This window comes from Myxine glutinosa, chromosome 1 (genome assembly GCF_964187855.1).
Source record: "Myxine glutinosa chromosome 1, kmMyxGlut1.1, whole genome shotgun sequence".
Classification (NCBI taxonomy): Eukaryota; Metazoa; Chordata; class Myxini; order Myxiniformes; family Myxinidae; genus Myxine; species Myxine glutinosa.
In genome coordinates this window covers 321,923,261-321,995,349 of record NC_136261.1, presented here as the reverse complement: position 1 = coordinate 321,995,349, position 72,089 = coordinate 321,923,261, and the positions used below count along the sequence as shown (strand labels likewise).

Genomic DNA, 72,089 nt, shown 5'->3' with positions numbered 1-72,089 from the left:
CCATGAGCCAGGGGTTCGGCTAGAGAGGGCGGAGGAAGAGCGATCGGGGAGGGTCGCAAAGGTTGAGGGGCGGGGGCCTATATAACCCAAGGCAGGGGTGTGGCCAAGAAAGAGATGCGTTTTTACAGAGGAGAGCAGAAGACAGAAAGGCCTGGAGTTGGACTTTGAGTTGGTTGGGAGTCGGTCGTCAAGTGCAGAGTGGTGAAGAGTCAGTCAGGAGAGGTGGTGGTCAAGTGGTTGCGTTGGTTGCGGTGAGGAGTCGGTGGTAAAGAGTGAGGGACCAAGAAAGAGAGAGAAAGAGTCCTGAAGCAAGAGAGGAAGTTGTTGGACTGGGTGGGACTAAGGAAGGAGAGAGAACCCGTCACACCAATCCCCCAAGCTCCGCGTTGGCTCCACCAAGCGTTCAGCTCCACCAAGCTCCGCATTGGCTCCACCAAGCGTTCAGCTCCACCAAGCTCCGCGTTGGCTCCACCAAGCGTTCAGCTCCACCAAGCTCCGCGTTGGCTCCACCAAGCGTTCAGCTCCACCAAGCTCCGCGTTGGCTCCACCAAGCGTTCAGCTCCACCAAGCTCCGCGTTGGCTCCACCAAGCGTTCAGCTCCACCAAGCTCCGCGTTGGCTCCACCAAGCGTTCACCTCCAGCCATCCACCTCCTGCAATTCCCCGTGTGAGTCGTCTTTTGTTTGTTCTGTCCTGGGTTAATTAAGTCTGTATAAGCTAGTATTTTCCCTGTGTCACCTGCGTCTTATGTGCTTGTAAATAAACGTGACTGCTTGCTTTTTGCTTATGTGTGTAAATAGTCAATAAATTTAGTAGTATTTCCAAACCTTTCCTTGCCTTCGTTTTCCTCTTTGCATTCGTCGTTTTAGTCTTTTCCCCTCATTGAGCAGCTGCGGTGCGATCCGGCCAACGTTTGGGTGGAATCGGGTGAGTCGGGGATCCTGTTAGGTCGCGGTAATACACCACCGCTCGGTCAATATAACATCTGTCCGCGATCCGTAACAATATATATATAAATGTTGGATCCAACAGCAAGTTCCAACAACAAGTTCCAACAACAAGTTCCAACAAGTTCCAACAACAAGTTCCAACAGCAAGTTCCAACAACAAGTTCCAACAGCAAGTTCCAACAACAAGTTCCAACAACAAGTTCCAACAGCAAGTTCCAACAACAAGTTCCAACAACAAGTTCCAACAACAAGTTCCAACAAGTTCCAACAACAAGTTCCAACAGCAAGTTCCAACAACAAGTTCCAACAACAAGTTCCAACAGCAAGTTCCAACAGCAAGTTCCAACAACAAGTTCCAACAACAAGTTCCAACAACAAGTTCCAACAACAAGTTCCAACAACAAGTTCCAACAAGTTCCAACAACAAGTTCCAACAGCAAGTTCCAACAACAAGTTCCAACAACAAGTTCCAACAACAAGTTCCAACAACAAGTTCCAACAAGTTCCAACAGCAAGTTCCAACAACAAGTTCCAACAAGTTCCAACAACAAGTTCCAACAGCAAGTTCCAACAACAAGTTCCAACAACAAGTTCCAACAGCAAGTTCCAACAGCAAGTTCCAACAACAAGTTCCAACAACAAGTTCCAACAAGTTCCAACAACAAGTTCCAACAGCAAGTTCCAACAACAAGTTCCAACAGCAAGTTCCAACAACAAGTTCCAACAACAAGTTCCAACAGCAAGTTCCAACAACAAGTTCCAACAACAAGTTCCAACAACAAGTTCCAACAACAAGTTCCAACAACAAGTTCCAACAGCAAGTTCCAACAACAAGTTCCAACAACAAGTTCCAACAACAAGTTCCAACAAGTTCCAACAACAAGTTCCAACAGCAAGTTCCAACAACAAGTTCCAACAGCAAGTTCCAACAACAAGTTCCAACAACAAGTTCCAACAACAAGTTCCAACAACAAGTTCCAACAACAAGTTCCAACAGCAAGTTCCAACAACAAGTTCCAACAACAAGTTCCAACAACAAGTTCCAACAAGTTCCAACAGCAAGTTCCAACAGCAAGTTCCAACAACAAGTTCCAACAAGTTCCAACAACAAGTTCCAACAGCAAGTTCCAACAACAAGTTCCAACAACAAGTTCCAACAGCAAGTTCCAACAGCAAGTTCCAACAACAAGTTCCAACAGCAAGTTCCAACAACAAGTTCCAACAGCAAGTTCCAACAACAAGTTCCAACAACAAGTTCCAACAGCAAGTTCCAACAACAAGTTCCAACAACAAGTTCCAACAACAAGTTCCAACAGCAAGTTCCAACAACAAGTTCCAACAACAAGTTCCAACAAGTTCCAACAACAAGTTCCAACAGCAAGTTCCAACAACAAGTTCCAACAGCAAGTTCCAACAACAAGTTCCAACAACAAGTTCCAACAGCAAGTTCCAACAACAAGTTCCAACAACAAGTTCCAACAAGTTCCAACAACAAGTTCCAACAGCAAGTTCCAACAAGTTCCAAAACAGTGTGAACATTAACCCACACCAAAACCTCTGACATCCCACCATTAACACCTATTGTAAGCGTGCCGAATCAGTAAGCATCACCCCTTCTATGAGCCTCGACCAGAGGGTGGTTGTTACTCACAAACACCATTTCCTGTAATTATCTCTCACTAGGGCATGCCCGTACTATATATATATCTAAAATTATATCCCCCGCCGAGCAAGTCGCTGGCTCCAAGTCGAGTGCTTTGAACAAAAAAAGAAGTACTCTAAACGGTGGTTTTTTTATTCAACCGTGAAGCATGTCTCAAAGGCTTCTTGATGGACCTGGACAAAATTTGATGCAATTTTTTTTCTCAATCGCCATCTTTCATCATAATTCTGGACCGGCATGAGGGGGGGTTGTCTGTCATGAATTTATAGGCATGGCGGGAAAACTGAAAAAAATTATTTATTTAAAACGGGTGTACACGATTGTACACGTGTACGGACGGACCTTACCGAACCGGCAAACAAGTCGCTTCATGCACATCAGTGGTGCGTTTCTTCGTGGCGCGTGTCAGAAGAATTACACAGCGCAGGAAAAATACGTATTTACAGAAATCGTTAAAAAAAAACTCGGATAATCGCTAAAATCGTTGTGGCCGGTGTACCATATTGGAAATATATATATATATAAATATAATTCCGTTTCCCGGTTCCCTGTCGCTCGCCGAGCGCCGAGCAAGTCAAGTGCTTCGAACAAGTGCAAAAAAAAGTAGTACTTTATCCGTGTGCGGGTGGGTAAACGAGTGTACCGGCCTTACACGTCCTGGAAGCAAGTGGTCGCAAGGTGCACACTTGCTCCGTCTGCTTCCAGGTTACAGTAAGGCCCTTTAATAACCAGCGCAAAAATACGTATTTACAGAAATCATTTAGAAAAAAAAACGAATAAATTGCTACAGTCGTTTATCGAAATCCCATTCGTGATGGCTCACGCCACCTATATCGCGGCATCGGTGCGCAAAGAAGCCCCAGACCACCTGCTCCCCCATGTATGTACCCATAACTTCCAAGTTCGTAAATCATATTGGACCAAACAAGACACACTCACCTTTTAAAGACTTGTTTGTGTCCAGTTGATGTCAGCGGTGCCTCCAAGATTGTCAGGGAATTTGTAGTGGGGGACTCACAGGACTCCAATGACCGGACACAGGTTACAAAAGGTCTAGTTTATTATTCACTTCATTCCATATTACCAAAATGATACCGCATAATATAATGGATCAGGTTAACTCTTTTCGCTGGTCCTTCTCGTTCATCCGACACTCCCGTTCGGTCAGCGCTTCACGTAGCAAGTACTCGTTCATTCCATCGTTCCGTCGGGCAGGGCTTCTGAGGACAAGTCCACTTTACTCAACGTTTGCTCTCGTTATATCGCCAAACTGGACTTAATCTCCTCTCCGCTAATGTCCCGAGGTCATGCATCGCACCGAGTCCTGGCATCAGCTCGCTCCCCTCCTGCTGTGATTTCCATTTACACAGCAGGGGGGGGGGGGGGGTGCTCTAGCCTGGGGCCTTGACCAGGTGTTTCCAAAGGATTATCATGTTCATGCACATTCTGCTTCGTTACCAGATTTAATCAATGAGTTACCAGGGCCAATCAATACGTTACACTGAGTTACACTTCCACAATTCCCTCATCTTTTTGTTTTTGTTTATATTAACCATTAATCTAAACATCAATATAAGTAAACAATCAATCACTACTAGTAAACATCATTACAAGTATAAGTAAATAATCAATCACTTTGGTAATCAAATTCCCTTAGGCATACACCGTCATCCTACAAGAATCACAAAACATTTCGTTGGTCATTGACTCCTTCCATATTGTTCAATCTATTGCATTTGCATCACAAATATATTTTCAAAACAACACTTCACCATCACCAAGATACAACAATTTCACTTCATTTTCAAGTTTTGTAAAGCATCTGCACCATCTGGCAAAAAACGTTTGCCTCCACACAAATGTTAACTTTGTTTGAAAGGAAGGGCTGATCACTTGTGTTTGAATCCAGGTATGGAACATTTTCTCCTAATGTCTTCATAGCTCCTGCACTACTTCGTGTAGGATTTCGCTGTTGTGGTAACACTGCGGAGTCATAGACTGACCCTTCTCTCCATGTAGCATTCTTGCCACTTTTTTGCTGTGAACCATAATAATGATTCCTTGAACAAGGCCTTCACCCAGTTGTAGTCGACTTGCCTCTTCCCTCATTGTGAGTGGGCAGCAAGTATTGGTGTGACGTTGATTGGCCAGCAAGATGTGGAACAGGGATGCCGGATGCATCCACACTGATGTTGGGACCATGGTGTTCAGGTCATTCATGGTCCTTACCAGGAGCAACCAGCAGAATCGTGCACAGCTGTTGTGACAAGGGCACAGCCGTTTTTTGCAGCTCCATGCTGGTTCCCCGGACGTTGGTGAAGTAATAACATATGTCCCCGCATTTCACAGAGGTTGCAGGTAAAATGTCGTTGTCCTGCAACTTCTGATGTGGTGAATGTTCGAAGTCTTCGAACAAGAGTAAGTGATCGCCTTTCTTTCATATGTTGCAGTGTGATCCAGGCAAATGGTCACATAAATTTCCTTGGTGAAGGTAAGCATTCATCTCCAAGTTACACGGGAGAATGTCTTCATCATTCTTTGAGAAAGAGGGTGTATGCCACGATTAACTTCATTTTTTAGCCACAAATTTTCTTTCTTTCTTCTTCCCAATTCCGTTAGCAATCCCTCCAAAATGTGATCTCGTCTTATCCTTATGCTCAGTCATATCTGAATCTGCTTTCCGCACACACTGAATCAGATAGGGTACATCTTACCATGAAATCAGCATAATCATGTATATCTTCCGACAGTTTCACATTCAACAATTTGTTGTTTTTCCTTCACACAAAAAGTTATATTCATTTATATGCGTCACACAAATAATATTCAATCAGGTATGTATTTTATTACTAAACTAAGAATAGCATTGTATGTGATTACAATCACAAACGGGAATACCTAATTCCCAACAACAATTTTCCCAAACCAACAAATTAAGCATAATGTATTATTACCATAATTCCTCTCCACTTTTGCTTTTCCCTCTTTTTTTTTTTTTTTTTTTTTTTTAACAGTGTGTCACTCGTGGTGATATGAGTTCATTGATATTGTAATTGACACAACTCATAACATTGTCGTTATGCCATTATCTTAATTCTACTGTTTATGTCGCCATAAAAGTCTTCCTTTTCTGGTTCCACATTTCTTTCCTCATTTGTCACTTCATGTGTTATCATCGTGTTGTTGGTTACCTTATTCAAACACACCGTCACTAAGGCTTTCAAGCAAGCCACCACTAAAACAATTGCCAATATAACTACTAAACCAACAAACAAGTCTGCTACTCCTTGTATATATTCATATCTATGACATAGTTATATGTCGATGACATTTAACATTATATACCAAACGAACAAGCTTCCTAAAAGGTAAATAAAGAAAATCCCTTAATATGTAACATAATCAGATTATTTGTCTTACCCTGATCCCCCTATCTCCCGGGGTTGAACTCAATCCCCTGGTCATGAGTGTAGTTGTGATACATTTTTTCACTCATGCTGTATTAATATCAGCAGGTAATTGTATGTCATGTAGGCAAATAAATGTCACTATTCCAAGTAGGAATATCACATGTTGAAAATGTAATGTTTATCAATGCAAGGGGTGTTAAAATGTAATTCAAATGACTGTAAATCATGACTATCATTTTTCTACCACTGAATGTTCTGCTGGGCTGCTAGGTGCAGCCTCATTTTCTGTGGGATCGTCCACCTTAGCCCCATGTGCTTGCTTGCAATGAGAGGCATGAATCCAACTTTCTATTTTGGGTCCATATTTGTTTCTATTCTTATCAATCTCCTATGGTTTATCAATTCGTTCCAAGATACCGCAACCAAAGGTTTTAACCAAAGCTCTACCAAACTATTTCCAATTTGAACAAAAATGCCAGTGAAACAATGATTCGAAGGATTAACTTCAAGGGGTCAATAAATTTATTCTATAGCCAGATCTAATTTTCCCATCCAATAGTTTGCCTTGCCACATGTCATATTATAACACCTTAATAAACCTTCGAAAAAATGTTTCCCATCTCAACAAATTTCCTTTTTTTACAAATAGCCATGTGTAACTTACGTATTTAACTACAATTTCCTCTCAATTTGTTTGGCCTAACTGGCCGCAAAAGTGGCTGCCAGCATGCAGTACCGTTTTTATCTACCAAGGAAGTGTTCCACACAAGACCTCTACCAAAATGTTGTTTGTAAAAACAAATCTGGGATTTCTGATTACATGGATGCACACTCTCAGGACATTTTCAGGCTGCTGTTAACAATCCACTACGATGACTTAATTCCTTTACCCACAATCAAATAATTAGTACAAATTGAGGATATTATCCCTATCACATTCTTTTATAGATTCATTATGTTGGATCTAATTTTTTCCAATAATTTTCCACTGCTGTAAGGCGGAACAATAGCTCTCATAAGTCTTAGTAATATCGTACTTAATTTGCCCAGCAGAGAATAATTTATTTACTATCCTTTCTCATCTGTTAACCAGTGACTTTGTTTAAACTCCAGAACTGAAAAACCCACAATAGTTCAAACCAGCAAAATTTTCTTTCCTCTTTTCCCATATCATCTATGCCTAAAACACATCCATACATACAGCACAATTTATATGCTGATAAAATTCAAGTTTATATATATAAAATCCATGAGCAGAGTATTCTGGGAAGTCAGTGTAAGACCTCTCCCAAATTTGGATGATTTTGTACTTCCTCATTTCCTTTTATGAAGCTCATATCCATAAATAGATGTTATTCTCATATACATTCTATCAAAAATGGAATCCCAAAATTACTCACAATTTTACTATTAATTAATGGCTGCTCATAACCCAGCACATCAAATTTTTTATATTCCATTTCCCTTGACAAAAGAGATAATGTTCATAATCAAATTATATTTCTATTTTATTTTACGGATTCTCTGGATATTCAATCCCATCCACATATCCCAATCCCATCCACATATAACTATCCATTTCCAGACAGGCACACTGTCGGTGTCAACAATCTTGTAAGATTGATACACAAAAACACACACACACATGCATTATGCATATTTGTTTGCGTTGGAACCATTATTTACAGATCAGATGGGTGTCAATTTTATTTCAATTTCATAAAATTTGTCAATCAAATTCAAAATGCTTATAGACAAATGAACCAAAAGTCCATTCTTAGAAAACCTTTATGATGTCAAATTGAAATTACCCTTTCTGCCTTCACAATAATCTATCCAAATTTTGACTACACACCCATTTGCATGTCAGTCGACCATTGACCTATCAATTGTGCGGAACAATAGTCCGAAATTCCCACCTGATCATCATGTGACTCTTGTTACTTGGTTTGCCAACAATTGCAACGCAATTGTTCCAAACTTTGTAAATTTAAAATTGCTGTGCCCAAAATAGAAGATCCAATTTTGGCATTTGATCAATTAATTACTAATTTGCTTACAAGCAAAAGAAAAATGAATAATTCTTGCTCCGAAAACTTTTCAGACCCAAGAATCATCGACAGTTATTCATGTTTGTCCAGTAATCTAATTTGTTGAGGCCAATCGTCATTTGGGATTTGTCGCAATGAAGGCCTAATCATTGTCTGAGGTATCGGTCAGCACTGGTACCCTTGATCTTGGTTTACCCTATTAACTTGTCTTCCTTTTGGTATACGGACATCCTCTTTTCCAATGTCCCATCCGTCCACACTTGAAACACCGGTTTCTGTCGTTGTCTGATCTGTGCACCTGTGCACTTGTATTGCTGGGCTGCATCTCTACATCCCTGAGTTGCCACTGCAATCTCTCGTTATCTCCTGAAACACGAAAAAATTCTCTGTACCGTCCTTTTTGGGGAGACAACTGGAAATCTGATGGGACAACTGTCACTTTCATTCCTAATTTCGAGGGCAGTTGTGCATTTGTCTCCTCCACTGTATCCTGTATCCTTTTTATTTTAAGTTCTAGATCCGTTATCCGTTCTTGCTGTTCCCGTTGTCTGGATTCACCATCCCAAAGATGGAATGCAAGCCAGTCTACCGTTAGATTCTGTCTCTTCCTGGCTTTCAATCTTTGTTCCAATCTTTCCAATCGACTTCGCTCAAATGTACCATCTCTTGGAAACTCCTCATCATGTCCCTTTGTCCACAAATACCAATTCTCGACCTGCCTTATAGCTTCGGCACCATAACGGTCGTACATATGATGTGTACAAGTACCTTTTTGTGGAATTTCTGGTTGTCCTTGTGTATTCTTGCAGGCTCCATTTCCCATTCTGCCTTTTATCAAAGTAGCGTTGGATGTGTTGTAGCTTGTTCCAGGTTCCTCTAAAGCTTCACTCGTACCTCCAGGAAGGATCTCTCCACCTGTTCGCACGGTGATTTCCAGAGAATCTCCCTCAGCTGTGGCTTTTGCACAATCCAATCTCACAGATCAGTATTTGCAGATGAGCCGGAGGGTCAGTATGAAGTGGGTGAATCCTCAGGTGTCCGCTCTGTTTGACGGGGAAATCACACAATGGTAACCGCACATACATATCTGTATATAAACTCACCACCTTGCTCAATTTTCCCAGGTTGTCTCCACATTGATAATATCTCGCAAAGATATCAAAGCTTCTTTCTTGAGACCGCATTTTCATCAATCAAACAATCAATATATTCAATTCAATTTATTCAGTTCAATTTATGCAATTAAATTCAATCAATTAGATTCAATCAATTAACAATTCAATCAATTATTCAATTTCAATTAATTCATCAATATTCATCAATAAATCAAATTAATCATTTTGAATGACTCCTTGCATAAGCCCTTTCCCCAATGATGTCAGGACAGGTCCATCCATTGACTGAGATCGACTCATCGGTCGTCACCTCTGGTTCGTACCTCATGTCAATTGATGAATCACCGTCCTGTCCTAGGGTCATATCTGACATATTTCCCCATTTTGCCTGGTCTCCACAAATTTTCTTTGCAACCACTAAAGGCAACTCATCCTTCATTTGTGAGACAGCCAAAATGGATGGCAGATATTAAAGTTCATTGGAAAAAATATCTCATCATTTTTTCCTTTAATAGTACCCAAAATCTCTTGGCAATTTAAATTTCGTAAAACTACTGAAATAAGACTGTAAAATTCCTTCAATCATGCTAAATTTTGAAGCTCCATTGCTTGTAACACCCAATTTATCCCATAGGGCTTGAAAGTTCTTTCCCAAGTTCATGCAATCATTCTGCATTTGAACCCTATGATATCATTCATAATAATCATCATGATTTTATAGTCATGGTCATATCATAATCATCTATTTAAAACGAACATTTCCTTTATCACCACAATTATGTGGTATAATCAACAATAGAATAAAACTGTACATAGCAACAGGCTACCTCATGGCCACTCAGTATACCTATTGACAATAAGTCATAACAATATCGAATAATCATTGAACAATTCAAAAATCGCTTCCACTGCTCCAGCCGCAGCATTCGTCATTTTGTTTGCTCATCCGCATGACCAAAACGAAATAAAGGGAGCTCAACCATTACACAGCGCTTTTAATGGCGCATGCCATAGAAACTCAACGCAATTTCGACTCAGCCAGAAAACGAGCAAATTTTGCAGGATGTTAACTGGAATTAGTCGTGAAAATATATCCAAAATACACAAAAAATACACATCCACAAAATAAACAACAAACCCAAACAAACCCAAGGTCGACCCTCTTACACAGTAAATTACATCATTTCAGCATCGTATTGATTGCTGAAATATTCCAGGGTTTATACATACCTTAAAAGAGGTATGCGTGGTGTTGCCCCCTCCCACGTTTATTCCAGGGTTTATACACACCTTAAAAGAGGTATGCGTGGTGTTGCCCCCTCCCACTTTTAATTCCTCATTAAATTCCTCATTAAATTACTTATTAAATTACTTATTAAATTACTCATTAAATTACTCATTAAATTACTCATTAAATTACTCATTAAATTATTCGTTAAATTACTCATTAAATTACTCATTAAATTACTCATTAAATTATTCGTTAAATTACTCATTAAATTACTCATTAAATTACTCATTAAATTACTCATTAAATTACTCAGTAAATTACTCATTAACTTAACTTACATAGTTTCAGCATTGTATTGATTGCTGAAATATTCCAGGGTTTATACACACCTTAAAAGAGGTATGCGTGGTGTTGCCCCCTCCCACTTTTAATTACTCATTACATCGTTTCCATTAAAAAAACATCGCTTCTACTGCTCCAGCCGCAGCATTTGTCACTTTGTTTGCTCATCCGCATGACCAAACCGAAATAAAAGGAGCTCAACCATTACACAGCGCTTTTAATGGCGCATGCCATAGAAACTCAACGCAATTTCGACTCGGCCAGCAAACGAGCAAATTTTGCAGGATGTTAACTGGAATTAGTCGTGAAAATATATCCAAAATACACAAGAAATACACAAAAATACACTCCCACACAAATAAACAACATTTATTCCGTTCAACAGAACAAACATTTCCTCTATCATGACACGCATGTCTTCAAAATTATATGACCAAGAGAAAAAGTAAAATTAATTAAAACTGCGGGCAGTGATGATCCGGGGACCATACCGCTCCATCCTGATTGGACGAGTGCGTGCTAGAGTCATTAACAACGACAGTCCAGATCCGATTGTTCAAAATTTCAACTCAATCGATCGAAAAATGAACGCAGGGATGCATTTTAAAGGTGCAGTGGCACTAACTGAGTTGCCACGAATATGGCCACGAAATTGCCAATATGGCCATCACAAAATATTTTCCTTAATGAATTGGCTCATAGCATAACCAATCTGCAAGTATTTCATCCGAAGATGTATCTCTCAGGAATTTTAATTAAATAAGTCATTTATAAATCAACGAGTTAATTTATTAAATGATTAATCAATAAATCAATATTTTCCTTGACAGCCACATCACTTGGTCAGTGTCATGTCCAAATATCAGCTTCCTTACTCAAAAGGTGCCTGAGTTAATGTAATGTAATTACTGTAATAAGATTACTGCAATTACTGTAATGATTACTGTAATTACTGTAATTACCGGAACTGTAATTACTGTAATTACCTCAGGTAATTACTGTAATGTAATTACTGTAATGTAATAAGAAATGTAATTAATTAAATAAGTACGGGTTCCAACAACAAGTTCCAACAACAAGTTCCAACAGCAAGTTCCAACAACAAGTTCCAACAAATTCCAACAGCAAGTTCCAACAGCAAGTTCCAACAACAAGTTCCAACAAGTTCCAACAACAAGTTCCAACAGCAAGTTCCAACAACAAGTTCCAACAACAAGTTCCAACAGCAAGTTCCAACAGCAAGTTCCAACAACAAGTTCCAACAACAAGTTCCAACAAGTTCCAACAAGTGCCAACAGCAAGTTCCAACAACAAGTTCCAACAACAAGTTCCAACAAGTTCCAACAGCAAGTTCCAACAACAAGTTCCAACAAGTTCCAACAGCAAGTTCCAACAGCAAGTTCCAACAACAAGTTCCAACAAGTTCCAACAAGTGCCAACAGCAAGTTCCAACAACAAGTTCCAACAACAAGTTCCAACAAGTTCCAACAGCAAGTTCCAACAACAAGTTCCAACAACAAGTTCCAACAACAAGTTCCAACAAGTTCCAACAAGTGCCAACAGCAAGTTCCAACAACAAGTTCCAACAACAAGTTCCAACAAGTTCCAACAGCAAGTTCCAACAACAAGTTCCAACAAGTTCCAACAGCAAGTTCCAACAACAAGTTCCAACAAGTTCCAACAGCAAGTTCCAACAGCAAGTTCCAACAACAAGTTCCAACAGCAAGTTCCAACAAGTGCCAACAGCAAGTTCCAACAACAAGTTCCAACAACAAGTTCCAACAAGTTCCAACAGCAAGTTCCAACAACAAGTTCCAACAGCAAGTTCCAACAACAAGTTCCAACAAGTTCCAACAGCAAGTTCCAACAGCAAGTTCCAACAACAAGTTCCAACAGCAAGTTCCAACAAGTGCCAACAGCAAGTTCCAACAACAAGTTCCAACAACAAGTTCCAACAAGTTCCAACAGCAAGTTCCAACAACAAGTTCCAACAAGTTCCAACAGCAAGTTCCAACAACAAGTTCCAACAAGTTCCAACAGCAAGTTCCAACAGCAAGTTCCAACAACAAGTTCCAACAAGTTCCAACAGCAAGTTCCAACAGCAAGTTCCAACAACAAGTTCCAACAACAAGTTCCAACAAGTTCCAACAGCAAGTTCCAACAGCAAGTTCCAACAACAAGTTCCAACAACAAGTTCCAACAACAAGTTCCAACAACAAGTTCCAACAGCAAGTTCCAACAGCAAGTTCCAACAACAAGTTCCAACAACAAGTTCCAACAAGTTCCAACAAGTGCCAACAGCAAGACCAGAGGGTGGTTGTTACTCACAAACACCATTTCCTGTAATTATCTCTCACTAGGGCATGCCCGTACTATATATATATCTAAAATTATATCCCCCGCCGAGCAAGTCGCTGGCTCCAAGTCGAGTGCTTTGAACAAAAAAAGAAGTACTCTAAACGGTGGTTTTTTATTCAACCGTGAAGCATGTCTCAAAGGCTTCTTGATGGACCTGGACAAAATTTGATGCAATTTTATTTCTCAATCGCCATCTTTCATCATAATTCTGGACCGGCATGAGGGGGGGTTGTCTGTCATGAATTTATAGGCATGGCGGGAAAACTGAAAAAAATTATTTATTTAAAACGGGTGTACACGATTGTACACGTGTACGGACGGACCTTACCGAACCGGCAAACAAGTCGCTTCATGCACATCAGTGGTGCGTTTCTTCGTGGCGCGTGTCAGAAGAATTACACAGCGCAGGAAAAATACGTATTTACAGAAATCGTTAAAAAAAAACTCGGATAATCGCTAAAATCGTTGTGGCCGGTGTACCATATTGGAAATATATATATATATAAATATAATTCCGTTTCCCGGTTCCCTGTCGCTCGCCGAGCGCCGATCAAGTCAAGTGTTTCGAACAAGTGCAAAAAAAAAAAAGAAAAAAAGTAGTACTTTATCCGTGTGCGGGTGGGTAAACGAGTGTACCGGCCTTACACGTCCTGGAAGCAAGCGGTCGCAAGGTGCACACTTGCTCCGTCCGCTTCCAGGTCACAGCAAGGCCCTTTAATAACCAGCGCAAAAATACGTATTTACAGAAATCATTTAGAAAAAAAAACGAATAAATTGCTACAGTCGTTTATCGAAATCCCATTCGTGATGGCTCACGCCACCTATATCGCGGCATCGGTGCGCAAAGAAGCCCCAGACCACCTGCTCCCCCATGTATGTACCCATAACTTCCAAGTTCGTAAATCATATTGGACCAAACAAGACACACTCACCTTTTAAAGACTTGTTTGTGTCCAGTTGATGTCAGCGGTGCCTCCAAGATTGTCAGGGAATTTGTAGTGGGGGACTCACAGGACTCCAATGACCGGACACAGGTTACAAAAGGTCTAGTTTATTATTCACTTCATTCCATATTACCAAAATGATACCGCATAATATAATGGATCAGGTTAACTCTTTTCGCTGGTCCTTCTCGTTCATCCGACACTCCCGTTCGGTCAGCGCTTCACGTAGCAAGTACTCGTTCATTCCATCGTTCCGTCGGGCAGGGCTTCTGAGGACAAGTCCACTTTACTCAACGTTTGCTCTCGTTATATCGCCAAACTGGACTTAATCTCCTCTCCGCTAATGTCCCGAGGTCATGCATCGCACCGAGTCCTGGCATCAGCTCGCTCCCCTCCTGCTGTGATTTCCATTTACACAGCAGGGGGGGGTGCTCTAGCCTGGGGCCTTGACCAGGTGTTTCCAAAGGATTATCATGTTCATGCACATTCTGCTTCGTTACCAGATTTAATCAATGAGTTACCAGGGCCAATCAATACGTTACACTGAGTTACACTTCCACACTGCTTTCTTTTTGCTTGTGTGTAAATAGTCAATAAATTCAGTCGTATTTCCAAACCTTTCTTTGCCTTCGTTTTCCTCTTTGCATTGCGTCGTTTTCGTCTTTTCCCTCATTGAGCAGCTGGGGTGCGATACGGCCAAAGTCTGGGTGAATCGGGTGAGTTTTGTTAGGTCGCGGTCTTACACCACCGCTCGGTCTATAACATCTAACCGCGATCTATAACAATATATTGCTGCCCGATAAACGGGCTTGTCAGAATACCTGAGCTGTTTTGTTTCAATAAAGCAACTCGGACGAATTCCGTCTTTGGTCGCGTCAATTCTTTCGACTCGCGTTGGAGCGCAGCTCCTTCACTGGTGACCTACCGACATGGACACGGCAGTGACTCTTAAACTGCCTACCTTCTGGGAGGCTCACGCGGCTGTTTGGTTCGCCCAGGCGGACTCCCGGTTCGCCCTGCGAGGCATCACCGCGGACGACACCCGCTTCCACCACGTCGTGGCAGCGCTCGGTTCTGCCACCGCGGCCCGCGCCCTGAGCCTCCTCGAGCACCCGCCGGCTGCTGACAAGTATGACGCGCTGAAGACGCTCCTCCTCGACGCTTTCGCCCTCTCACCGGCGGCACGCGCACGGCGCCTGCTCGACCTGCCCGAGCTCGGCGACACGCGCCCGTCCGAGCGCATGGACTATATGCTCTCGTTGCTCGGTGAGCACTCTCTGGATTTTCTGTTCCGCGAGCTGTTCCTTCGCCAGCTGCCTCACCCGGTACGCCTCGCCCTGGCTGGCACGCCGATCACCGATCCCCGCGCCCTCGCCAGGGAAGCCGATAAGATCTCGGCGGGCCAACACATCGGCGCGGCTACATGGAGCCTGCCGCCGTCCGAAGCGACGCCCGAGCGCCCTGCGCGGTTGGAGGCCGAACTGCCGGTACAACTGGCGGCCGCCACGCCGCTCCGACCGCTTCCGACACGACGGCCGGGGCCTCCACCTGACCAGGCGTGGTGTTATTACCACGTCAGGTTCGGACACAAGGCTCGGACGTGCCGACCCCTGTGCACTTTCGGCAAGTCGGGAAACGGCCGGGCCGGCGTTCATTCCCAGCCATGAGCGCCGGCCACTCGGGCAACTTGCTTTTATTCGGGACAAAGCGTCCGGGCGGCGTTTCCTTTGTGACACCGGCGCCCAACTGAGCGTCATACCCGCCTCCGAGCAGGACAGGCGGGACGCCGTTTGCGGCCCCTCTTTGGTCGCTGCTAATGGCTCGGCCATACGCACTTTCGGCCCGCGCGACGTCACCCTCTGCTTCGGCAGCCAGCGCTTTCAGTGGACCTTTGTGACCGCCTGCGTCCCCATGGCTTTGCTGGGCGCCGACTTCCTCTGCGTGCACGGGCTGCTGGTCGACGTCAAACGAAGTCGCCTTGTCAACGCCGAGACCTTCAGCTCCCTGGCATGCACGATGAGCAGCTACGCGCCGACCGAACTAGCGTGCGCCCTCCCGACGGCGAACGAGTTTGCTCGCCTGCTCGCGGAATTCCCGGCCCTCACGCGGCCGACGTTTTCGGCCGTCGCAGTGCGGCATGGGATCGAGCACCACATACCCACTACGGCCCCGCCGGTCTACTCCAGGGCCCGCCGCCTCGACCCGGCCAAGCTCGCCGTGGCAAAGGCCGAGTTCGACGCGTTGGAGCACCTCGGCATCGTGCGGCGCTCCAATAGCGCGTGGGCCTCACCACTGCACATCGTGCCAAAGCCGGGGGCCGGATGGCGCCCGTGTGGCGACTACCGCCGCCTCAACGACGCTACCACCCCCGACAGGTACCCGATCCCGCACATCCAGGACTTTTCCGCCCGTTTGGCGGGACGGGTCATATTTTCCAAAATTGACCTGATACGGGGATACCACCAGGTACCTGTCTGGGCGGCCGACGTCCCGAAGATGGCCGTCATCACGCCGTTCGGCCTGTTCGAATTTTTGAGGATGCCGTTTGGCCTCAAGAACGCGGCCCAGGCGTTCCAGCGCTTAATGGACGGCGTGCTGCGCGACCTGCCATTTCTTTTCGTCTATCTGGACGACATCCTCGTCGCCAGCACGTCCCGCGCCGAGCACCTCCTCCACCTCCGAACACTGTTCGGTCGCCTCAGCGAGCACGGCTTAATTGTCAACCCGGCCAAATGCCACTTCGGCACGACGACCGTTGACTTTTTGGGCCACCGCATCACCAAGACCGGGGCCGTGCCGCTGCCGACCAAGGTCGAGGCCATCACCACGTTCCCGCGTCCCCGTTCCATCAAGGCCCTACAAGAGTTCCTCGGCATGGTGAATTTTTATCACCGATTCGTGCCCCGCGCTGCTCTGCTCATGCGGCCCCTTTACGAGGCCCTCCGGGGCAAGCCGGCCAAGCATGACATCGTTTGGTCCGCGGCCATGGACGCGGCCTTCGCGAGCGCAAAACGGGCTCTCGCCGACGCAACACTGCTGGCTCACCCGGTGCTCAACGCGCCCATCGCCCTCACTACGGACGCCTCCAACTACGCGGTGGGCGCCGTCCATGAACAATGGGTGGACGGGGTTTGGCAGCCACTCGCTTTTTTCAGCCGGCAACTCCGGCCGAACGAGTTAAAATACAGCACGTTCGACCGCGAGCTGCTCGGTCTATTCCTGGCCGTTCGCCATTTCCGACACCTCCTGGAGGGCCGCCCATTCACGGCTTTCGTCGACCACAAGCCGTTCGTCTACGCGATGGCCAAAGTCACGGAGCCGTGGTCGGCCCGCCAGCAGCGCCACCTCTCCGCCATGTCGGAATTCACCACGGACATCCGGCACGTCGCCAGCAAAGACAACGCCATGGCCGACTGTCTTTCTCGGGCCAGCGCGAACGCGGTCCACCTCGGCATGGACTTCGCGCTCATGGCAGCCGACCAGACCACCGACACCTCGGTGCAGGCCCTCCGGGCGGCGGACACGGGCCTCCGCCTGGCCGACATCCCCTTCGCGGGCACCGTCCTGCTCTGCGACGTGTCCCAGGGCCAGCCTCGCCCCATCGTGCCCGTTTCCTGGCAGCGCCGCATCTTCGCCTCCATCCACGGCCTTTCTCACCCGGGCCGGAAAGCTTCTCAGAAGCTGGTGTCGGCGCGTTTCATCTGGCACGGCCTTCGACGGAACGTCCGCGACTGGGCCAATGCCTGCACGGCCTGCCAGCGGGCCAAGGTCCACCGCCACACCCAGGCCCCGCTAGCACCTTTCACCGTGCCTGCACGGCGTTTCGACCACGTCCACGTGGACCTGGTGGGTCCCCTGCCCCCATCACTGGGGTTCACCCACCTGCTCACCATGGTGGACAGGACCACCAGGTGGCCGGAGGCCGTGCCCCTCACCTCCACCACCACCGCCGATGTGGCGCAGGCGTTCATCGCCACCTGGGTCGTGCGCTTCGGCGCACCGGCGGACATCTCGTCCGACCGCGGCCCACAGTTCACGTCCGAACTTTGGGGCGCGGTCGCCCGCTCGTTCGGGGTCACGCTGCACCGCACCACGGCCTACCACCCCCAAGCCAACGGGTTGTGCGAGCAGTTTCACCGCTCCATGAAGGCCGCACTCATGGCCGGCCTTCAGGATGACGGTTGGACCGACCGGCTGCCGTGGGTCCTTTTGGGCCTCCGCACGTCTCCCAAGGAGGACCTCCGGGCGTCCGCCGCCGAGCTCGTCTACGGCCAGCCGCTCCGCGTCCCGGGCGAGTTCGTGCCCGACGCTACCAGTCCCTGGTCCGCCGCACACCAGCGCTCGGACCTCCAGGAGGCCGCCCGACGATTTGCCCCCGTGCCAACGTCCCGCCACGGTGGCCCCCAGTCCTACGTCCCCCCGGCGCTTCGCACAGCGGAGTACGTCTTTGTGCGTCATGACGCGCACCGGGGGCCACTCCGGCCGCCGTACGACGGGCCCTTCCGGGTCCTGCGACGGGGCGACAAGTCCTTCGTCGTCGGCGGCCGGTCGGACCGGATCTCTGTGGACCGCCTCAAACCGGCGCACGTGGACGTCGACCGACCACCACGGTTGGCCCTTCCTCCGCGGCAAGGCCGCCCTCCATCCACAGTTCCCCCCGCTCGACCACCCACCACCGGATCGGACCCCCCCCCCCACGACCCTCCAGGGGTCGCTTCGGCCGGGTCATCCGGACCCCCCTTAAATTGACCCTACCGGTGCAGGTCGATTCTGGAGGGGCGTGTGTAGCGGTTCCCGCTGAATGTACACAATCGCCTTGCACCTGCCAGGACGCGGCCAGGGCGCGATCGCCATGCCGGGCTCGTCCGGACGGGCCCAGACGCGCCTCTCCTGGGCATGCCCGGACTCGCTGTTCCCGGGCACGCCCGAACTCGCTGTTCCCGGGCACGCCCGAACCTCCCGGGGCCCGGTCTCGTCTTTCCCGGGCATGCTTGCTCTCGCCTTTCCAGGGCTCGCCCAGAGCGCCCGGGCACGCCCAGCCTCGACTTGCCAGGCCACGTCCAGGACGCCCGGGCATGTCCAGACTCGCCTTTCCAGGGCTTGCCCAGAGCGTCCGGGCATGCCCGCTCTCGCCTTTCCAGGGCTCGCCCAGAGCGCTCGGGCACGCCCAGCCTCGACTTGCCAGGCCGCGTCCAGGACGCCCGGGCATGTCCAGACTCGCCTTTCCAGGACTCGCCCTTGACACCCGGGCATGCCCGGTCTCGGTTTTCCCCGGCAAACGCCCCGGCATAAATGTGTATATATATTGCTGCCCGATAAACGGGCTTGTCAGAATACCTGAGCTGTTTTGTTTCAATAAAGCAACTCGGACGAATTCCGTCTTTGGTCGCGTCAGTTCTTTCAACTCGCGTTGGAGCGCAGCTCCTTCAGTATCATAGGAACTGCCGTTCGTCTTTTACACACAAGAAAACACTCGCTAGCTTTTCCTCAAAAGAAGACTCTTCTGCTGCCAGAGATCCACGGACATCCAGGCGTGATGGACCTAGTTCATCTCGTGTTATGGATCAAATTTGTATTTTCTGTGACAAGAAAACCAAATACATCACAGGATTCAAAACCCGTGAACCACTCATGCAGTCTTTGGAGCTCCGCTCTGATGACAAGGTTCGACAAGCAGCCGTTCGAAAATCTGACAACAAAATTCTTGCCATAACATCACGAGAACTAGTGGCAGCAGAAGCCCACTACCATAAGACTTGTTACAGAAATTACACGAGGGATTTACACGAATTACATATTTACAATTACACGAATTACCATAAGACATGAGAAGCCCAAAGTTGTGACTGCTAGTATGCCAGACGAAGATGTGGCCTATCAAGAGGCAGAACAAGAATCGTATATGATGCTATTCAAGTACATAAGGGACACTATGTTCATTGATCCTCAGGCGGTTCGACTGACTGTCCGACTGAGAAACTTGTAGAATTCATGAGAATCTATGGCTTCCATGATGTGAAGAAACAGACCAAAAATCCTATTCTGCGTAAGCTAGATGCAGAATTCTGTGAGTCTCTCCACTTCATCAGTGAGGCAAATGGTAGGATTCTTGTATATCCTGACAATTTATCAGTTGCACAAGCTGTTGGAGACAATGCCATACTCAAGGATAAGGTTCAGGAACTGGAGTCCACACACGACATTAAACATATCATTAACTAATCGGCAGTCCACATCAGAGGCCAAATCAAATCCATGCCAAAGATGCCATGCCCCCCAAAACCTGATGAACGTTCCAAGAACAGCGCAATGACAAACAGGAGATCCCATTCTTTGACCGATTGCCGAAAATGAGCCTGAAGACATTCGACAACAAGAAAAAAACAACACAGAAAGCTGTCAACAACGAAATTGTCCTGAAAAGCGACCGTAAACTATTTGGGCACATGCTGCTGGTGGCATCGAGCAGGAAGCTCAACATGAAGGATGTACTTCAGCATCCCCTTGGACCTTTTCCTTGGGCTCTAGCAAATGATGATGGGAGCCTGAAAAAATCAAACAAGTCAACGTTAGCAAGGAAGTTGGAGGGCAACTCATCTGCTGCTGAGACTATTGCACAACCGTCAGCCTGTATGATTGATGGCATGAGCATGATTCACAAGATGCGAGGTGATAACATGACCTTTGAGGAACTGTCAGATCATCTGCTTGTGTCCGTGCTCCGAGCTTCAGAAGGCAGCACAAGGGTTGACTTGATATTTGATGTGTATCACCAAATGTCCATCAAACGGGCAGAGAGGTCACTGAGGGGTTCCGACCAAGGAACCCGCTTTACCAACATTGTGCCCGGCCACAAGATCCAACAATGGAGATGTCTCCTTGCATGCGGAGAAAGTAAAATTAAACTAATCAGTTTCATTTTGACACAATGGCAGCAACCGCAACGAAGGCAGCAACTAGCCCAAAGAACTGTATACTTTACAAGTGGAGAAAAGTGTTTCAAACTCAACAGTGACTCTGTATCAGATGTGGCAGATTTGGCAAGTACACAAGAAGAAGCGGATACCCGGATCTTGCTACATGCTAAGCATGCTTCTGGCAACTACTCATCAATCATCATAGTTGCTGAGGACACAGATGTATTTATTCTGTGTTTAGCCTTCCAAAGAAAGATTGACTGTGACATGTACATCAAATGTGGATCTGCAACCAGAATAAGGTATATTGATGTCAAGAAAGTAGCTGATGCCATCGGTCAGAATGTATGTGCTTCATTGATCGGGCTGCATGTGTACACTGGTTGTGATAGCATCAGCGCATTCAGTGGACGAGGAAAATTAGCTGCTCTGAAACTTCTGAAGGAGAATGTCCAGTTCCAAGCAGCTTTCACAAAACTGGGGCAAGATTGGACATTGTCTGCAGAATTACTGGCGTATCTGGAGATGTTCACCTGTCGTCTTTAAGTGGCACAGACAGACATCGCACACGTCAATGAAATGCGTTACCAATGATTTAGAATCAAGAACGGAAACGTAGACTCTTCACAGTTGCCTCCATGCATGGATTCCCTAAAGATGCATGCTGTGAGGGCAAACTACCAAGCAGCCATTTGGCAGAGATCCCTGACCAACAAGCCCAGCATACAGAGTCCTGTTGACAGTAATGAGTGGACCCTGGACGACGAGGGACAGCTCATAGTCAACTGGATGACTGGTCCCATAGCACCCGATGCGGTCTTGGGATTCCTTTCATGCAAGTGCAAACGAATCTGCCAGTTGCCATCGTGCCAGTGCATGGCGAATGGCTTGAAATGTGCGGATGCCTGCAGGCTGGAAACATGTGACAACATGAAGGATGACGATGTAAATGATGACTTCATCGATTTGGACAATTCGGATAGTGACGATGAATAAATGAGTAGATGTACAACTGTATATGTACAGTCACGTGAAAAAGTAAGTACACCCCATGTAAAGTTTTGACTTTTTCAACATATTTCAACATACAGCTATTTGATCTTCATTTCAACAATATTGATAGATAAAGGTGATATAATATAACAAACTAGCGGGGTCACCCGTGGGAATCCCACGGGCATGGATGTGTGTGACATTTCGACATATTGAGTTAGATGCTGCACCTGCACATTCAGTTATATAAAATGGTTACTGGCAATAATTGATCACATCCACAAATGATGTAATCCACACAATTTATGTACTTTACATAACGTTAATAGGAATACATACATGCCCGTGTAGATGGGAAATACAGTTTGTTTGAAAGAAATCACAAATATCAGAAGAAAGTTTTAAAAATTTAGAACTATTCTCACTCAGAGTTAAACATCACCGTAATATTATGCGGTTGCTTCAACGTTTTCGTTGAATTATATGTCATCATTGTGAGATTTTTTTGGAATTTTTTTTTTTGAAATGAGATTTTTAGGCAAAACGGCAAAAAAGCATCAGAACAGCTGTGAAACAACATCAAAACAGCAGTGAAAAAGCATCAAAACAACAGTGGAAAGCGTCAAAACAGCAGTGAAAAAGCATCAAAACAGCTGAAAAAGCATCAAAACAGCAGTGAAAAAGCATCAAAACAGCAGTGAAAAAGCATCAGAACAGCTGTGAAAAAACAGCACTGAAAAAGCATCAAAACAGCAGTGAAAAAGCATCAAAACAGCAGTAAAAAGCATCAAAACAGCAACAATAGTCCGGTGATTTTTCAATCACCGCAACTAAATGTGTCGGAGTAATTAACTATTTTCCTTCGTGACCTCCTTTTGTTGCCTGAATGGTGTCACTGCAGGACCTCCGGGTAAACAACATTACGGGTGAAGATTCCACTGCGGCCATCAATTTTTCCCTGTTGGCCATTACTGACTACCTTTACCTTGACATCCTCAAATCGTTTAGCACGCGACAATGCAACATATAATTGGCCATGGCTGAAGACGGGTTCTTGTAGGTAAATCCCAACTTTGTGTAATGTTTGACCTTGACTCTTGTTTATTGAGAAAGAGAATGCCACACGAACTGGAAATTGATGGCGTTTGAGTACGAATGGTAGTGTTGTATCGGAAGGTGCAATACTAATCCTGGGTAAAAATGTGCGTGTTCCTTTGTGACTGCCAGAAATTATTTCTCCATCTATTATGTTTGGCAACAATCTTTTAACAACCAATCTTGCACCATTGCACAGTCCCTGTTTCGGATCAAAGTTACGGAGTAACATGATGACAGCACCATCTTTGAGACGAAGTTTGTGCAATGGCATTCCAGAAGGAGTTAATTGATTTAGGAATTCCATAGGATAATTTAGTGCCTCTTCAGGGTCATCACAGACAATGGAATCAGCGCTGAAGTACGTCTTTTCTTCCCCAGGAAATGCATCCAGTATCTCATCGTTGATCACAAATGTGGATTCATTCTTTGGACACAACACGGCTCGTTGTGCCAGCGCATCATAGTTTGAATGGATTTCGTTCAAATTACCAAAAACAGCCTCTGCTAAAGACATGTTGTCTTCTACACAGATACGATCAGGCAGTCGTTGGTCAGTCAGGCAGTCGTTTTTTTTTTTTTTGGCAAGGAACGGGCACCCACGTACGGGCAATGCCCTAGTGTTTGCTGAGCACTCCAACGTCTTTGTTGCTCAGCATGCCGTGCGAGTCTGTGTTGGCGTTCATCGACGGTCTCGTTCTCGCACCTCATCGTTGTTGCAGCAGCATCCTGTGCGAGTCTGTGTTCACGTTCTTCGAGGGTCTCGTTCTCCCTCCTCATCGTTGTTGCAGCAGCATCCTGTGCGAGTCTGTGTTCACGTTCGTCGAGGGTCTCGTTCTCCCTCCTCATCGTTGTTGCAGCAGCATCCTGTGCGAGTCTGTGTTCACGTTCGTCGAGGGTCTCGTTCTCCCTCCTCATCGTTGTTGCAGCAGCATCCTGTGCGAGTCTGTGTTCACGTTCGTCGAGGGTCTCGTTCTCCCTCCTCATCGTTGTTGCAGCAGCATCCTGTGCGAGTCTGTGTTCACGTTCGTCGAGGGTCTCGTTCTCCCTCCTCATCGTTGTTGCAGCAGCATCCTGTGCGAGTCTGTGTTCACGTTCGTCGAGGGTCTCGTTCTCCCTCCTCATCGTTGTTGCAGCAGCATCCTGTGCGAGTCTGTGTTCACGTTCCTCAACTGTCTCGTTCTCCTGTCTCATTCGTTTTCTTGCTGCAACCTGTTCAAGTCTGCATTGACGTTCGTCGACGGACTCGTTCTCCCGTCTCATTCGTTTTCTGGCTGCATCCTGTTCAAGTCTGCATTGACGTTCGACGACGGACTCGTTCGCCCTTCTCATTCGTTTTCTTGCTGCATCCTGTTCAGGTCTGCGTTCTTCATCCATTTTGGAAATGGAAGTTTCCACGCACCGCATGAATTGTCACGATCCTCAATAGGAAGTGTCTCATAATTATCAAATGACAAATGGCAAGTAAATTACATTGTGAAAATTTAATATTTCAAATAGACCTATTTAAAGTGTATGCGCAAATAACTAATAAATAAAAAAACGAAGAAATATGTCTCGGTAATTTCCTGAACTCGGTAATTTCTCGGTAATTTTACTTCCGGCTAAAAATGTTGAATGAAATAAAAACGAAGAAATATATGTCGTTTTGTGACGACTGTCACCAAAGGTAAACGGTGAATTCACTCGGTTTATTCGGTTCGGCTCGGTTTAAAGAAAAAGCGATAATGTCGAAATGTTGACGTCTGTGTCATGTTGGGCGGTGTATGATACTTGTTGGCTGTTGGGCGGTGATATGGTGTATTTTTAAAAATATATCTCTGCGTTTTCCCGCGTTGCTGACACCGAGTCTAAAACCATGATGGTGAGTTATATTGGAGATAAAGGCGTGAGAGAGACTCAATGGCCTTGAAGTTACAGGCATTTGAGAATTCATTTCGTTCTATAAACGGCAACTTTCATCGGATTTTCTTCTCGTTTTTTTTTCAACCGAGTCTAAAACTATGTTAGCGACTGTGAAAAATGAAATGATATATCGAATTTAAAATAGATATCGACACATTGCCGTCGGTGTCATGTTGGGCGGTGTATGATACACCATGACGCGATTTTAAAAAATATATCTCTGCATTTTCCCGCGTGTGTGGAATGTTTGTGGAAAATTAAAGATTTCAAATAAACCTATTTAAAGTGTATGCGCACATAACTAATAAAAAAAACGAAGAAATATCTCGGTAATTTCCTGAAACATATTTTACTTCCGGCTAATATGTTGAATGAAATAAAAACGAAGAAATATATGTCGGCATCATTGTTGACGTTTTTGTGACGACTATCATCAAACGAAATAGTAATATATCATAACGGAAAAGCAAAAGCGAATTTTTAATATATATCGACACATTGCCGGCGGTGTCATGTTGGGCGGTGTATGATACACCATGACGCGATTTTAAAAAATATATCTCTGCATTTTCCCGCGTGTGTGGATTGTTCTCAATTATTGCTGACACCGAGTCTAAAAGTAAAACCATCGATAAAAATGAAATCATATGGTGAGTTAGATTGGAGATAAAGGCGTGAGAGAGACTCAATGGCCTTGAAGTTACAGGCCTTTGAGAATTCATTTCGTTCTATAAACGGCAACTTTCATCGGATTTTCTTCCCGTTTTTTTTCAACCGAGTCTAAAACTATGTTAGCGACTGTGAAAAATGAAATGATTTATCGAATTTGATTTGAAATAAAACTGGGGGAGAGCAAGACACCACGGGCCTACAAAACAGGACTCAAAGCTATGCGAGTTAATAAAATGGTGGATATTTGTTTATAGCCACTCCCAGAATGGGTGGAGCTATGGGTGGAGCTACTCTGCAAACCGAGTAAGCCACACCCCGGACAGACACCCAACAGAAAGACAGACAGACAGACAGAATCATCTACGGCTATTATAATATAGATCATGAAACATTTACATTTTGTAGTCCACTGTATAATTTAAATAAACATAAATGCAAATTTTGCATGTGGAAAAAGTAAGTACACCCCTACATTTATCACTACTTCATATACCTAAAACTAGAATCAGGTGCACCAGCTCAGGTGCAAATGATTAGAACATCGTTAGAGAGGATTTTGGAGGAAGCTGTCTTATTTAAACCTCAGACATTTAGTTTGGTTTGCTCTTTGTTGTTGAAGTGTGCGGCGTCACGATGCTGAGATCAAAAGAGCTCTCCGAGGCCTTCAGAAAGAAGGTTATAGATGCCTACGAGTCTGGAAAGGGATTTAAAAAGATCTCCAAACAATTTGAAATCAATCATTTGACTGTCCAGAAGATCATCTACAAGTGGAGAAGATTCCAAACAACTGCCAACTTTTTCAGCCTAGGCCGCCCCAGCAAGTTCAGCCAGAGAGCAGACCGCAAGATGCTGAAAGAAGTCTCTAAGAACCCCAGAATGTCATCACGGGACCGACAGGTAGCTCTTGCCACTCTTGATGTCAAAGTGCACGAGTCTACCATTAGAAAGAGGCTGCACAAATTTGATCTCCATGGGAGGTGTGCCAGGAGGAAACCTTTGCTGTCCAGAAAGAACATCAGGGCAAGACTAAAGTTTGCCAATGAACACCTAGGCAAAGTCCAGCACTTCTGGAACAATGTGCTCTGGACAGATGAGTCCAATGTAGAGCTATTTGGTGAAAGTACCAGAAGACATGTTTGGCGAAAACCAAAGACAGCATTTGACCACAAGAACCTGATACCAATTGTAAAGCATGGTGGTGGAAATATTATGGTTTGGGGCAGCTTTGCTGCATCAGGGCCTGGGCAGCTCACCATCATAGAATCCACGATGAATTCTTCATTGTACCAGAGGGTGCTTGAGGATAATGTGAGGCCATCTGTCGGGAAGTTGAAGCTCAACCAAAGGTGGACCTTGCAACATGACAATGACCCTAAACATGCCAGTAAATCCACCAAGGAATGGCTGAAAAGAAAGAAATGGAGGGTTCTGGAATGGCCAAGTCAAAGCCCGGATCTAAATCCCATCGAGATGTTGTGTGGGGATTTGAAACGAGCTGTGCATGCAAGAAAGCCCTCAAACATCGTGCAGCTGAAAGAATTCTGCATGGAGGAGTGGGCAAAAATTTCTCCCAGTCGATGTCAGAGACTGGTGGACAGTTAGAAGAAACGCCTACTTGAGGTTGTTTCTGCCAAAGGGGGAAATACCACCGATTAGAGCCAAGGGTGTACTTACTTTTTCCACATGCGAAATTTGCATTTATGTTAATTTAAATTATACAATGGACTACAAAATGTAAATGTTTCATGATATTTGTTATATTATATCACCTTTATCGATCAATATTGTTGAAATGAAGATCAAATAGCTGTATGTTGAAATATGTTGAAAAAGTCAAAACTTTACATGGGGTGTACTTACTTTTTCACGTGACTGTATGTAATGTTTGTTATTGTCTGATTCATGGATTTATGCTGGAAGAGCATTTTATATGTGGAGCATGTGTTACTATGAAGTATTATGTCTGAAAACAGGACTACATACAAATGACTTTCCAAAAAAACTACTTGAATACGATATGATATTGTTTGTCAAGATGTCAATTTTATTCTTTTGTACTTGGATATTTTGTATTTACTGAAGGCAACAACAGTAAAACATTTTAGCGTGTAATCATCATTAGTTTGTCTTCTGAATTGGAGTCATGTATGTGAGGAAATGTTGCATATGAAAGGGGCAAGAAAGAAAATTGTTGTGTCTGTTTGGCTCAAGGCTTAGGCTCAAAATATAATGAGCTACAATATGGTTAAACTCTTTGAGACAACTTCAAAATCTATATTAAATTGAGTTTTAACATGTTGTGGTTAGTGTAACCTTATATCACGATGTACCACGAGTCTCGGAAACAATTTCGATTGGTTTGATAAAGTTGTACCTTTAAACATGCTCGTTTGAGGATTGTTTCTGTTTTGCGACCCCTATCTCACATTTTTAGCTCTACAGACATTAAGCTACTCTCCACAAATATCCATCATGTTGTTTTGCATTACAGATACATATAGCTAACAGAAAATAACTAAAAAGTCTGGTGCCCTCTCATGGTAGCAATTGTCACAATTTGGCCAAGAAGCTCATGGACTAATTCCACTGAGGGAGTTTTTGACAAAGCCCTCACTCCCGCCCTTCTCGTGTCCAGCAGCAAGGGGAAGCCCCAGCCCTCCCCTCGCATGTAAAAGTTGCTTTGTACAGTGCACATAATCGAACAACTTGGCGTTCCACTTCCCTGTACAGTACCTGGCGTGTTTGAAAAGGTGTTCGAGGGAATGTAGTGGTGCAAGAAGGTAATAGAAGGTTGTGGCGGGCACAAGGGACAATAATTCCGCGCACCAGTGGGTGGCGGGAGCGTCCAGGCGGGGAACGAAAGCGCATGCCCTGCCTTTCGACCGATCGGCCACGCCCTGGGACAAGGCGTGGCCTCGGGACGTACATATATGCGGGCTCTAAGCTCGAGCCCGCCCAGTGCTGAAGTGCGAGCTGTTAATAAAGACTCTGTTTGTACCAACGCATTGTGGCCTACCTCTCTGGCAATGGAGTCGTGTGTGCACAGCACCACACTGGTGACCCCGATTGGTTCAGCCGTTGCTGACCCCCGAACGCGCCATGGCTACCAACGCCGTCGCCGTCAAACTCCCGGAGTTTTGGGAAGCACAAGCCGACGTTTGGTTTGAGCAGGCCGAAGCTCAATTTCAGCTCCGAGGCATCACGGCAGACGAGACCCGGTACTACAACGTGGTCGCCGCCCTCGGGCCCGGCACTGCCGCCCGAGTCGTGTCCATCCTTCGGCGCCCGCCGGGCGACAACAAGTACGAGGCGCTCAAACATCTCCTCCTCGCCACGTTCGGGCTCACGGAGATCGAACGGGCCAACTGCCTCCTGGACCTTCCTGCCCTCGGCGACACACGACCATCCATTACATGCTGTCGCTGCTTGGAGACCAGAGCCCGGATTTCCTGTTTCGTGCACTTTTCCTCCGCCAGCTACCGATACAGGCGCGCCTCGCGCTGGCCGGTTCCAAAATCACGGAACCCTGGCCGGAGAGGCCGACAAGTTTTTCACGGCATGCGACACGCGGTCGGTTTACGGTGCTGCCGTAGTGGATCCCGGGGCAGAGGCTACAGCTCCCCCGGCTTCCCTCATGGCCGCTGCTGCGCCCCGCCCACTACCACCGCCGCCACCACCACGGCCGCCGCGGCCATCACCGCCGCAAACCTGGTGCTACTACCACGCCAGGTTCAGCCGCAAGGCTAAAACGTGTCGCCCGCCGTGCTCTTTTGATGGGTCCGGAAATGACCGGGCCGGCGCTCATTAGCGGCCCTGAGCGTCGGCCATTCCGGTAGCCTCCTGTTCATCACGGACACCTTGTCCGGGCACCGTTTCCTTTGCGACACAGGAGCGCAGGTAAGCGTCCTCCCCGCCTCCACGTCCGACAAGCAAGCCGCGGGCCGGGGCCCCGCTTTGCTTGCCGCCAACGGTACACCCATCCGCACATTCGGGAAGCATTGCCTCTCACTGCGGTTCGGAGGGCAGCGCTTTCAATGGTCGTTCGTGACTGCCAGCATGCCAATGGCCCTGCTGGGCGCGGACTTCCTATGTGCGCATGGGCTGTTGGTCGACGTGAAGCGCAGAAGTCTCGTCCAGGCCGAAACCTTCAGCTCGCTCGCTTGTTCGCTGTGCGGCTTGTTGAGCGGCTCACTGAGCAGCTCACCGAGCGGCTTGCCAAGCGGCTTGCTGGAAGGTTCCGTCCCGGCGAGTTTAGTTTGCACGCTTCCGGCAGCGGACGACTTTACCCGCCTCCTAGCCAGTTTCCCGGCCCTCACGCGGCCCACCTTCTCAGCGGTGGCGGTTAGGCATGGGGTGGAGCACCATATACCCACGGTCGGGCCGCCGGTCTACGCCCGGGCACGCCGACTCGAACCCACGAAGCTCGCCGTGGCGAAAGCGGAGTTCGCCACGCTGGAGCGGCTGGGGATCGTACGGCGCTCCAACAGCGCTTGGGCTTCTCCTCTGCACATTGTGCCGAAGCCCGGCGGGGGATGGCGGCCGTGCGGGGACTACCGCCGGCTCAATGATGCCACCACCCCTGACCGCTACCCGGTCCCGCATATCCAGGACTTTTCCGCCCGGTTGGCAAACACGACCGTGTTTTCCATGGTGGATCTCATCCGGGGCTACCACCAGGTCCCCGTACAACCGGGCGATGTCCCGAAGACCGCCGTCATCACCCCTTTCGGCCTCTTCGAGTTCCTGCGAATGCCTTTCGGGTTGAAGAATGCCGCCCAGGCGTTCCAACGGCTTATGGACAGTGTCTTGCGCGACTTACCTTTCCTATTTGTCTACCTGGACGACATCCTAGTCGCGAGCGCGTCCCCGGGAGGAGCACCTGCTCCACCTCTGCACGCTTTTCGAACACCTGGGCCAGCATGGCCTAATCATAAACCCCGCGAAGTGCCGTTTCGGCGTCGCCACCATCGACTTCTTGGGGCACCGCATCACCCGGCACGGGGCCGTCCCTTTACCGGCCAAGGTGGAGGCGGTCAGGGATTTCTCGCGACCCTGCACGATCAAGGAGCTCCAGGAGTTCCTGGGCATGGTAAATTTTTACCACCGCTTCGTGCCCCACGTCGCCCAGCTCCTCTGCCCCCTGCACGAGGCCCTCCGGGGCAAGCCGGGCAAAGGTGACATCGCGTGGTCGGAGCCGATGGCCATGGCATTTGCGGGAGCAAAGCTGGCCCTGGCAACGCCACCATGCTGGCGCACCCGGCGCCCGATGTGCCGATCGCCCTCACCACCGACGCGTCGGACTACGCGGTGGGCGCAGTGCACGAGCAGTGGGTGCGTGGTGCTTGGCAACCGCTGGCGTTTCTTAGCCGGCAGCTTCGCCCGCACGAACGCCGCTACAGCACCTTCGACCGCGAGCTGCTCGGGCTCCACCTGGCGGTCCGACACTTCCGCCATCTGCTGGAGGGCCGCCCGTTCACGGCTTTCGTCGACCACAAGCCCCTTGTGTTCGCGATGGCCAAGGTCGCTGAGCCATGGTCAGCACGGCAGCAGCGTCACCTCTCTGCCATGTCCGAGTATACGACGGACATCCGTCACGTGGCGGGTAAAGACAACCCGGTGGCGGATTGCCTTTCCCGGTCCGTCGCGCACGCGGTCCACCTCGCGATCGACTATGCCCGGATGGCGGAGGACCAGACCGCCGACCCCGGCGTCCAGGCCTTGCGGACCGCCGTCACAGGCCTCCGCGTCACCGAGGTGCCGTTCGCCACCGCGGGCGCGGCCCTCCTGTGCGACGTCTCCCTCGGCTGGCCTCGCCCCATCGTGCCGCTGGCTGGCAGCGCCCAGTGTTCGACGCCATCCACGGCCTGTCCCACCCGGGCACGAAGGCCTCCCAGAAGCTCGTCGCGGCGAAGTTCGTCTGGCATGGCCTCAGGAAGGACGTCCGCGACTGGGCCAGGATGTGCCTCGCGTGCTAGCGCGCAAAGGTCCACCGCCACAGCCAGGCCCCGTTGGCCCCGTTTGCGGTGCCTGAGCGTCGGTTCGACCACGTGCACGTCGACCTGGTGGGACCTCTGCCCCCCACGCAGGGGTTCACCCACCTCCTCACCATGTTGGACCGCACCACACGGTTGCCGGAGGCCGTCCCATTGGCGGCGACGTCTGCGGCTGATGTGGCGCAAGCCTTCATCGCCACTTGGGTTGCCCGGTTCGGTGCCCCCTCGGACATCTTGTCCGACCGCGGCCCCCAGTTCACCTTGGAGATCTGGGCCGCGGTGGCGCAAGGGCTCGGCGTGAAACTACACCGCACCACGGCCTACCACCCCCAGGCCAATGGCCTGTGCGAGCACTTTCATCGCTCGATGAAGGCCGCGCTCCGGGCCAGCCTCTGCGATGGCAGCTGGGCCGACAGGCTCCCCTGGGTCCTGCTAGGCCTCAGGACGGCGCCCAAGGACGACCTGCGCGCGTCCTCGGCGGAGCTGGTCTTGGGGTACCGGGCGAATTTATCCCCTACTCCACGGCTCCTTGGTCCGCGGCGCAACAGCGCTCCGCCCTTCAGGAGACCGCCCGGAGGTTCGCCCCGGTGCCGACGGCACACCACGGTTGCCCGTCTTCCCACGTCGCCCCGGAGCTTCGCATGGCGGAGTACGTCTTCGTCCGGCACGACGCCCACCGGGCACCGCTACGGCCCCCGTACGACGGGCCCTTCCGCGTGCTGGAGACCGGGGACAAATATTTCACCATTGACATCGGCGGTGCCCCGGATCCCATCTCCGTGGACTGCCTCAAGCCGGCCCACCTCGATCTGGACCACCCCCCGCAAGCAGCTCTGCCCCCGCATCGAGGCCGCCCCCCGGTGGTCGGACCCCCGGCACCTCCCAGACCCGCCGTCCCGCTACCCCCCAGCCCTGCACCCATCGCCTGGGGGCGTTTCGGACGGGTCATCCGGCTTCCCCGCAAACTCACCCTTCAGGTGCGCGGGAATTCTGGGGGGGCACGTGTGGCGGGCACAAGGGACAATAATTCCGCGCACCAGTGGGTGGCGCAAGCGTCCAGGCGGGGAACGAAAGCGCATGCCTCGCCTTTCGACCGATCGGCCACGCCCGGGGACAAGGCGTGGCCTCGGGACATATATGCGGGCTCTAAGTTCGAGCCCGCCCAGTGCTGAAGTGCGAGCTCTTAATAAAGACTCTGTTTGTACCAACGCGTTGTGGCCTACCTCTCTGGCAATCGATTCGTGTGTGCACAGCACCACAAGGTATTATTTAGGTAGTAGGTTGTAGACAGCAACCACTCAGGGTAGTACTACCATTCTGACTTAGGAGCGTTAAAGTGGTGACCGGAACCATCTTACATGCTTTCTGCCTCACTTTCTGCTGGTCTTGCTTTCTGCCTCACTCAAACTATAGGTACGGGGCTAGCTTTGATCTCTCTCTCTTTCGTGCAAACAAACATCATACACCTTTCATCATACGCTTCTCTTTTATTTCAGGCCTGGCCTCGATGAGGATTGTATAGTCCGTGACTGGGGCCTTCAACATAAAAAAAAGAATTAAAAAAAGGTATTATGGCCGATCCAGAGGATTATTGGTAATAATATTAATTGTTACTGATAGTGGATTTATAGCCTGGTGTTGGCTTAGCGGTTAGGGTGCTGGCTTGGGATCCTAGGATCCTCGGTTCGAATCCCGGTCGATCGCTGAATTAACGCCAGGGAGGGTTGACTCAGCCTGTCATCCTTCTGAGGTCGGAAAATTGAGTACCAGTTCACTGGTAATTCTCTGTGTGTCGCAAGGGGCGACTAACAGGGTTGGCGGCAGGAAGGGCATCCGGCCGTAAAACTGCTTCAAAAAACAGGGGACCACGGTGCCCGAAAAAGGCCAACCCCTGCTCTGTGGGGAAAAATGGCCTCTCAAGGTGGCTTACTAATAGTGGATTTGGTTGTCGCTGCGGGTTTGGACAGAAGCTAATGATAAATGAGTGAAGAGTTGAACAAATAGATGGACCAGAGGTGTGAATGAACCAGTCGTGGGATTGAACAGACTAGGGCATGCCCGTACTATATATATACTAGCGGGGTCACCCGTGGGAATCCCACGGGCATGGATGTGTGTGACATTTCGACATATTGAGTTAGATGCTGCACCTGCACATTCAGTTATATAAAATGGTTACTGGCAATAATTGATCACATCCACAAATGATGTAATCCACACAATTTATGTACTTTACATAACGTTAATAGGAATACATACATGCCCGTGTAGATGGGAAATACAGTTTGTTTGAAAGAAATCACAAATATCAGAAGAAAGTTTTAAAAATTTAGAACTATTCTCACTCAGAGTTAAACAACACCGTAATATTATGCGGTTGCTTCAACGTTTTCGTTGAATTATATGTCATCATTGTGAGATTTTTTTGGAATTTTTTTTTTTGAAATGAGATTTTTAGGCAAAACGGCAAAAAAGCAACAGAACAGCTGTGAAACAACATCAAAACAGCAGTGAAAAAGCATCAAAACAACAGTGGAAAGCGTCAAAACAGCAGTGAAAAAGCATCAAAACAGCTGAAAAAGCATCAAAACAGCAGTGAAAAAGCATCAAAACAGCAGTGAAAAAGCATCAGAACAGCTGTGAAAAAACAGCACTGAAAAAGCATCAAAACAGCAGTGAAAAAGCATCAAAACAGCAGTAAAAAGCATCAAAACAGCAACAATAGTCCGGTTATTTTTCAATCACCGCAACTAAATGTGTCGGAGTAATTAACTATTTTCCTTCGTGACCTCCTTTTGTTGCCTGAATGGTGTCACTGCAGGACCTCCGGGTAAACAACATTACGGGTGAAGATTCCACTGCGGCCATCAATTTTTCCCTGTTGGCCATTACTGACTACCTTTACCTTGACATCCTCAAATCGTTTAGCACGCGACAATGCAACATATAATTGGCCATGGCTGAAGACGGGTTCTGGTAGGTAAATCCCAACTTTGTGTAATGTTTGACCTTGACTCTTGTTTATTGAGAAAGAGAATGCCACACGAACTGGAAATTGATGGCGTTTGAGTACGAATGGTAGTGTTGTATCGGAAGGTGCAATACTAATCCTGGGTAAAAATGTGCGTGTTCCTTTGTGACTGCCAGAAATTATTTCTCCATCTATTATGTTTGGCAACAATCTTTTAACAACCAATCTTGCACCATTGCACAGTCCCTGTTTCGGATCAAAGTTACGGAGTAACATGATGACAGCACCATCTTTGAGACGAAGTTTGTGCAATGGCATTCCAGAAGGAGTTAATTGATTTAGGAATTCCATAGGATAATTTAGTGCCTCTTCAGGGTCATCACAGACAATGGAATCAGCGCTGAAGTACGTCTTTTCTTCCCCAGGAAATGCATCCAGTATCTCATCGTTGATCACAAATGTGGATTCATTCTTTGGACACAACACGGCTCGTTGTGCCAGCGCATCATAGTTTGAATGGATTTCGTTCAAATTACCAAAAACAGCCTCTGCTAAAGACATGTTGTCTTCTACACAGATACGATCAGGCAGTCGTATTAAATCTGAGTCAGGAATTGTTTCCACAGTCCCATTTCCAACCGACAGTAACCATTTTGAGAATTCTTCGTCATCATTAGCTCTCATGTTTGATTTTAAGTTCAGCAGTTTGAACTTTGGCCACAACTTGCTACGCTTGATGCATGTGGCGATGATTGCTGCAGGTGCAGCGCGAGGTACAACGGGCAAAACCTGCCTGAAGTCCCCACCAAGAAGTAAGACCTTTCCACCAAAAGGAATGTTGTTGCTGGTTACATCCCGGAGACATCGATCAACAGCCGCTAAAGCATATGCTGGAGCCATAGGTGCTTCATCCCAAATGAATAGGTTGGCCTTCCTTAGAGTATCTGCATCTTTACTCGTAGGTGATATGTTGCATGTGGAGTTTTCCAAAATGGGCACTGGCAATTTAAATCGATGGTGCGATGTACGGCCCCCTGCTAGCAATGTTGCTGCAATGCCCGAGTACGCCATTGGAAGAACCAAACGACACTGGCCTTGCAAGATGTGCAGAAGCGTATTATAGAGAAAGGTCTTGCCACTTCCGCTCGGTCCATCAACGAAAAACAACCGGTTGCCTGTGTACTGGTCCCTACAATGAACGGCCTGTAGGACCTCATCTACAATTTTGATTTGGTCATCATTTAGTAGTTGTCTGTTGTTTTCACCTTTTTCATGTTCATCTCCCGGTACATACTGATAATCATCGCTCGAAAGATCTTCAACAGTGTCTGGAGGTACTGGTAACTGAAATGCTTCCAAGGTCTGTCCATGTCTTAGGAGGAAGGACTGTATTTCTCGCAATGCCATGAAAATACTTTGTTCCAAGATATGGCCGCTGTGCACAAAATCTTCGCAAAGGTCGTTTTTATATTTTTCCCACAGTGCCGACGTGTCTGTTGGTGTGCAGAATATGCATAGGGTTGCAAAAAGAGATCTCAATTGTTGTGGCATGGCAAAGATAACTCCATCAGCTAAGGACCTGTCCCATTCTGTATCATCTTCTGTTAAATGTAATTTCCTGGCTGCATCCTTGTATGTTTCACAAACTGCTCCATCTACGGTTCTGAGATCTTCAAATGATGTTTTACCAGGGCAGTGCAGCAGGAGTACACGAAGATGAAAGCGCTCAATGTCCATAGGGCTTGCCGAAACCATGCGTCCGATAACCTTGTTGCCGCCCCGGCGTCGAAGTTTCCATGTCTTTTGTCCATCTTCAAATACGTAATATTTTGGAATGTCATGGTACAGATAACTTCGTGCCTCAGGGTCTCTCTGGTTTAACTGAAACCAAGCTGTAAGTGTTGTACCCCTATGTCGTACAATGGCTTCTTCCTCGTTACCATCCCTGAACACAACAGTCTGCAATTCAGGTAAGTGTACCGCAAGTCTGGTGATGGAATGGGACTGTTTGTGCATTTCAAATTCCATCAATCTCCATGCTGCCTCTGGGGCACTGACATATCTACAGTCCAAATAGGTCTTTATTTCGTCCACCTCCACTCTCCCGCGCTCTCGAATTTCGATGCTGGCACAGTCATGTCCCTTGTACACATATTTAAATAAGTACTTTATACTCTTTATGCTTGCGCAAACCTCAATGTTGATGTGTGCTCTGTACTTCTTCAGTAAATAAGCATTGAATGGGACGACATATTGGCAATCAACATCGGTTCCATGAACGGTTATGGTGGGTCCATTTGGGGGACGCTTGTAAAGGGCATAGCCATCTATGCTCGCAAGTGTCTCTGCAGCATACGCTTTTGGAAAGCCTTTACTGCACACTCCATCTTTCACACAAATCGAATGGCGATTTAAATTGCCACACGGACCATGTATCATGTGAGACTTCACCAAGGAATGGATCTCTGGTGACTCATTTGAATTAGGAATTTGTGCGGAAACAATTCTGTCAATGTCTTCAGCGGTACAAATTTTATCTTCTTGGCACAGCATGAGTAATATGTGGGCATGCGGTAGGCCACGCTTCTGATACTCGACGACGTAGAGAAATGCACGTACTTTGCCCAACACGTGCTTCTTCGTTATATCGTCGATTAACTCTTTTAATTTCAGATGAAACACGCGTGCCACTAAATCTGGTCTGCCTTCAGCTCGTTGGTGTTGGCCGATGTTTTCTTGTATCTCTGTCCATTTTGGATTACACGTGAACGTGATGTAAAGATCTGGTTTTCCGAATTTGCGAACAATGGCCATAGCATCTTGGTAGTTCTGCTGCATAGCTCTGGGACTCCCTGCAAAACTCGACGGCAAAATGACGATACGACCGACAGGACGTTGGTTATCAGCAGCAACGTTCTGGACGTGGTCCAGTAGTCCTCTGTATTCCATGGCTCTAAGGGTTTCCTGATTTTGTTTGAAGTATTGCAGTCGATTTGCTTCTGCCTTGCAATAACCGTCGACAACATACTGCTGGAACAATTTCCCCGAAGAATGGATAGTGCTGAATTCATTTCGAATAGCCAGTCGGTAGGCATAGAATTCACGATGAGTTACCTTGTTTCGAACCGCAGTCTGTCGCTGGTGAGGCATGTTTATCATCCATCCAGGCTCGCCATGTGGAAAGAGAATGGGATATGTCATGGGATCAATGTGAGAGGAAAGTGGAGAGAGATTGTGTAAGCCCTGGTCATGCAAATGAACCTGGAAATCCCTGTTTGCAGGTGGTTCACCATCTTGTCCACTAACGAAGACAGCAGCAATTTCATCAGCAGTTGGTATGTTGTAACGTCTTTGGTCGTCTGCACACAGTCGACGAAAATGCATTTCCAAGGTAGAAGGGAGGCGATCTTCAAGGACAGCTTTCCTGATTTCTTCCTGTTCACGCTCGAACATAGTCTTGTAACATGTGACATAAGGATTAACGTCAGATAGTATGTTGTGCAGTTCTGCCATCAATTCTTGCAAACATCTGTGATTCTCAGGTCGATTCATACGTTCCTTTGTAGCTTGAGCTGTATCCAAAATAAATAATTGTGCAAATTGTGCTTGTTCATGTACATGTGATGGATGTAATGGACCACAGCGATGGTAAATTTGACCGTGGATTTTGAAACAGTATGGTCCATTTCCTGGAGGAGATGAGATCTGAGCACCCATTGATGCAAAAGCTAATGCCGAATTGTAATTCCGGATATTGTCTCGGAAGTTGCGACATTTTCCATCGTCACCCTGATAAAGTTGTTGCAGTCGAGCAGGTACGGCAAATAGGGGAGGCAATTTAACTTTTCCCTTGGAACAACACAGTGTAAATCCATCCCCTTGTCCTGTTGATTCATTTGTGAAATGGTGTGCAGAACAGTACACACATGGTGACGTCATTGGACCGCATTTATGCTCTTGAACAATATTATCGGATACTTCGGCCGGATCCATTATGGCTGCGGTTGTATATGTTTGCTGAGCACTCCAACGTCTTTGTTGCTCAGCATGCCGTGCGAGTCTGTGTTGGCGTTCATCGACGGTCTCGTTCTCGCACCTCATCGTTGTTGCAGCAGCATCCTGTGCGAGTCTGTGTTCACGTTCGTCGAGGGTCTCGTTCTCCCTCCTCATCGTTGTTGCAGCAGCATCCTGTGCGAGTCTGTGTTCACGTTCGTCGAGGGTCTCGTTCTCCCTCCTCATCGTTGTTGCAGCAGCATCCTGTGCGAGTCTGTGTTCACGTTCGTCGAGGGTCTCGTTCTCCCTCCTCATCGTTGTTGCAGCAGCATCCTGTGCGAGTCTGTGTTCACGTTCGTCGAGGGTCTCGTTCTCCCTCCTCATCGTTGTTGCAGCAGCATCCTGTGCGAGTCGGTGTTCACGTTCCTCAACTGTCTCGTTCTCCTGTCTCATTCGTTTTCTTGCTGCAACCTGTTCAAGTCTGCATTGACGTTCGTCGACGGACTCGTTCTCCCGTCTCATTCGTTTTCTGGCTGCATCCTGTTCAAGTCTGCATTGACGTTCGACGACGGACTCGTTCGCCCTTCTCATTCGTTTTCTAGCTGCATCCTGTTCAGGTCTGCGTTCTTCATCCATTTTGGAAATGGAAGTTTCCACGCACCGCATGAATTGTCACGATCCTCAATAGGAAGTGTCTCATAATTATCAAATGACAAATGGCAAGTAAATTACATTGTGAAAATTTAATATTTCAAATAGACCTATTTAAAGTGTATGCGCAAATAACTAATAAATAAAAAAACGAAGAAATATGTCTCGGTAATTTCCTGAACTCGGTAATTTCTCGGTAATTTTACTTCCGGCTAAAAATGTTGAATGAAATAAAAACGAAGAAATATATGTCGTTTTGTGACGACTGTCACCAAAGGTAAACGGTGAATTCACTCGGTTTATTCGGTTCGGCTCGGTTTAAAGAAAAAGCGATAATGTCGAAATGTTGACGTCTGTGTCATGTTGGGCGGTGTATGATACTTGTTGGCTGTTGGGCGGTGATATGGTGTATTTTTAAAAATATATCTCTGCGTTTTCCCGCGTTGCTGACACCGAGTCTAAAACCATGATGGTGAGTTATATTGGAGATAAAGGCGTGAGAGAGACTCAATGGCCTTGAAGTTACAGGCATTTGAGAATTCATTTCGTTCTATAAACGGCAACTTTCATCGGATTTTCTTCTCGTTTATTTTCAACCGAGTCTAAAACTATGTTAGCGACTGTGAAAAATGAAATGATATATCGAATTTAAAATAGATATCGACACATTGCCGTCGGTGTCATGTTGGGCGGTGTATGATACACCATGACGCGATTTTAAAAAATATATCTCTGCATTTTCCCGCGTGTGTGGAATGTTTGTGGAAAATTAAAGATTTCAAATAAACCTATTTAAAGTGTATGCGCACATAACTAATAAAAAAAACGAAGAAATATCTCTCGGTAATTTCCTGAAACATATTTTACTTCCGGCTAATATGTTGAATGAAATAAAAACGAAGAAATATATGTCGGCATCATTGTTGACGTTTTTGTGACGACTATCATCAAACGAAATAGTAATATATCATAACGGAAAAGCAAAAGCGAATTTTTAATATATATCGACACATTGCCGGCGGTGTCATGTTGGGCGGTGTATGATACACCATGACGCGATTTTAAAAAATATATCTCTGCATTTTCCCGCGTGTGTGGATTGTTCTCAATTATTGCTGACACCGAGTCTAAAAGTAAAACCATCGATAAAAATGAAATCATATGGTGAGTTAGATTGGAGATAAAGGCGTGAGAGAGACTCAATGGCCTTGAAGTTACAGGCCTTTGAGAATTCATTTCGTTCTATAAACGGCAACTTTCATTGGATTTTCTTCCCGTTTTTTTTCAACCGAGTCTAAAACTATGTTAGCGACTGTGAAAAATGAAATGATTTATCGAATTTGATTTGAAATAAAACTGGGGGAGAGCAAGACACCACGGGCCTACAAAACAGGACTCAAAGCTATGCGAGTTAATAAAATGGTGGATATTTGTTTATAGCCACTCCCAGAATGGGTGGAGCTATGGGTGGAGCTACTCTGCAAACCGAGTAAGCCACACCCCGGACAGACACCCAACAGATAGACAGACAGACAGACAGACAGAATCATCTACGGCTATTATAATATAGATCTAAAATTATATCCCCCCCCCTCTATTTACATGAAATGGTTTGGTCCATTCGCAAAGCCAAAGCGAACGGCTTGCGAGTACGGTGACAATCCCCCCCCTCTATTTACATGAAATGGTTTGGTCCAAAGCGAACGGCTTGCGAGTACGGTGACAATCCCCCCCCTCTATTTACATGAAATGGTTTGGTCCAAAGCGAACGGCTTGCGAGTACGGTGACAATCCCCCCCCCTCTATTTACATGAAATGGGTTGGTCCAAAGCGAACGGCTTGCGGAGTTTGGTAAAGAAATCGCCATAGCGTGCACAAACGCGCAGGAAAGCGAAAGAATCGCAAATTAGTTTTAATTAGTTTTAAAACATAGTTTAACGCCAACATAGCGCCAACAGAGTTTCCCAACGTGAAATAAATGAATACGCTCTCAAATGTGCCGTCCGAGGCAGAGTCTGTTCGCCACGTTCGGCACACGTGATAGCTCGCTGCTCTCTGATTGGTTGAATCGTTTTTTGGACATAGCTCGGTAACTACTTCTCCGATTAATATGAAACCTTGAAAAGGCACATCCTCGGGTCCCCAGCAATATACCTGGCAAGTTTCAAGTATATCGGACCCGTGGTTGTCGAGAAACAGCGGTCACAGACAAACACACAGACACACAGACATTCACACAGAGATTACTGGAATTATAGATAGATGGATTGAAAGTGAGCGAATAGACAGATCAAATTGATGGACTGAGTGGATTGAAACTCGGGCAGAATGTAGATAGAGAAAGATTGCTGGAATAAACTGAGTTGTTTGAAGTGGCCAGGTGTATGAGGTGTTGCATCTCATGTTGGACACATGTTGGACACATCTCTGCTCTGCGGGGAAAAATGGCCTCAAAATGTGGTTCTTCTTTCTTCTTCATCTCATGTTGGACACGCATATGAGGGACATATGAGGTCTCTTCATGCTGTAGATGAATGTTCCATATTCATACTTTGGTAATAATTCTCTGTATCGGAAAAGGTCTAACATTTTTGAGTATATCTTACATTCAAAAGGGGATGCTATTAGCTTTCCCATCTGCTCACGCTCACTTGATTTGAAGATCTCACATCCCATCTGTAGTCCTATGTGGATATTAATGATCTCACAGTGTTACTGTATTTGAAAAAGGTCGGCCCTTGGGCGAGTTTAATACTTCAAAATTGTCTGAACTATTTATCTACTATCTACTGATATATGCTTCAAAAGCTCACCATCCAAAATACGCCTTAAATTTTATACCTATACAAATATGTAGTACCTATAAAGATGCATTCAATACTAAAATTTACTTAGCAGTCACAGATCAATCTCTGAAAACAACTACAGTGTATCTTTCATTTTACATTCCTGAAAGGTCAAATCAGCAATCCACATCCAAAAAAAGTGACTTCTCTCACCTTTCTCATGAACAAGTCCCAAACCTCAGTGATGATCTTTCCTTTTGGATTGGATTTCTTGCCATATTCTTCCTTCAGGTGTTGGCTTGCTTCTGCTTTTACAATGTCCTCTGCCTACAAACGAGTAGTAAAGTACAGCTTACTTCCAGTTGGACTTTATTTCAAAAGTTTTGTTTTAAAACAATTCAACATCATTTCCAACTTCTGCTACTTGAGAGAATGCAGCACTCAATAACCCCCCCACCCCCATATATATATATATATATATATCTGTGCAGTGTCTGTGTTGTGTTGTGTTGTGTTGTGTTGTCACTCAACTACTCCCTCAAACTTTTGTGAAATCCTACCAAACTTCTGGTATGCACCTATCTCTCCCGTCGGTATGTCCTAAGGGTAGTTTTTTTTTTAAATCTTCCCAATATATATATACTAGCGGGGTCACCCGTGGGAATCCCACGGGCATGGATGTGTGTGACATTTCGACATATTGAGTTAGATGCTGCACCTGCACATTCAGTTATATAAAATGGTTACTGGCAATAATTGATCACATCCACAAATGATGTAATCCACACAATTTATGTACTTTACATAACGTTAATAGGAATACATACATGCCCGTGTAGATGGGAAATACAGTTTGTTTGAAAGAAATCACAAATATCAGAAGAAAGTTTTAAAAATTTAGAACTATTCTCACTCAGAGTTAAACAACACCGTAATATTATGCGGTTGCTTCAACGTTTTCGTTGAATTATATGTCATCATTGTGAGATTTTTTTGGAATTTTTTTTTTTGAAATGAGATTTTTAGGCAAAACGGCAAAAAAGCAACAGAACAGCTGTGAAACAACATCAAAACAGCAGTGAAAAAGCATCAAAACAACAGTGGAAAGCGTCAAAACAGCAGTGAAAAAGCATCAAAACAGCTGAAAAAGCATCAAAACAGCAGTGAAAAAGCATCAAAACAGCAGTGAAAAAGCATCAGAACAGCTGTGAAAAAACAGCACTGAAAAAGCATCAAAACAGCAGTGAAAAAGCATCAAAACAGCAGTAAAAAGCATCAAAACAGCAACAATAGTCCGGTTATTTTTCAATCACCGCAACTAAATGTGTCGGAGTAATTAACTATTTTCCTTCGTGACCTCCTTTTGTTGCCTGAATGGTGTCACTGCAGGACCTCCGGGTAAACAACATTACGGGTGAAGATTCCACTGCGGCCATCAATTTTTCCCTGTTGGCCATTACTGACTACCTTTACCTTGACATCCTCAAATCGTTTAGCACGCGACAATGCAACATATAATTGGCCATGGCTGAAGACGGGTTCTGGTAGGTAAATCCCAACTTTGTGTAATGTTTGACCTTGACTCTTGTTTATTGAGAAAGAGAATGCCACACGAACTGGAAATTGATGGCGTTTGAGTACGAATGGTAGTGTTGTATCGGAAGGTGCAATACTAATCCTGGGTAAAAATGTGCGTGTTCCTTTGTGACTGCCAGAAATTATTTCTCCATCTATTATGTTTGGCAACAATCTTTTAACAACCAATCTTGCACCATTGCACAGTCCCTGTTTCGGATCAAAGTTACGGAGTAACATGATGACAGCACCATCTTTGAGACGAAGTTTGTGCAATGGCATTCCAGAAGGAGTTAATTGATTTAGGAATTCCATAGGATAATTTAGTGCCTCTTCAGGGTCATCACAGACAATGGAATCAGCGCTGAAGTACGTCTTTTCTTCCCCAGGAAATGCATCCAGTATCTCATCGTTGATCACAAATGTGGATTCATTCTTTGGACACAACACGGCTCGTTGTGCCAGCGCATCATAGTTTGAATGGATTTCGTTCAAATTACCAAAAACAGCCTCTGCTAAAGACATGTTGTCTTCTACACAGATACGATCAGGCAGTCGTATTAAATCTGAGTCAGGAATTGTTTCCACAGTCCCATTTCCAACCGACAGTAACCATTTTGAGAATTCTTCGTCATCATTAGCTCTCATGTTTGATTTTAAGTTCAGCAGTTTGAACTTTGGCCACAACTTGCTACGCTTGATGCATGTGGCGATGATTGCTGCAGGTGCAGCGCGAGGTACAACGGGCAAAACCTGCCTGAAGTCCCCACCAAGAAGTAAGACCTTTCCACCAAAAGGAATGTTGTTGCTGGTTACATCCCGGAGACATCGATCAACAGCCGCTAAAGCATATGCTGGAGCCATAGGTGCTTCATCCCAAATGAATAGGTTGGCCTTCCTTAGAGTATCTGCATCTTTACTCGTAGGTGATATGTTGCATGTGGAGTTTTCCAAAATGGGCACTGGCAATTTAAATCGATGGTGCGATGTACGGCCCCCTGCTAGCAATGTTGCTGCAATGCCCGAGTACGCCATTGGAAGAACCAAACGACACTGGCCTTGCAAGATGTGCAGAAGCGTATTATAGAGAAAGGTCTTGCCACTTCCGCTCGGTCCATCAACGAAAAACAACCGGTTGCCTGTGTACTGGTCCCTACAATGAACGGCCTGTAGGACCTCATCTACAATTTTGATTTGGTCATCATTTAGTAGTTGTCTGTTGTTTTCACCTTTTTCATGTTCATCTCCCGGTACATACTGATAATCATCGCTCGAAAGATCTTCAACAGTGTCTGGAGGTACTGGTAACTGAAATGCTTCCAAGGTCTGTCCATGTCTTAGGAGGAAGGACTGTATTTCTCGCAATGCCATGAAAATACTTTGTTCCAAGATATGGCCGCTGTGCACAAAATCTTCGCAAAGGTCGTTTTTATATTTTTCCCACAGTGCCGACGTGTCTGTTGGTGTGCAGAATATGCATAGGGTTGCAAAAAGAGATCTCAATTGTTGTGGCATGGCAAAGATAACTCCATCAGCTAAGGACCTGTCCCATTCTGTATCATCTTCTGTTAAATGTAATTTCCTGGCTGCATCCTTGTATGTTTCACAAACTGCTCCATCTACGGTTCTGAGATCTTCAAATGATGTTTTACCAGGGCAGTGCAGCAGGAGTACACGAAGATGAAAGCGCTCAATGTCCATAGGGCTTGCCGAAACCATGCGTCCGATAACCTTGTTGCCGCCCCGGCGTCGAAGTTTCCATGTCTTTTGTCCATCTTCAAATACGTAATATTTTGGAATGTCATGGTACAGATAACTTCGTGCCTCAGGGTCTCTCTGGTTTAACTGAAACCAAGCTGTAAGTGTTGTACCCCTATGTCGTACAATGGCTTCTTCCTCGTTACCATCCCTGAACACAACAGTCTGCAATTCAGGTAAGTGTACCGCAAGTCTGGTGATGGAATGGGACTGTTTGTGCATTTCAAATTCCATCAATCTCCATGCTGCCTCTGGGGCACTGACATATCTACAGTCCAAATAGGTCTTTATTTCGTCCACCTCCACTCTCCCGCGCTCTCGAATTTCGATGCTGGCACAGTCATGTCCCTTGTACACATATTTAAATAAGTACTTTATACTCTTTATGCTTGCGCAAACCTCAATGTTGATGTGTGCTCTGTACTTCTTCAGTAAATAAGCATTGAATGGGACGACATATTGGCAATCAACATCGGTTCCATGAACGGTTATGGTGGGTCCATTTGGGGGACGCTTGTAAAGGGCATAGCCATCTATGCTCGCAAGTGTCTCTGCAGCATACGCTTTTGGAAAGCCTTTACTGCACACTCCATCTTTCACACAAATCGAATGGCGATTTAAATTGCCACACGGACCATGTATCATGTGAGACTTCACCAAGGAATGGATCTCTGGTGACTCATTTGAATTAGGAATTTGTGCGGAAACAATTCTGTCAATGTCTTCAGCGGTACAAATTTTATCTTCTTGGCACAGCATGAGTAATATGTGGGCATGCGGTAGGCCACGCTTCTGATACTCGACGACGTAGAGAAATGCACGTACTTTGCCCAACACGTGCTTCTTCGTTATATCGTCGATTAACTCTTTTAATTTCAGATGAAACACGCGTGCCACTAAATCTGGTCTGCCTTCAGCTCGTTGGTGTTGGCCGATGTTTTCTTGTATCTCTGTCCATTTTGGATTACACGTGAACGTGATGTAAAGATCTGGTTTTCCGAATTTGCGAACAATGGCCATAGCATCTTGGTAGTTCTGCTGCATAGCTCTGGGACTCCCTGCAAAACTCGACGGCAAAATGACGATACGACCGACAGGACGTTGGTTATCAGCAGCAACGTTCTGGACGTGGTCCAGTAGTCCTCTGTATTCCATGGCTCTAAGGGTTTCCTGATTTTGTTTGAAGTATTGCAGTCGATTTGCTTCTGCCTTGCAATAACCGTCGACAACATACTGCTGGAACAATTTCCCCGAAGAATGGATAGTGCTGAATTCATTTCGAATAGCCAGTCGGTAGGCATAGAATTCACGATGAGTTACCTTGTTTCGAACCGCAGTCTGTCGCTGGTGAGGCATGTTTATCATCCATCCAGGCTCGCCATGTGGAAAGAGAATGGGATATGTCATGGGATCAATGTGAGAGGAAAGTGGAGAGAGATTGTGTAAGCCCTGGTCATGCAAATGAACCTGGAAATCCCTGTTTGCAGGTGGTTCACCATCTTGTCCACTAACGAAGACAGCAGCAATTTCATCAGCAGTTGGTATGTTGTAACGTCTTTGGTCGTCTGCACACAGTCGACGAAAATGCATTTCCAAGGTAGAAGGGAGGCGATCTTCAAGGACAGCTTTCCTGATTTCTTCCTGTTCACGCTCGAACATAGTCTTGTAACATGTGACATAAGGATTAACGTCAGATAGTATGTTGTGCAGTTCTGCCATCAATTCTTGCAAACATCTGTGATTCTCAGGTCGATTCATACGTTCCTTTGTAGCTTGAGCTGTATCCAAAATAAATAATTGTGCAAATTGTGCTTGTTCATGTACATGTGATGGATGTAATGGACCACAGCGATGGTAAATTTGACCGTGGATTTTGAAACAGTATGGTCCATTTCCTGGAGGAGATGAGATCTGAGCACCCATTGATGCAAAAGCTAATGCCGAATTGTAATTCCGGATATTGTCTCGGAAGTTGCGACATTTTCCATCGTCACCCTGATAAAGTTGTTGCAGTCGAGCAGGTACGGCAAATAGGGGAGGCAATTTAACTTTTCCCTTGGAACAACACAGTGTAAATCCATCCCCTTGTCCTGTTGATTCATTTGTGAAATGGTGTGCAGAACAGTACACACATGGTGACGTCATTGGACCGCATTTATGCTCTTGAACAATATTATCGGATACTTCGGCCGGATCCATTATGGCTGCGGTTGTATATGTTTGCTGAGCACTCCAACGTCTTTGTTGCTCAGCATGCCGTGCGAGTCTGTGTTGGCGTTCATCGACGGTCTCGTTCTCGCACCTCATCGTTGTTGCAGCAGCATCCTGTGCGAGTCTGTGTTCACGTTCGTCGAGGGTCTCGTTCTCCCTCCTCATCGTTGTTGCAGCAGCATCCTGTGCGAGTCTGTGTTCACGTTCGTCGAGGGTCTCGTTCTCCCTCCTCATCGTTGTTGCAGCAGCATCCTGTGCGAGTCTGTGTTCACGTTCGTCGAGGGTCTCGTTCTCCCTCCTCATCGTTGTTGCAGCAGCATCCTGTGCGAGTCTGTGTTCACGTTCGTCGAGGGTCTCGTTCTCCCTCCTCATCGTTGTTGCAGCAGCATCCTGTGCGAGTCGGTGTTCACGTTCCTCAACTGTCTCGTTCTCCTGTCTCATTCGTTTTCTTGCTGCAACCTGTTCAAGTCTGCATTGACGTTCGTCGACGGACTCGTTCTCCCGTCTCATTCGTTTTCTGGCTGCATCCTGTTCAAGTCTGCATTGACGTTCGACGACGGACTCGTTCGCCCTTCTCATTCGTTTTCTAGCTGCATCCTGTTCAGGTCTGCGTTCTTCATCCATTTTGGAAATGGAAGTTTCCACGCACCGCATGAATTGTCACGATCCTCAATAGGAAGTGTCTCATAATTATCAAATGACAAATGGCAAGTAAATTACATTGTGAAAATTTAATATTTCAAATAGACCTATTTAAAGTGTATGCGCAAATAACTAATAAATAAAAAAACGAAGAAATATGTCTCGGTAATTTCCTGAACTCGGTAATTTCTCGGTAATTTTACTTCCGGCTAAAAATGTTGAATGAAATAAAAACGAAGAAATATATGTCGTTTTGTGACGACTGTCACCAAAGGTAAACGGTGAATTCACTCGGTTTATTCGGTTCGGCTCGGTTTAAAGAAAAAGCGATAATGTCGAAATGTTGACGTCTGTGTCATGTTGGGCGGTGTATGATACTTGTTGGCTGTTGGGCGGTGATATGGTGTATTTTTAAAAATATATCTCTGCGTTTTCCCGCGTTGCTGACACCGAGTCTAAAACCATGATGGTGAGTTATATTGGAGATAAAGGCGTGAGAGAGACTCAATGGCCTTGAAGTTACAGGCATTTGAGAATTCATTTCGTTCTATAAACGGCAACTTTCATCGGATTTTCTTCTCGTTTATTTTCAACCGAGTCTAAAACTATGTTAGCGACTGTGAAAAATGAAATGATATATCGAATTTAAAATAGATATCGACACATTGCCGTCGGTGTCATGTTGGGCGGTGTATGATACACCATGACGCGATTTTAAAAAATATATCTCTGCATTTTCCCGCGTGTGTGGAATGTTTGTGGAAAATTAAAGATTTCAAATAAACCTATTTAAAGTGTATGCGCACATAACTAATAAAAAAAACGAAGAAATATCTCTCGGTAATTTCCTGAAACATATTTTACTTCCGGCTAATATGTTGAATGAAATAAAAACGAAGAAATATATGTCGGCATCATTGTTGACGTTTTTGTGACGACTATCATCAAACGAAATAGTAATATATCATAACGGAAAAGCAAAAGCGAATTTTTAATATATATCGACACATTGCCGGCGGTGTCATGTTGGGCGGTGTATGATACACCATGACGCGATTTTAAAAAATATATCTCTGCATTTTCCCGCGTGTGTGGATTGTTCTCAATTATTGCTGACACCGAGTCTAAAAGTAAAACCATCGATAAAAATGAAATCATATGGTGAGTTAGATTGGAGATAAAGGCGTGAGAGAGACTCAATGGCCTTGAAGTTACAGGCCTTTGAGAATTCATTTCGTTCTATAAACGGCAACTTTCATTGGATTTTCTTCCCGTTTTTTTTCAACCGAGTCTAAAACTATGTTAGCGACTGTGAAAAATGAAATGATTTATCGAATTTGATTTGAAATAAAACTGGGGGAGAGCAAGACACCACGGGCCTACAAAACAGGACTCAAAGCTATGCGAGTTAATAAAATGGTGGATATTTGTTTATAGCCACTCCCAGAATGGGTGGAGCTATGGGTGGAGCTACTCTGCAAACCGAGTAAGCCACACCCCGGACAGACACCCAACAGATAGACAGACAGACAGACAGACAGAATCATCTACGGCTATTATAATATAGATATTTTGGGGAATTATTTTGGGAATTTTTTTTTTCAACTTCAATTGTTTATAAAATGTAATATCACGTATATTACAAATACATTTGTGCATGATGATTGCTTGAATTATGATTGGTGTAAACCATGACAAAACAGCAACTCAGGTACAGTCATTTATCTGTATATCTACATATCTGGGCATTGTCTGTGTTGTCACTGAACTACTCCCTGAAACTTTCGGTTCCGTGGTTGTGAAGTGTTTTTAATAACGTGGAGGTGAGGTGTTTTTAATAACGTGGAGGTGAGGTGTTTTAAATTAGTTGGTAATAAGGTGTTTTAAATTACATGGTGGTGAGGTGTTTTAAATTACATGGTGGTGAGGTGTTTTTAATTACGTGGTGGTGAGGTGTTTTAAATTAGGTGGGGTGAGGTGTTTTTAATTACATGGTGATGAGGTGTTTTAAATTACATGGGGGTGAGGTGTTTTAAATTACATGGTGGTGAGGTGTTTTAAATTACATGGTGGTGAGGTGTTTTAAATTACATGGTGGTGAGGTGTTTTAAATTACATGGGGGTGAGGTGTTTTTAATTACATGGGGGTGAGGTGTTTTTAATTACATGGGGGTGAGGTGTTTTTAATTACGTGGTGGTGAGGTGTTTTTAATTACGTGGTGGTGAGGTGTTTTAAATTAGGTGGGGTGAGGTGTTTTTAATTACATGGTGATGAGGTGTTTTAAACTACATGGTAATGAGGTGTTTTTAATTACATGGTGGTGAGGTGTTTTAAATTACATGGTGATGAGGTGTTTTAAATTACATGGTAATGAGGTGTTTTTAATTACATGGTGGTCAGGTGTTTTAAATTACATGGTGGTGAGGTGTTTTTAATTACATGGGGGTGAGGTGTTTTAAATTACATGGGGGTGAGGTGTTTTTAATTACGTGGTGGTGAGGTGTTTTTAATTACATGGTGGTGAGGTGTTTTAAATTACATGGTGGTGAGGTGTTTTTAATTACATGGTGATTAGGTGTTTTAAACTACATGGTAATGAGGTGTTTTTAATTACATGGTGGTGAGGTGTTTTTAATTACATGGGGGTGAGGTGTTTTAAATTACATGGGGGTGAGGTGTTTTTAATTACGTGGTGGTGAGGTGTTTTAAATTACGTGGTGGTGAGGTGTTTTAAATTACATGGGGGTGAGGTGTTTTTAATTACATGGTGGTGAGGTGTTTTTAATTACATGGTGATAAGGTGTTTTAAATTACATGGTAATGAGGTGTTTTTAATTACATGGTGGTGAGGTGTTTTAAATTAGGTGGGGTGAGGTATTTTAAATTACGTGGTGGTGAAGTGTTTTAAATTACATGGTGGTGAGGTGTTTTAAATTACATGGTGGTGAGGTGTTTTAAATTACATGGTGGTGAGGTGTTTTTAATTACATGGTGGTGAGGTGTTTTTAATTACATGGTGGTGAGGTGTTTTAAATTACATGGTGGTGAGGTGTTTTAAATTACGTGGGGGTGAGGTGTTTTTAATTACATGGTGGTGAGGTGTTTTTAATTACATGGTGGTGAGGTGTTTTAAATTACGTGGTGATGAGGTGTAATCGTCCCAAACTTCCAGTCTGCACCTTCCCCTTCCGTATGTATGTGCTGTCGGGTTCCTTTTTGAATTTTATATATTTTTTCAATCTAAATCTTAAACCTAAATTGCTTATAAAAATGTAATATCACAAACACAACAAATACATTTGTGAAAAATAATTGTTTGTATTATGATTGGTGTAAATCATGACAACACAGCAACTCAGGTACAGTCATTATCCTCAGCTAAAATAAGCCCGTTCCTCAGTAACGACGTGTGGTGAGGCGAGCGCAGAGAGCCGAGCCTAGCTAGTATATATACATATATATAGACATATACACCCCAACTAGCCTGGACATTGTTTACGAAAAAAAACCCATCTCAAGAGCACATTGAAAAGGCCTTACCACATCGGCATACACCAAAGCAGCAACAGCAGCAGCAATCTGCGCAATCAAGATTATCAATACGATAATGAAGAACTGGGAAGGAAGAGGAAACATTTCACCAAAGGTTAAAAATACATTTCACTTTCCCCCAATTACATGGTTTTGTTAATACAAACTGAACAAATCAAAAGTTCCTCCGAAACAAATTGATAATTGGAATTGGAACAAAATTACTTTATTTCTTTTTTTACTTTCATCCCAATTTGAAGCATTCCTCTCAACACCAGATTTCATTTGTTGAACCTTTAGTTATATTTTAATACTAATTGTACCCATCGTCCACTTGAAAACATGAAGAACTTGGCTGAATGAGTTTCCTGAACTGGTTAATTTACACTAGAGTGCTGTAAACGGTGTTTACTCAGTTTATGGAGTGCGGTGGAAATTTCCAGGCAATACCAAGTGATTTGTGTCAATTGTGAATGCTTTGTGGTTATTGGAGGAAATAAAACACTCATGTTGTGGAGTCAGCCACATCAAGGGTAATCCATATATTACGTAATGCATTTTCCGGCAATTTTACAGACTCAATCGCCCTCCCACTCAACCACCCCATCCCACAGCTCCTCAACTGTGAGCCGTATACCCACCTCCTCACCCCCTCCTCTCCCTCCACCCCAATAATTGCAAATACAATACACCACCCCTTGCCCTCCCCACCCCAGCGAGAAAGGATGACACAAGAAGATTCAAGTTTATGAATATTCACCATGAATAGTCCATTTCAACACAAGGCCCACCCCCACCCTCAAGACTCTCTGCTCACCCTCACTCCTTCATTCCTCTTTTCTCCCGCCTCTGGAACAAGCTCCCTCACTCTCTTCAATCTCACTCCTCCCTCCAGGTCTTTAAAACAGCTGTTCACCACCATTTCTTATTTCCCCCCATCCAACACCTTGATCTTTTCTGCCCCCGCTAATTCATCCCAGATCCACTTTTTTTTTAAAATATCGACTTCTTTCTTTCCAGGAAGTTCTAGTAGTGTCCATGTGTTTTTTACCTCTCCCACCCCCCCTACCCCCCCTTGCCATGCCTCCTCCCCCCAAGCCCTCTCCCTCCCACAGATCTCCCTGTTCTCTGCTGTTGTGCTTGTGTGCTTCCCTCTCTCTCCCCATCTTGTCTCCCGCTCCCTTTATTGTATGTTTTGTGTGCTGGTTTTTTGTGTGATTAATGTTAGCTCTCACACGAGCCTCCATCTTGTATACCCAAAAAAAAAAAAAAAAATAGCCAAAGAATTATGAAGTTTCGACTCAGATGCAGGGAGCCACATACAGACAGGATTATAACTAGACAATATCAGGTAATAGAAACATGTTAATTGGATTATCATTTTTGTTAGATTTCCATAATGTGGATATACATACTTCTACTATGTCTACATACCGTGATAAGCAGACATTTGCTCTCTTTGTAAGCTCCAACACAGCCTATGAAGCCAATTACGATGAGCAATAATCCAACTGCAATGCAGAAGTACCCAACGTTCGCAAAATGGACATTGACTGCAGGACCCAATATCTTGTTGAAGGACGAACCATCCACTTTCACCCAGATGCCGGCCGCCAACAGAGTAAGTCCTCCAAGCTGTTGGATACAGGAGTCATGACGTCAATAAACTGTATTGTACTTTATGGAACCTTTACTCAATGTGAATACCTGTGGTACTGAAGGCAACACAAGGTAATCACAGCAACCTGCAAAAAATACAGTATCTATCTATAATTCCAGTAATCTCTGTGTGTATGTATGTATGTATGTATGTATGTATGTATGTATGTCTGTGACCGCTGTTTCTCGACAACCACGGGTCCGATATACTTTAAACTTGCCAGGTATATTGCTGGGGACCCGAGGATGTGCCTTTTCAAGGTTTCATATTAATCGGACAAGTAGTTACCGAGCTATGTCCAAAAAACGATTCAACCAATCAGAGAGCAGCGAGCTATCACGTGTGCCGAACGTGCCGAACAGACTCTGCCTCGGACGGCACATTTGAGAGCGTATTCATTTATTTCACGTTGGCAAACTATGTTGGCGTTAAACTATGTTTTAAAACTAATTAAAACTACTATCTATAATTCCACGGGTCCGATAAAAAACACCGTACTCGCAAGCCGTTCGCTTTGGACCAAACCATTTCATGTAAATAGAGGGGGGGGGGGGGATTGTCACCGTACTCGCAAGCCGTTCGCTTTGGACCAAACCATTTCATGTAAATAGAGGGGGGGGGATATAATTTTAGATATATATATAGTACGGGCATGCCCTAGTATATACTAAATACAGTGTGTGATCGCATTAGGAGAATTGTCTGTACCTTGGGAAGAGAACATGGAGGAGGTGCACAAGAGGAAGAGAGGAAAGTACAGTGAGCTGGAGGCAGAGTGCTGGGAGAAGGGTTGGCGAGTTTCTTGTCAGCCATTTGAGGTGGGGTGTAGAGGGTATGTTGGCAATTCCTTTTCTGGCTTTCTTGCTCGGTTTGGAGTGTGTGGGACAGAAAGAAGGAGAATGTGTGACAAAGTGGCCCAGGTTGCCTTGAAAGGCTCATTTTGGATTTGGAGGAAGTTTATGGAGGCACGTCGAACGGTGTAGGTTGAGGTTGTGGGGGGTGGTTCATTTCAGCCGAAAGGGGTAGTGACTGAGTGTGGAAGATAAATGGAGGTGTGTGTGTGTGTGTGTGTGTGTGTGTGTGTGTGTTGCATGAGTGGGTGTGGTTTTGAATGAATGTGTTTTTGCTTGAGTGGTGCATGTTGTAAGGCTAGGTGGTTGGTTGGTTTTTTTTTTTTTTGTTATTCTATTTTTCTTATGTGTGAGTGAGTGGGTGAGGGTATGTTTTTGTGTGAGGGTGTTTTTGTATGAGCGGGTGGATTTGTGCATGAATGGATTTTTGCATGAGTGTGTGGGGTTTTGTATGTTGAGTGGTGTATGTTGTAAAGGTAGGTGGTTGGTTGGTGTTGTGTTTTTTGTGTGTGAGTGAGTGGGTGAGTGTGTGTGTGTGATCTGGTGTGTTTTATTGGTGAGTGTTGAAAGTTATAAGATGGGTGTTTGAGTGCTCCACCATGTTTGCATGTTTGCTGCTGTGAATTCTGGGAGCAGAGGGGTTTTTGTTGTTGTAGTCTGTGGTCTCACTGGCTGGGGGTGGGGGTATGTATGCATCCAGGTGTAGTTGCTGCATGTGGAGGTGTATGTCCCCCATACTGGCCCACCTTGGCTGGCCGTATCGAGGTTGAAGGGCCAAAATGGGATGATGCTGAGGACCTCGATTGAGGACCCGGTCAGTGAGGCACACTTGTGACCAGGTGAGTTTTGAAATTGTGTATGTATATATATATATATATATATATATATATATATATATATATATGCAGTCACGTGAAAAAGTAAGTACACCCCATGTAAAGTTTTGATTTTTTTTCCAACATATTTCAACATACAGCTATTTGATCTTCATTTCAACAATATTGAAACTTCTTCCCCCCTCCACCCCCCGCCTTCCCTCCCCCTTCTCCCTCCCCTTCCCCTTGCCCCCCAACCTCCCCTTTCCCCCCCTCTAACCAGCTAACCCCTCTCCCCTCCGCTTCCCCCCCCAACCCCCCCCCCTTCCTCCCCTCCTCCCCCGCCCGGCAACGCCAGGTACTTCTGCTAGTCCAGAATAAACTAGAACAGCACTCAGTTGAGAGCATACCTCCACCTGGTGAGCCATATCACTCGATGGTGAAGAAACACTTAAAAAATTATATTAGCCGGATCTGGATCCGGATCTTCACCAAAATTGAATCGATTCTTTCTGGTCACACACACAATCTGTCCAATAAGTTTCGTCCAAATCCATTCATAACTTTTTGAGATATCCTGCTATGTGTCGTTTTTGGCCCGATCTCCCAATTGTGAAGAATCACTTAAAAGATTAAATAATTCTCATATCCGAATCCATATTCAGATCTTCACCAAAATCTAATAGATCCTTCCTTGTCAGACACCCAACCTCTCCACTAAGTTTCGTCCAAATCGGTCCACAACATTTTGAGATATCCTGCTATGTATCGTTTTTGTCCCTATCTCCCAATCAGGAGCGGATCCAACAATTTCAAGACGGGGGGGGGGGGGGGGAGGGATCCATGAAACTATAGCGCTGGGGGGGGGGGGGAAATAAAGGGGGGGGGGTCTTGGGGTCTTCCCCCAGGGAATTAAAAAAAAATTAATTGTCAGAAACGGCATTTCGTGCGTTCTTGGAAGTTTCTGCAGGGCCTTGTGTTCTTCCCTGGTCCAACAGTTCAGCAGATTCGCACTGCCTGCAGCCTCATCATGGATCGAAGGGAGGGGGGGGGGGTACGCACCCACTGCACCCCCCCCTCTGGATCCACCCCTGCCAATGGTGAAAAATAACTTTAAAATTCTAGTAGCCAGATCCGAATCCTGATCTTCACCAAAATTTAACCATCTCGTCCTTGTTACATACACTATATCTCTGCGAAATTTCGTCCAAATTCGTCCACAACTTTTTGAGGTATTTTGTTCACAAACGGACAGACAGACAGGGGTGAAAACATAACCTTCATCCACCTTTGGTGGCGGAGGTAACAAATGGTCGTGGCTACCTGCAAAATGACGAAAATTAAAAAAACATTTCTTTGTCTCATTTACATCAATAATTAAATAATTACGGTCACACCATTCTACAAACTTCTAAACTTCGATCACATTGAAGCACGCGGTGCTACGCGCGTGACTTGCTACCAAGGAGGAAGCGGCCAACGCGGTAAGTTTATAGTTCTTTGTTCCAAAGAGGTCACTGTAGCACCGGCGCGCTCCGGGCTGCGCGCCCGGTGTATATCCTGAGGCCACGCCTACCCTTCGGGCGTGGCCGCCGCCCACTTGGTGCGCGGAATGATCTCACCACGCCAGTGGGCTTTCGTGTACGCCACACGTGCCCCCCCAGAATTCCCGCGCACCTGGAGGGCCAGTTTGCAGGGCAAATGGATGACTCGGCCGAAGCGCCCTCTGGCGACTGGTGGCGTCGGGGTGCAGGGATGCCAGGTGGGATGCCCCCGGCTGTACCCGGGATGGGTGCCGGACCGGGGGGCGGCGTGCCTGCGGTGCTGGGCGGTGCCGGGGGTCCGCCCGCAGGGGGGCGGCCCCGGTGCGGGGGCCGAGCCACCGGCGGTGGGTGGTCCACGTCGAGGTGGGCCGGCTTGAGGCGGTCTATGGAGACCCGGTCAGGAGTGCCGCCGATATCCAGGGTGAAATGTTTCACCCCGTTCTCCAGCACGCGGAAAGGCCCGTCGTACGGGGGCCGCAGTGGTGTCCGGTGGGCGTCGTGCCGGACGAAGACGTACTCCGCGGTGCGAAGCTCCGGGGCGACGTGTGTAGGAGGGTGCCCGTGGTGCGCCGTCGGCACCGGGGCGAACCTCCGGGTGGTCTCCTGCAGCGCAGAACGCTCCTGCGCCGCGGACCAAGGTGCCATGGGGTCGGGGAGGAACTCGCCCGGCACCCGCAGCGGTTGTCCAAAGACCAACTCTGCCGCGGATGCACGCAGGTCCTCCTTGGGCGCCCTCCGGAGGCCCAGCAGGACCCAGGGGAGCCTGTCGACCCAGCCGCCGTCGCGGAGGGTGGCCCGGAGCGCGGCCTTCAACGAGTGGTGGAATCGCTCGCACAGGCCGTTGGCCTGGGGGTGGTAGGCTGGGGTTTGGTGCAGCTGGACCCCGAGCCCCCGCGCGACCGCGGCCCAGAGCTCCGAGGTGAACTGGGGGCCGCGGTCGGACGAGATGTCCGAGGGGGCGCCGAACCGGGCGACCCAGGTGGCGATGAACGCCTGCGCGACGTCTGACGCCGTCGTCGCCGCCAAAGGCACGGCCTCCGGCCACCGGGTGGTGCGGTCCACCATGGTAAGGACATGGGTGATTACCCCACGAGGGGGGCAGAGGTCCCACTAGGTCCACGTGCACGTGGTCGAACCGCCGTTCCGGCACCGTAAACGGGGCCAAGGGGGCCTGGGTGTGCCGGTGCACCTTCGCGCGCTAGCACGCGAGGCACGTCCTGGTCCAGCCGCGGACGGCCTTCCGGAGGCCATGCCAGACAAACTTGTCGGCGACCAACCTCTGGGAGGCCTTCGCGCCCGGGTGGGACAGGCCGTGGATGGCGTCAAAAACCTGGCGCTGCCAGCCTGCGGGCGGGCACGATGCCGCCCGAGGGAGACGTCGCAAACGAGGGCCGTGCCCGCGCCGTCGAAGGGCACCTCGGTGACGCGGAGGCCCGTGACGGCGGTCCGCAGGGCCTGGACCCCGGGGTCGGCGGCCTGGGCCGCCGCCATCCGGGTTATAGTCGATGCCAAGGTGGACTGCGTGGGCGACGGCCCGGGAAAGGCAGTCGGCCACCGGGTTGTCCTTTCCCGCGACGTGTCGGATGTCCGTCGTGTACTCAGACACGGCCGTGAGGTGACGCTGTTGCCGGGCCGACCACGGCTCGGCGACCTTGCCCATCGTGAAAACCAGCGGCTTGTGGTCGACGAAGGCCGTGAACGCACGGCCCTCGAGCAGATGGCGGAAGTGCCTGACCGCCAGGTGAAGCCCAAGCAACTCGCGGTCGAAGGTACTGTAACGGCGTTCGGGCGGGCGAAGCTGCCGGCTGAAGAACGCCAGCGGTTGCCAAGCACCACGCACCCATTGCTCGTGCACCGCGCCCACCGCATAGTCCGAGGCGTCGGTGGTGAGGGCGATCGGTGCATCGGGCGCCGGGTGCGCGAGCATGGTGGCGTTGGCCAAGGCGAGCTTCGCGCCCGAGAACGCCGCGTCCATCTGCTCGGTCCAGGTAACGTCACCTTTACCCGGCTTCCCCCGGAGGGCCTCGTGCAAGGGGCGCAGGAGCTGGGCGATGCGGGGCAGGAACCGATGGTAAAAGTTTACCATGCCCAGGAACTCCTGGAGCCCCTTGATCGTGCGTGGGCGCGGAAACCCCTTCACTGCCTCCACCTTGGCCGGTAGGGGGACGGCCCCATGCCTGGTGACGCGGTGCCCCAAAAAGTCGATTTCAGCAACAACGAACCGGCACTTGGCGGGGTTCACGATCAGGCCGTGCTGGCCCAGACGTTCGAAGAGCGTGCAGAGGTGACGAAGGTGCTCTTCGCGGGACGCGCTGGCGACGAGGATGTCGTCCAGGTAGACGTACAAAAAATCCAAGCCGCGCAAGACGCTGTCCATGAGGCGCTGGAATGCCTGAGCCGCATTTTTCAAACCGAAGGGCTTCCGAAGAAATTCGAAAAGCCCGAACGGCGTGATGACAGCCGTCTTCGGGATGTCCTCTGGCCTGACAGGGACCTGATGGTAGCCGCGTACGAGGTCCACCTTTGAAAAGAAGGACATCCCCGCCAACCGGGCGGAGAAGTCCTGGATGTGGGGGACGGGGTAGCGGTCGGGGGTGGTGGCGTCGTTGAGGCACCGGTAGTCCCCGCATGGTCGCCATCCCCCGCCGGGCATGGGCACGATGTGGAGCGGGGACGCCCACGCGCTCTCGGAGCGCCGCATGATGCTGAGCCGCTCCAGCGTAGCGAACTCCGCTTTAGCTACGGCGAGCTTTGTCGGCTCGAGGCGGCGTGCCCGGGCGTAGACCGGTGGCCCGGCGGTGGGGATGTGATGTTCCACCCCGTGCTTTACGGTCCCCGCCGAGAAGGTGGGCCGCGTGAGGGCCGGGAAACCTGCGAGGAGGCGGGCGAATTCATCCCCTGCCGGAAGCGTACAGATGAACCTGGCCGGAATGGAACTGCTCAGCAAGCCGCTCGGCGAACCGCTCGGTGAGCCGCTCTGTGAGCTGCTCAACGAGGCGGGCAGCGCACACGTGAGCAAGCTGAACGTCTCAGCCTGGACAAGCCTTCTGCGCTTTACATCGACCAGTAATCCATTAGCACATAAGAAGTCCGTGCCGAGCAGTGCCATGGGCATGTCGGCCGTAACGAACGACCAACGGAAAACCTGACCTCTGAACCGCAGGGAGAGATAGCGTTTTCCGTACGTGCGTATAGACGTACCATTGGCCGCAAGCAGCGTGGGACCTCGGCCCGCGGTGTGCTTGTCGGACGTACCGGCAGGAATGACACTCGCCTGCACTCCGGTATCGCACAGGTAACGGCGCCCGGACAAGGTGTCCGTTATGTACAAAAGGCTGTTTGAATTGCCGACGCTCACCGTTGCCACCGAGCGCCGGCTCGCCCGTTTCCCAACCTGCCGAATGAGCACGGCGGGCGACACTGCCGAGCCTCGTGGCCGAACTTGGCGTGGAAGAAACACCAGGCGGGCAGCTGCGGCGTCGGAGGCCGCGATTTTCTTCGCGGCGGCGGCGGTGGTGGTGGGCGGGGCGTGACGGCGGACACGAGGTGCGGTGCATCGGGGAAAGCCTCGGGAGCCTCGAGAGCGGCAACCGCGCCAAGACTCGCCTGCGTGTCCAAAGCCGCGTAGTATTTGTCAGCCTCGGCAGCAAGCGCACGGGGTTCCGTTAACGCGGAACCAGCCAAAGCGAGGCGGACTCGTGCTGGCAGCTGGCGTCGAAACAATGCCTGGAATAGAGCGTTCGGGGTTTCGTCGCCCATGAGCGCCAGCATATGGTCCATACGGACCGACGGTCGTGTGTCCCCGATCTCGGGGAGGTCCAAGAGGCGATCGGCCCGTGCGTCCACCGTAAGGCCGAACGTGGCGAGGAGGAGACGCTTGACCGCCTCGTACTTGCCGTCAGCAGGTGGATCCCTTAGGACCGACATGACGCGGGTGGCCGTGCCGGGCCCGAGGGCGGCGACCACGTGGCAGTACATGGTCTCGTCCACCGTGATGCCTCGAAGTCGGAACTGGGCTTCCGCCTGCAGGAACCAAACTTCGGCTTGTGACTCCCAGAATTCGGGGAGCTTGATGGAGACCGCGTTGGTAGCCATTGTTGCGGCGGTTTCGGGTAGTCAGCGACGGCTGACTCGAATGTCGGAGGTCACCAATGAAGCACGCGGTGCTACGCGCGTGACTTGCTACCAAGGAGGAAGCGGACAACGCGGTAAGTTTATAGTTCTTTATTCCAAAGAGGTCACTGTAGCACTAGCGCGCTCCGGGCTGCGCGCCCTGTGTATATCCTGAGGCCACGCCTACCCCTCGGGCGTGGCCGCCGCCCACTTGGTGCGCGGAATGATGTCACCACGCCAGTGGGCTTTCGTGTACGCCACAACATATTCATTAATTGTGAACCCACTAATTAGTGTATCATCTGCATATTTGGCAACACTACCATTAGGGCTTGAAGTACTGTCGTCACTTGTATACAAAGAAAACAAGAAAAAGAGCAATCAGAGATTGCAAACCCTCGCCAGGATGTATGTTCAGTGGTTTTTAAGGCTTTTGTGTTAAAACAAATATGGCGGCCGACCCACGTGACCGATGACGTCATCATTTTTTTTTCTAAACTAATTTATTCCTAGATTATGCTCAAGAAATTTCATCTTGATTGGATGAAGTTTTGTACTTGTCGAATTATGACATCATAATGGAGGCACCTATGACATCATCATTAACATATTTTATTCCACATGGAGAGTTCTTTACAATGAGCCGTCTCAATTTCTTCTATTCAGCGCTTTCGAAGATATAGAGGTGCAATTTTTTTCGGTTTTTCCAAGATGGCGGCCGAACCACGTGACCTATGACGTCATAATTATCATTAAAAAATTATACCGGTGGAGTTGCACCTATGGTGAAAATTTCCTGTCAATCGCACCAACGGTTGCAGAGAAAATCATATTTATTCTGTGCGGACAAAAACAAACGGATTCAAATGCAATACCCTAATTCTAGCGAGGGTAACAAAATGGAAGAGACAACAAAACCTTGTGGTGCACCAACACTAAAAACCCTGACACGTGGTAAAATATTATCACACATCACCCGTTGTGGTCTCTGGAAGAAAACTGAATTGATCTTGAAACCCGAGGTCTGACATCTAATTTTAGTAACTTGTCAATAATGTGTCGGACAATAGTATTGCAGGGCTGGTAGGATGGCTTCGAGGAGACTCACCTTTAAGCTGTCTAGCCTGGGTTTGAATACCGACCCAGCTGTAAACTGTCATCTCGGTGTTTCACAGGTAGGGAGTGTTATTCACCAACGTGTCCCTCAGATGGAAGTTAACTGGGCGTCTTGTCTGCTAGCATTAGTTAGTGGACGTTATAGATCCCACGGTGTCTTTTGCGTGGAGTAGGCGAGATATTGCAGGCACCATGACTAAATTACAAATTCCTGCCCTAACCAGGAGAGGGCATTGCATCAGCAGCACAGCCACACCATCAGCCAACGATGCTATCCGCAGCCAATGATGCTACCCCGCAGCCAATGATGCTACCCACATCCAATGATGCTACCCACAGCCAATGATGCTATCCCGCAGCCAATGATGCTACCCCGCAGCCAATGATGCCACCCACATCCAATGATGCTACCCACAGCTAATGATGCTACCCACATCCAATGATGCTATCCCGCAGCCAATGATGCTACCCACAGCCAATGATGCTACCCACATCCAATGATGCTACCCCGCAGCCAATGATGCTACCCACAGCCAATGATGCTACCCCGCAGCCAATGATGCTATCCTACAGCCAATGATGCTACCCCACAGCCAATGATGCTACCCCGGAGCCAATGATGCTATCCTGCAGCCAATGATGCTACCCACATCCAATGATGCTACCCACAGCTAATGATGCTACCCACATCCAATGATGCTATCCCGCAGCCAATGATGCTACCCACAGCCAATGATGCTACCCACATCCAATGATGCTACCCCACATGCAATGATGCTATCCCGCAGCCAATGATGCTACCCACAGCCAATGATGCTATCCTACAGCCAATGATGCTACCCCACAGCCAATGATGCTATCCCGGAGCCAATGATGCTACCCTGCAGCCAATGATGCTACCCACATCCAATGATGCTATCCCACATCCAATGATGCCACCCCGCAGCCAATGATGCTATCCCGCAGCCAATGATGCTACCCCGCAGCCAATGATGCTACCCCGCAGCCAATGATGCTACCCCGCAGCCAATGATGCTACCCCGCAGCCAATGATGCTACCCCGCAGCCAATGATGCTACCCCGCAGCCAATGATGCTACCCCGCAGCCAATGATGCTACCCCGCAGCCAATGATGCTACCCCGCAGCCAATGATGCTACCCCGCAGCCAATGATGCTACCCCACATGCAATGATGCTATCCCGCAGCCAATGATGCTACCCACAGCCAATGATGCTATCCCACAGCCAATGATGCTACCCCACAGCCAATGATGCTACCCACAGCCAATGACGCTACCCCGCAGCCAATGATGCTACCCACAGCCAATGACGCTACCCACAGCCAATGATGCTACCCCGCAGCCAATGACGCTACCCACAGCCAATGATGCTACCCACAGCCAATTATGCTACCCCGCAGCCAATAACGCTACCCCGCAGCCAATGACGCTACCCCGCAGCCAATGACGCTACCCACAGCCAATGACGCTACCCACAGCCAATGATGCTACCCCGCAGCCAATGACGCTACCCCGCAGCCAATGACGCTACCCCGCAGCCAATGATGCTACCCACAGCCAATGATGCTACCCACAGCCAATGATGCTACCCCACAGCCAATGATGCTATCCCGGAGCCAATGATGCTACCCTGCAGCTAATGATGCTACCCACATCCAATGATGCTATCCCACATCCAATGATTCCACCCCACAGCCAATGATGCTATCCCGCAGCCAATGATGCTACCCCGTAGCCAATTATGCTGCCCTGCAGCTAATGATGCTATCCCGCAGCCAATGATGCTACCCCGTAGCCAATGATACTACCCCACAGCCAATGATGCTACCCCGCAGCCAATGATGCTACCCCGCAGCCAATGATGCTACCCCGGAGCCTTTTGCTGCATACGAACGGTGAGTCGTATTGAAGGCACTGGAGAAATCAATAAAACAAGGAGAAATTTTGCATATGCAATGCCTATATTGCTCTACTTTATGACTTGTACAGTTAGTGTAGGTCATGGTTTTTGTGTTTCAATTTAGAAATGCCTCCAAAGAAAGAGAAGTTCCATGATGATGGGGATATTAAAAATGGAATTGCTTGTTTTTGTCAAGTAAGACATATTCTGGAATCCACAAGCTCCTGAAGAAGAACCTTTTGGCCATATATGGGCACTGTGATTCAGACTAGTTTAATCGAGTTCTGTGGAGTGATGAATCAAGATCTCAACTTTGCAGTGATGCACCAGAACGTTGCCTTCGCAGATCTGATGAGTGCTTCAACCCCGAGTGCATTTCAACAACTGCGAAACATGGAGGAGGTGGAATCATAGTCTGGGGTGCATTTACATCTGCAGGTGTTGGTGAGCCAATCAGGTGTGAACAGTCAATTTCTGCCAAGAAATACCAGAAAATATCAGAGAAAGGATTACTTCCCAGCCTCCAAAAGTTCTTTCCTGGAGAGAAAAGCAAAGAATTCATGTTTCAACACTATAATGCAAAATTATTGCAAAATAATCAAGATAATCAAGCCCATATTGCACAAGCCACCAAAATGTGGTTGGAGAAAAAGTCCGTGAAACGTGTGTTCTGGCCTGGTCAGAGTCCCTCCATTGGAGGAAGACCCTCTCGTGTTTAGGCCGTTGGTTTGCAGCGAGTGCCCCGGAAGCATTGACGGAAAGAGAGTGCCAATCATATGTGTGGGAAAATTGCATGCTTGGTCAGGGTTGCCCAGATAGCTCGGATGGCAGAGCACTGGTACGGTTCACCAGCGAAATTTGTTCAACCGGAAAGAGACAGAAGGTTTCATTACATGAGGTGGTTGATCGTCCATCACTGACTGAAGGTCGGGATTGCTGCCGGGTCATAGCCTGTACCTTAGGCCTACAGGTGACCTTTTCGGGTCACCAAAATGCACTTATTCAACCCAACAGCGACAAGGAAACTAATTGCACCATGACATTTGGTAGGGACCGTAGTTCACCAAAAGTACCGTGACAGCAATTTTATACTGTACATTTTCGAGAACAGCAGCTTTTTTAATAGGTCACGTGACCACATTTATTCAACCCAAGAGCGCCAAGCCTCAAACTTGGTTCATATAATGCAATGGTTATTGCCAAACACGAAAATACCAATGACAGCAATATGTTCTCCTGTAGGCCTAATTTGACCTTGACCCACTTGAGCGACCCGGATGCGGGCAACCTACTTCCGGATTTCAATCGCTGGTCAACGTCTGTAACATGACGTACATATCCTAAAGCGATTCAACTCTCACTGGCCGTATTGAATAAGAGGAAAGAGGAAGTGGTTTGAATCAATTACCAGTGACCAATAATCAAACAAAAACATATAGCGAGTACCGTTAACCGTCAATTTTAAATGCTAACCCAAAAATATGGAAATATTATGTGGTGATACCAACAATGACGTCATCCAAAACCAATACCGACAAGCAAATCCCAACCTACTCAGTTTATCCGAATATGGTACGGACTGTATTGACAGTAGTTCCATAAGCATAAGGTTCCTGCCGCATTGATCACAGTGTATAAACTGTGTTGATCACTCCGTTTCGGATTCGCTCCCGCTATCCCCACTCCAGGGTTCACCATCACTATCAGGTGAGAGCGTGTCTATGGGCTGGTCTCGGTCGACCTCGTCCTCCACGTCTGTGTCGCATTCGTAGGGATCCTCTACAAACTCCTCAGTCTCTGGGGCAGCAGGCTTTTTCAGCTCTTCAGGCAGTACAGGTCCGAGAAACCACTGGAATGTGTAGTTGCCAGTTGCATCCACTTCCCAGCCATAGTTGGTGGGATACATTCCGGCCGTTGGATTCGCTTTCGACGCCGATTTCCACATCAAGGAGACATAGTGAGCCCTATGGAGATGCTGCAGAAGGGTTCTCCTGCACGGCGGCAGCGAAGCACAGTTCATCTTCCTCACTTGGTCAGAGAACTTTCCCGCCCCTACCATCTTGAAAGAGGCCTCTGCTCGCACCTCATCAACATATTTGGCGCTTTTATTGCCGTACACGCGGCAAACGAATCTTTCCAACCCCACGACATCCATTTCGTCATCACACAAAGACTGCAAAGCCTTGACATGCCCTTTCTCCATTATTTCAAAGGGTTTCTGTTTACCCTTTCTGTAGAACGCCGATGTGTAGTCGCATCCTGTTAGGACGTGAAAACCAACGACAGCCTCTGTTGTACCGGCTTCCCTGTCCTCCAGTACGTGTGCAATTTCGGACACGCTGATGAAGCGGCGACTGTTTACGCTTCCGTAGTCTAGCATTATGCGGTGGGGATGCTTTGCAGCGATTGGCAACAGTATCACGAAAACATCAGTGTCCGAGGAGCGCACGGTTATGTCACCTGACATCGCCGTCACGGCATGATAAGCAATTAAAGTGTCTGCCTCTTCATGTTGGCCTTGATACTGTGAGGGAACGGACACCACCAGCAACCCATTACTGTTCACCTTTAGTTCTATACAACTTCCCCCGTGGGAAACATACACTGTTTTGCGGTCAATGATACTAGCGTACTGCTCGTTCTGGACTTCTCCCATCATTAATTTCAGAAATGCATTCTTGAAATGATAGTTTTTCAGGAGTTCACTGCCATTCTTCTTTTGCCTCTGTTCTGGCCCTGTTATCACAAAATCCTCATGTCCACCACCCCGGTTCCTCCTCTCCAGATCTTTTATTGATGGCGTCAGGTACTTGTCAAGAAGCAGGTGCACCTCAATTGCGGTACCGGCGTGCGAACAAATGTGCACCATTATATCTCTAGCTATCGAGCGATACGTTGATTGTTTGTGGCGAGTCAAAACCTCGTAAAGAATAAGGCCACCATCAACGAGATCGATGGCCTCACTGAGAGGGAGATGTCCATGTCGCTGGAAGGTTCTTTCTGTTTTCTTTCCAGAACTTTCGTGAGCGCTGACTTCGTCATCTTCGTCACTGACCCATCACTGTGTGCGATTGACAGGGGAATCGGGGTGATTGGATGGCTTAGTAGATCTCGGAGGTCGATAGCTTCTCGTACCGCATCCATCGCCAGTATGTGAGCGAAGGCGTCTCTCACACCTTCGGTACCAACTTTTTCACGTTTGGTCACTTTTCAAGCGTTCTCGGATGCGAAGTTTTGCACTTTGATGCGCTTCACCGTTTTTACAAACCTTGCTCCGTCTTCTGCGCACTCAAACAGAAACTCCGATCTAGCCGTTTTTCCCCGTTGAAGAGTTGTGGTGAGGTAGGTGGTCGTCGCCTCTACGGCACTTTGTCCCGTAGCCAAGTTGACGAGGGTGTCTGGTGTGGCGGCATCGAAGGGGTTGCATGTTTCAATGAACTGCTGCTTGAGACGGTCGGTGCTTTCTTTGTCTTTCCGCAGACGTTGTGTGCGCAACTGGTTTGCCGGTGTTTCTCCCCTTTGGATTCCACACATCTCTTTCAACTCAGTAACGGCCATGCTACGTTGGGTAAGGCTGACACCACCGCCGAAAAGCCTTCTCCGAATTTGCGAAGTGAACGACTCCGGAGGCTGCAGACGCGGCGTCGCGATTCGCTGTTTGCTCCAAAGTTAGGTCAATCGCACTGCGGGAGTACGACTTCTTCGTACGTTTTGTGCTGAAGGCACCGGCTTTCAGTACATCCATTGCAGCTGAATCTAGGTGACGCAGCTTGTCCAGATAGAGTGAACCCCACCGAGAATAATTTGGTCTGTTCAATGCGAAGAAAACGTCCATCAGATGAGGCAGAACTATCACATACAGGTCGACATCGTTGGTTCGTACAGCCCTTTGCAGCTCTCGGTAAATGCGATTGATGAGATAGACGTACACAGCCCAATATGCCGCTGTCTTGCCTAGGGAGCCGTTCATGGTCTCGTGAAAATGCTGCTCGTAGTCACTGACAAGCCGATGGAAACATTCCTGTGTAGACAGTTTGAGCAGCTTGTTCGTATCATGTAAATCTGACGACATTATCTCGGCGAGTACTTCTTCATACTGATCACTTCGGTCTGAGAGGAACCGTTCATACAGTAACTGCTCCAGGACCCCAGCCGTTATCTGGTGAATGCGGGTACATCGGTTATAAAATTTACCCTTCACGAATCCATTCAAAGAACGCTCGGCAAGAACATCGCCCTCGGTCAACAGATATTCCAAACCGGAATCAGATATATAAGTTCCAACAGCACCGAAAAATGCTAGTTCTATGTGGAAGTTGTCGAGTAAAATGATGAGCTTATCAAATGTGGGCGCACGGAGAGCTTGAATGGCGAACGCCTTCATGGCAATGTTCAGATCGTACGTGACTGGGTTCCATATTTGACCAGTTTCTTCAGCCACTTTAAGGGATCGTTCCATGGTCGCCTGGACGACTTTGCTAAGTGTTGGAGACTCATTTATGGGGTCCATATAGGCTATCACTGTCATTGGAAGGCGATCTTCCACGAAGAGAGAGTAAAATCCATTGAACTGGGGTACCGTTTCATACATGGACTTGATCACCCACAAAATATCCAATGCGTGCGCTCCAATATAGTTGTCGCTGTCATTTGTCGACAGTGGGAATTTGGCTGCTCGCAAATTTAAACGGAAAGCGGGGCACTCTTTCACAATACCTTCAAACGTTCTCCTGGCTCTCCCACTGAGATTTGACGTCTCCCTTGATGGTCCAGCAATGATTTCGGCGGGATGTTCATCTGGCACGTGTTGATTCTGGTAAGCTATACCCACGGTCACGTGTAGATTGTTCTTGCCATCCAGGGTTTCCACGTTCAAGTCGAAGTTGTCCCAGGCTGTACCTGAAGCAGAAATTTAGAAATAATTATATCCTGCCTGAATAATATGGGCTGTGGACTGTCTCAGGTTTTAGCGCATTCAACCGAATATAATATTCATCACGTTCTTTCTCATTCGACCCTAATTTCAGAGACATATTTTATCATATATGAATATATAGGATTATTTATACAATATAAATTACTTATAGTCAGATGTTTATAATCATATTTACTGAAGTATTATATACATACCAGTTGCAAGTTGTGAATCGGTCAGCAGTCCCGCCGGCGTCTCCTTCTCCCCTGAAGCACAGGTGTAGGTGATTTCGGAAATCAGTCTTTTGCACTCATCGTCGCTCACAGAATGTCCAAGTCTATTCAGTACTGTTAGTGCACTCTTGCTTCCCAACATCGAAGAAAACCCAATACCAAGCGCTGTGGTTTTCCAAGGTTTCACATTCCCCTGTGATACAGTGTATACTGCATCTGATGAGAGCGCTTCACACTTCCTGTGTTATCAGCCTTAGCGGCTGATGGTGTGTCGCCGACTCCAGAAAGTAGGGTTTTGTAGAAAAGTTTCGTCGGCGGAGGTATTTCCGGGGCGTTTTTCTTCAAAGAATCAATGGTTGTATGGCTGGGAATTTTGGTCTTCTCCATTGGGAGAATTTCCGCTCTCAGTAGCATTGCAGTGGATCGTACCTCCTGTTCATCTCGACTGGTGTTTTTCAGAGCCGCGACTGCGTCATCAAAACTGAGAGATGGCGCGTAAATGAAATTTCCTGTTTTGTTCGACTCTTTCCCGTGGCATAAGTTCTCCTTGTAGGTGTTTTTTATCTTATCGAGTAATTTCTGTGTGGTGTATCCTTCTATATCCTCGGAAATCCCACTGTTGGCCAAATATTCTGATCTGTATAACTCCATTACAGATGCAACAAGGACGGGATTACGCTTTGCCACAACTTGCGAGTCTATGAAGCCTTTCATCGCGTCGAATGCTACCTTATGAACAGCTGACGGTGCAGCAAAATCGTAGCCGCCACCGTTTTCTGCACCGGAATTCCGAAGGAATTTCAAGCGACATGTATTGTGGTACATGCCCTCAGAAGCCACAAGGTCGTCCGTACCTCTAGCAAGCGCCAGAATTTTCTGACTGGAAGCAGAATTTGGGTTCGCTCTTGCGCAGGCCACAACTGTTTTGCTACCGTTCATAGTTAGCATCACACTCAAAGGTTCAAATGATTGTCCACACTTGGATCGTTTCTTTTCTTTTGAACAGAAAACGCAGCGTTTCTCCACTATTACACCTCGAGGAGTGGATTTTAACATGCCAGACAATGACCATGTCTTTTTAGCTGGGCTGGACGGTTTGCTACTTTCATCCTCAGCCTTGCGTTTTTTTACAGCACTGAATTTGCTTAGACAGGCCGAATGGTATCACAAGTATGAAATGTCTCGGCAATTTCGAATCCGTTCGGTCGTTTCTTGAAACATGTCCGTTTGCAGGCACTTTCGTCGATCCGCGGCATTTTTCACTCTTGCCCACTGTTCGTCATCCTTGATCTGTTTGAGCGCACCATCACCTTTCATCGAACACACGAAACAAATCTGAAATAGAAAAATAAAGCAAACTGAATTTGGTGTCGTTCTCGAGCAGACTATTCATGCAAACTGCTCTTTTTACACTAACAAAAGCCAAAAGATGAAAAAGGGGTGCCAACTATCCTTAAATATTGATATTAGCCCTATAGGCACGACGGATTCACATAGGCATCCAGGCACCCCCCGCTATTCAAATTTAAACGACCACAGTGGCAACCAAGTCGCTGGTCAGCCTGTACAATCTAATACCTGTGGAGTCTGTTGGGACACCATACACACACCTGCCATCTTTCGGTCGTTACTTGAAGTACAAAACCAATTTCAAACAAAACTTGAACTTTGTATTCAGTGCCTTTAGGGTTAGGACATGCCACAATCGAACAATGGACTGACATGAGTTATTTCAGGTAATACAGACACACAGACGAGAAAAACATACGTGAGAAAAAGGATCGCTAGTCTGCGAATCAGTAAGACACTCACCTCATTCTCCATGATAACACGTCTAGTCCCAAGCAAGCCTTCAGACTTTCATGTAAACAGCTTCAGTAGTGATTTCTGTCACGAGCGAGTTTCTCACAAGTGGAAACACCTGCAGGGGCGGTTCTAGGGGGGGCCCGGAGGGCGACTCGAAAAATGTATGGGGTGGTGTGGGCTGCCGAATACAGGGATCGGTTAAAAAAGGCGGAAGCATGGAAATCGATGGCAGAATAGTTATAGGCCATGGGCCACATATGGTCCACGAGCATCCCCCCCACCTCTAAACCAAACCAACTTTTTTTGAAGCCCAGAGGCATACTAAACACGATTCCAAATGTTACCAAGAAAAATTTAGGGATGCAATGCCCATTTCGGCTCAACAAAGTAGGGTACCCTCATAATTATGCCGACGCTCTCCGACGTCGACCGAACTTTGACTACTGATTATAATCTTCCACCAGAGGCCTCAAATAGCTCCTATTTCAATATATGATATACCAAATGAAAGATTATGAGCTGTTCTTTTTGAATATGTGGTAAATGAAACTATTGGGACAACTAGTTAAATAAACAGCTCTGCGGAACACAATAATTCAACCCGCGACTGCTTCTTCAATGAAATATTGGTATTTATTTCACAATCAGATTTTTTAACATTTATTTACATGGAAACTTTTCAATGTTGTATTAATCTCTTCATCGTGTATTACATTTGCTTTCAGGCGATACCTTCATATTTTTTCTAACAAGAGCCAATCTGAAATAACAGCCATTTGAATGTTTTAGATTCAACGTTTTGGAACGTTAACATGTACTATATTAACAATCCAGTTGCACAGCAATACCTATATTACATAACGTTTTTATATGCATATATACTAAACTGATTTTAAATTTCTTTTGTTGAGAATACAAGATACTAAGCAAACATGTTTATTTATTTTAATCAATAGTTGTGACTCTATCCAATATGGCCATCACATAGTGCCAAAAATCGCTTAACCCTCAAAGCTTTGACAAAGAGAATGTACACATATTCTGCTAAACATGTTTGTTACACACACAATACTAAAAAAACCACACACACACACACCCCTAAACACACACACCTACACACCTACACACACACACACACACACACACACACACACACACACACACACACACACACACACACACACACACACACACACACACACACACACACACACACACCCACCAATAAGCCGTTTGCCCGGGTGTGGTGCCCACAGCCATCGGCGGTCACAGACACACAGACATTTCATTTTGAATTATACATATCAAATATAACATAAAACACAGGAACACATCTGGTTAATCAATTACATTATAGAC

General features: G+C 47.1%; 1 protein-coding gene and 1 long non-coding RNA gene across 2 annotated transcripts in view; both read right to left on the bottom strand.

The window, feature by feature from the left end:
* Positions 1–41,772: 41,772 nt before the first annotated feature.
* On the bottom strand, positions 41,773–65,398 carry LOC144892411 (tetraspanin-1-like). Its single transcript, XM_078778997.1, has 5 exons — positions 65,357–65,398; positions 53,192–53,392; positions 51,767–51,841; positions 42,253–42,366; positions 41,773–41,835 (listed from the first exon to the last, which is right to left on the bottom strand). The coding sequence occupies exons 1-5, from the start codon at positions 65,396–65,398 to the stop codon at positions 41,773–41,775; spliced, it is 495 nt and encodes a 164-aa protein (XP_078635123.1).
* Positions 65,399–71,341: 5,943 nt separating this feature from the next.
* The window catches only part of LOC144889362 (uncharacterized), a 1,033-nt gene continuing 285 nt past the window's right edge, over positions 71,342–72,089 (bottom strand). Inside the window, exons 1-2 of the long non-coding RNA XR_013621708.1 lie at positions 71,913–72,089; positions 71,342–71,850 (exon numbers count right to left, since the gene is read on the bottom strand). The exon at positions 71,913–72,089 is cut by the window's right edge and continues 285 nt beyond it. This is a non-coding gene — a long non-coding RNA (uncharacterized LOC144889362). The remainder of the gene's footprint in view (positions 71,851–71,912) is intronic.

Bases quoted from the DNA above. Each gene is read 5' to 3' on its own strand.
- LOC144892411 (XM_078778997.1), bottom strand. From the start codon at position 65,398: ATGCGGCAGGAACCTTATGCTTATGGAACTACTGTCAATACA. The intron at 53,393-65,356 runs GTCCGTACCATA...TGTATCCAACAG, and splicing joins ATGGAACTACTGTCAATACA to CTTGGAGGACTTACTCTGTT. The intron at 42,367-51,766 runs GTAAGGCCTTTT...ACTCGTTTGTAG, and splicing joins CTTTGGTGTATGCCGATGTG to GCAGAGGACATTGTAAAAGC.